Here is a 72,089-nt window from a genome sequence, read left to right on the forward strand (position 1 = left end):
ACGAAAAAAACTTTGCTTTTCTCCAAAACCATTTTTACTGTGATTTTCTCGGTCCATTGCATACGAATTCCACCTCGCTTTGTCCGGATATGACTGGATGAAACCAGAAATATCCGGTTGTGTTTTGGCTTACTACAAACCAGATATTGTGAAAGCCTCTGTGTTTATGTTTTCCGGATATTATCAACGGAATTTATGTTTTTGCATGTTATTTATCAGGGAACATTTAATTTTGTGCTGGGAAACACTAATTGGTTCCACATGGAGACACCAGCTCTACACATTCGTATTTTCTAGGGAGAAAGCTAGAGGAACTGCGGTAAACAAACATGATGTTTCTGTTTGTATAGATGACATTTTATGCACTTTCCTAAAGAAAAGACTTTGCTTTTCTCCAAAACCATTTTTCCTGTGATATTCTCGATCCATTACATATGAATTCCACCCCACTTTGTCCGGATATGAGTGGATGAAACCAGAAATATCCAGTTGTGTTTTGTCTTACTATATCCCAGATATTGCTACAGCCTCAGTGTCTGTGTTTTCTGGATATTATCGATGGATTTTATTGTTTTGAATGTTTTTATCAGGGAACATTTAATTTTGTACCGTAGAAACACTAATTGGTTCCACATGGAGACACCAGTAACACATTCCTATGTTCTAGGGAGAAAGCTTGAGGAACTGCAAATCGATATGATATGTCTGTTTGTATAGATGACATTTTATGCACTTGCGATGGAAAAGACTTTTTGCCTTTCTCTAAAACCATTTTTACTGTGATTTTGTTGGTCCATTGCATACGAATTCCAACCCACTTTGTCCGGATATGACTGGATGAAACCAGAAATATCCGGTTGTGTTTTGGCCAACTCAATCCCAGATATTGTGAAAGCTTCTGTATTTGTGTTCTCCAGATATTATGAACGGATTTCATGGTTTTGCATGTTTTTTATCAGGGAACATTTAATTTTGTACCGTAGAAACACTAATTGTTTCCACACGGAGACACCAGCTCTACACATTTGTATTTTCTAGGGAGAAAGCTAGAGGAACTGCGGCAAACAAACATGATATTTCTGTTTGTATAGATGACATTTTATGCACTTTCCTAACAAAAAGACTTTACTTTTCTCCAAAACCATTTTTACTGTGATTTTCTCGGTCCATTGCATACGAATTCCACCTCACTTTTTCCGGATATGACTGGATGAAACCAGAAATATCCGTTTTCTTTTTTTTTGGCTTACTATATCCCAGATATTACTACAGACTCTGTGTTTGTGTTTTCTGGATATTATCGATGGATTATATTGTTTTGAATGTTTTTATCAGGGAACATTTAATTTTGTGCTGGGAAACACTAATTGGTTCCACATGGAGACACCAGTCTACACATTCGTATTTTCTAGGGAGAAAGCTAGAATAACTGCGGTAAACAAACATGATGTTTCTGTTTGTACAGATGACATTTTATGCACTGGCTTAAGGAAAAGACTTTGTTTTACTCCAAAACCATTTTTACTGCGATTTTCCCGGTTCATTGCATACGAATTCCACCAAACTTAGTCCGGATATGACTGGATGAAACCAGAAATATCCGGTTGTGTTTTGGCTAACTCAATCCCAGATATTGTGAAAGCTTCTGTATTGGTGTTTTCCGGATATTATGAACGGATTTTATGGTTTTTCATGTTTTTTATCAGGGAACATTTAATTTTGTACCGTAGAAACACTAATTGGTTCCACACGGAGACACCAGCTCTACACATTTGTATTTTCTAGGGAGAAAGCTAGAGGAACTGCGGCAAACAAACATGATATTTCTGTTTGTATAGATGACATTTTATGCACTTTCCTAACAAAAAGATTTTACTTTTCTCCAAAACCATTTTTACTGTGATTTTCTCAGTCCATTGCATATGAATTCCACCTCACTTTTTCCGGATATGACTGGATGAAACCAGAAATATCCGTTTTCTTTTTTTTTTGGCTTACTATATCCCAGATATTACTACAGACTCTGTGTTTGTGTTTTCTGGATATTATCGATGGATTATATTGTTTTGAATGTTTTTATCAGGGAACATTTAATTTTGTGCTGGGAAACACTAATTGGTTCCACATGGAGACACCAGTCTACACATTCGTATTTTCTAGGGAGAAAGCTAGAATAACTGCGGTAAACAAACATGATGTTTCTGTTTGTATAGATGACATTTTATGCACTGGCTTAAGGAAAAGACTTTGTTTTACTCCAAAACCATTTTTACTGCGATTTTCCCGGTTCATTGCATACGAATTCCACCAAACTTAGTCCGGATATGACTGGATGAAACCAGAAATATCCGGTTGTGTTTTGGCTAACTCAATCCCAGATATTGCGACGGACTCTGTGTTTGTGTTTTCTGGACATTATCAACGGACTTTATTGTTTTGAATGTTTTTATCAGGGAACATTTAATTTTGTACCTTAGAAACACTAATAGGTTCAACATGGAGACACCAGTCTACACATTCGTATGTTCTAGGGAGAAAGTTAGAGGAACTGCGGCAAACAAACACGATATTTCTGTTTGTATACATGACATTTTATGCACTTGCATAACGAAAAAAACTTTGCTTTTCTCCAAAACCATCTTTACTGTGATTTTCTCGGTCCATTGCATACGAATTCCACCTCGCTTTGTCCGGATATGACTGGATGAAACCAGAAATATCCGGTTGTGTTTTGGCTTACTACAACCCAGATATTGTGAAAGCCTCTGTGTTTATGTTTTCCGGATACTATCAACGGAATTTATGTTTTTGCATGTTATTTATCAGGGAACATTTAATTTTGTGCTGGGAAACACTAATTGGTTCCACATGGAGACACCAGCTCTACACATTCGTATTTTCTAGGGAGAAAGCTAGAGGAACTGCGGCAAACAAACATGATATTTCTGTTTGTATAGATGACATTTTATGCACTTTCCTAAAGAAAAGACTTTGCTTTTCTCCAAAACCATTTTTCCTGTGATATTCTCGATCCATTACATATGAAATCCACCCCACTTTGTCCGGATAAGAGTGGATGAAACCAGAAATATCCGGTTGTGTTTTGTCTTACTATATCCCAGATATTGCTACAGCCTCAGTGTCTGTGTTTTCTGGATATTATCGATGGATTTTATTGTTTTGAATGTTTTTATCAGGGAACATTTAATTTTGTACCATAGAAACACTAATTGGTTCCACATGGAGACACCAGTAACACATTCCTATGTTCTAGGGAGAAAGCTTGAGGAACTGCAAATCGATATGATATGTCTGTTTGTATAGATGACATTTTATGCACTTGCGATGGAAAAGACTTTTTGCCTTTCTCTAAAACCATTTTTACTGTGATTTTGTTGGTCCATTGCATACGAATTCCAACCCACTTTGTCCGGATATGACTGGATGAAACCAGAAATATCCGGTTGTGTTTTGGCTAACTCAATCCCAGATATTGTGAAAGCTTCTGTATTTGTGTTCTCCGGATATTATGAACGGATTTTATGGTTTTGCATGTTTTTTATCAGGGAACATTTAATTTTGTACCGTAGAAACACTAATTGGTTCCACACGGAGACACCAGCTCTACACATTTGCATTTTCTAGGGAGAAATCTAGAGGAACTGCGGCAAACAAACATGATATTTCTGTTTGTATAGATGACATTTTATGCACTTTCCTAAAGAAAAGACTTTGCTTTTCTCCAAAACCATTTTTCCTGTGATATTCTCGATCCATTACATATGAATTCCACCCCACTTTGTCCGGATATGAGTAGATGAAACCAGAAATATCCGGTTGTGTTTTGTTTTACTATATCCCAGATATTGCTACAGCCTCAGTGTCTGTGTTTTCTGGATATTATCGATGGATTTTATTGTTTTGAATGTTTTTATCAGGGAACATTTAATTTTGTACCGTAGAAATACAATTTGGTTCCACATGGAGACACCAGGAACACATTCCTATGTTCTAGGGAGAAAGCTTTAGGAACTGCAAATCGATATGATATGTCTGTTTGTATAGATGACATTTTATGCACTTGCGATGGAAAAGACTTTTTGCCTTTCTCTAAAACCATTTTTACTGTGATTTTGTTGGTCCATTGCATACGAATTCCAACCCACTTTGTCCGGATATGACTGGATGAAACCAGAAATATCCGGTTGTGTTTTGGCCAACTCAATCCCAGATATTGTGAAAGCTTCTGTATTTGTGTTCTCCAGATATTATGAACGGATTTCATGGTTTTGCATGTTTTTTATCAGGGAACATTTAATTTTGTACCGTAGAAACACTAATTGGTTCCACACGGAGACACCAGCTCTACACATTTGTATTTTCTAGGGAGAAAGCTAGAGGAACTGCGGCAAACAAACATGATATTTCTGTTTGTATAGATGACATTTTATGCACTTTCCTAAGAAAAAGACTTTACTTTTCTCCAAAACCATTTTTACTGTGATGTTCTCGGTCCATTGCATACGAATTCCACCTCACTTTGTCCGGATATGACTGGATGAAACCAGAAATATCCGTTTTCTTTTTTTTTGGCTTACTATATCCCAGATATTACTACAGACTCTGTGTTTGTGTTTTCTGGATATTATCGATGGATTATATTGTTTTGAATGTTTTTATCAGGGAACATTTAATTTTGTGCTGGGAAACACTAATTGGTTCCACATGGAGACACCAGTCTACACATTCGTATTTTCTAGGGAGAAAGCTAGAATAACTGCGGTAAACAAACATGATGTTTCTGTTTGTATAGATGACATTTTATGCACTGGCTTAAGGAAAAGACTTTGTTTTACTCCAAAACCATTTTTACTGCGATTTTCCCGGTTCATTGCATACGAATTCCACCAAACTTAGTCCGGATATGACTGGATGAAACCAGAAATATCCGGTTGTGTTTTGGCTAACTCAATCCCAGATATTGCGACGGACTCTGTGTTTGTGTTTTCTGGACATTATCAACGGACTTTATTGTTTTGAATGTTTTTATCAGGGAACATTTAATTTTGTACCTTAGAAACACTAATAGGTTCAACATGGAGACACCAGTCTACACATTCGTATGTTCTAGGGAGAAAGCTAGAGGAACTGCGGCAAACAAACACGATATTTCTGTTTGTATACATGACATTTTATGCACTTGCATAACGAAAAAAACTTTGCTTTTCTCCAAAACCATCTTTACTGTGATTTTCTCGGTCCATTGCATACGAATTCCACCTCGCTTTGTCCGGATATGACTGGATGAAACCAGAAATATCCGGTTGTGTTTTGGCTTACTACAACCCAGATATTGTGAAAGCCTCTGTGTTTATGTTTTCCGGATATTATCAACGGAATTTATGTTTTTGCATGTTATTTATCAGGGAACATTTAATTTTGTGCTGGGAAACACTAATTGGTTCCACATGGAGACACCAGCTCTACACATTCGTATTTTCTAGGGAGAAAGCTAGAGGAACTGCGGCAAACAAACATGATATTTCTGTTTGTATAGATGACATTTTATGCACTTTCCTAAAGAAAAGATTTTGCTTTTCTCCAAAACCATTTTTCCTGTGATATTCTCGATCCATTACATATGAATTCCACCCCACTTTGTCCGGATATGAGTGGATGAAACCAGAAATATCCGGTTGTGTTTTGTCTTACTATATCCCAGATATTGCTACAGCCTCAGTGTCTGTGTTTTCTGGATATAATCGATGGATTTTATTGTTTTGAATGTTTTTATCAGGGAACATTTAATTTTGTGCTGGGAAACACTAATTGGTTCCACATGGAGACACCAGTCTACACATTCGTATTTTCTAGGGAGAAAGCTAGAATAACTGCTGTAAACAAACATGATATTTCTGTTTGTATAGATGACATTTTATGCACTGGCTTAAGGAAAAGACTTTGTTTTACTCCAAAACCATTTTTACTGCGATTTTCCCGGTTCATTGCATACGAATTCCACCAACCTTAGTCCGGATATGACTGGATGAAACCAGAAATATCCGGTTGTGTTTTGGCTAACTCAATCCCAGATATTGCGACGGACTCTGTGTTTGTGTTTTCTGGACATTATCAACAGACTTTATTGTTTTGAATGTTTTTATCAGGGAACATTTAATTTTGTACCTTAGAAACACTAATAGGTTCAACATGGAGACACCAGTCTACACATTCGTATGTTCTAGGGAGAAAGTTAGAGGAACTGCGGCAAACAAACATGATATTTCTGTTTGTATACATGACATTTTATGCACTTGCATAACGAAAAAAACTTTGCTTTTCTCCAAAACCATTTTTACTGTGATTTTCTCGGTCCATTGCATACGAATTCCACCTCGCTTTGTCCGGATATGACTGGATGAAACCAGAAATATCCGGTTGTGTTTTGGCTTACTACAACCCAGATATTGTGAAAGCCTCTGTGTTTATGTTTTCCGGATATTATCAACGGAATTTATGTTTTTGCATGTTATTTATCAGGGAACATTTAATTTTGTGCTGGGAAACACTAATTGGTTCCACATGGAGACACCAGCTCTACACATTCGTATTTTCTAGGGAGAAAGCTAGAGGAACTGCGGTAAACAAACATGATGTTTCTGTTTGTATAGATGACATTTTATGCACTTTCCTAAAGAAAAGACTTTGCTTTTCTCCAAAACCATTTTTCCTGTGATATTCTCGATCCATTACATATGAATTCCACCCCACTTTGTCCGGATATGAGTGGATGAAACCAGAAATATCCAGTTGTGTTTTGTCTTACTATATCCCAGATATTGCTACAGCCTCAGTGTCTGTGTTTTCTGGATATTATCGATGGATTTTATTGTTTTGAATGTTTTTATCAGGGAACATTTAATTTTGTACCGTAGAAACACTAATTGGTTCCACATGGAGACACCAGTAACACATTCCTATGTTCTAGGGAGAAAGCTTGAGGAACTGCAAATCGATATGATATGTCTGTTTGTATAGATGACATTTTATGCACTTGCGATGGAAAAGACTTTTTGCCTTTCTCTAAAACCATTTTTACTGTGATTTTGTTGGTCCATTGCATACGAATTCCAACCCACTTTGTCCGGATATGACTGGATGAAACCAGAAATATCCGGTTGTGTTTTGGCCAACTCAATCCCAGATATTGTGAAAGCTTCTGTATTTGTGTTCTCCAGATATTATGAACGGATTTCATGGTTTTGCATGTTTTTTATCAGGGAACATTTAATTTTGTACCGTAGAAACACTAATTGGTTCCACACGGAGACACCAGCTCTACACATTTGTATTTTCTAGGGAGAAAGCTAGAGGAACTGCGGCAAACAAACATGATATTTCTGTTTGTATAGATGACATTTTATGCACTTTCCTAACAAAAAGACTTTACTTTTCTCCAAAACCATTTTTACTGTGATTTTCTCGGTCCATTGCATACGAATTCCACCTCACTTTTTCCGGATATGACTGGATGAAACCAGAAATATCCGTTTTCTTTTTTTTTGGCTTACTATATCCCAGATATTACTACAGACTCTGTGTTTGTGTTTTCTGGATATTATCGATGGATTATATTGTTTTGAATGTTTTTATCAGGGAACATTTAATTTTGTGCTGGGAAACACTAATTGGTTCCACATGGAGACACCAGTCTACACATTCGTATTTTCTAGGGAGAAAGCTAGAATAACTGCGGTAAACAAACATGATGTTTCTGTTTGTACAGATGACATTTTATGCACTGGCTTAAGGAAAAGACTTTGTTTTACTCCAAAACCATTTTTACTGCGATTTTCCCGGTTCATTGCATACGAATTCCACCAAACTTAGTCCGGATATGACTGGATGAAACCAGAAATATCCGGTTGTGTTTTGGCTAACTCAATCCCAGATATTGTGAAAGCTTCTGTATTGGTGTTTTCCGGATATTATGAACGGATTTTATGGTTTTTCATGTTTTTTATCAGGGAACATTTAATTTTGTACCGTAGAAACACTAATTGGTTCCACACGGAGACACCAGCTCTACACATTTGTATTTTCTAGGGAGAAAGCTAGAGGAACTGCGGCAAACAAACATGATATTTCTGTTTGTATAGATGACATTTTATGCACTTTCCTAACAAAAAGATTTTACTTTTCTCCAAAACCATTTTTACTGTGATTTTCTCAGTCCATTGCATATGAATTCCACCTCACTTTTTCCGGATATGACTGGATGAAACCAGAAATATCCGTTTTCTTTTTTTTTTGGCTTACTATATCCCAGATATTACTACAGACTCTGTGTTTGTGTTTTCTGGATATTATCGATGGATTATATTGTTTTGAATGTTTTTATCAGGGAACATTTAATTTTGTGCTGGGAAACACTAATTGGTTCCACATGGAGACACCAGTCTACACATTCGTATTTTCTAGGGAGAAAGCTAGAATAACTGCGGTAAACAAACATGATGTTTCTGTTTGTATAGATGACATTTTATGCACTGGCTTAAGGAAAAGACTTTGTTTTACTCCAAAACCATTTTTACTGCGATTTTCCCGGTTCATTGCATACGAATTCCACCAAACTTAGTCCGGATATGACTGGATGAAACCAGAAATATCCGGTTGTGTTTTGGCTAACTCAATCCCAGATATTGCGACGGACTCTGTGTTTGTGTTTTCTGGACATTATCAACGGACTTTATTGTTTTGAATGTTTTTATCAGGGAACATTTAATTTTGTACCTTAGAAACACTAATAGGTTCAACATGGAGACACCAGTCTACACATTCGTATGTTCTAGGGAGAAAGTTAGAGGAACTGCGGCAAACAAACACGATATTTCTGTTTGTATACATGACATTTTATGCACTTGCATAACGAAAAAAACTTTGCTTTTCTCCAAAACCATCTTTACTGTGATTTTCTCGGTCCATTGCATACGAATTCCACCTCGCTTTGTCCGGATATGACTGGATGAAACCAGAAATATCCGGTTGTGTTTTGGCTTACTACAACCCAGATATTGTGAAAGCCTCTGTGTTTATGTTTTCCGGATACTATCAACGGAATTTATGTTTTTGCATGTTATTTATCAGGGAACATTTAATTTTGTGCTGGGAAACACTAATTGGTTCCACATGGAGACACCAGCTCTACACATTCGTATTTTCTAGGGAGAAAGCTAGAGGAACTGCGGCAAACAAACATGATATTTCTGTTTGTATAGATGACATTTTATGCACTTTCCTAAAGAAAAGACTTTGCTTTTCTCCAAAACCATTTTTCCTGTGATATTCTCGATCCATTACATATGAAATCCACCCCACTTTGTCCGGATAAGAGTGGATGAAACCAGAAATATCCGGTTGTGTTTTGTCTTACTATATCCCAGATATTGCTACAGCCTCAGTGTCTGTGTTTTCTGGATATTATCGATGGATTTTATTGTTTTGAATGTTTTTATCAGGGAACATTTAATTTTGTACCATAGAAACACTAATTGGTTCCACATGGAGACACCAGTAACACATTCCTATGTTCTAGGGAGAAAGCTTGAGGAACTGCAAATCGATATGATATGTCTGTTTGTATAGATGACATTTTATGCACTTGCGATGGAAAAGACTTTTTGCCTTTCTCTAAAACCATTTTTACTGTGATTTTGTTGGTCCATTGCATACGAATTCCAACCCACTTTGTCCGGATATGACTGGATGAAACCAGAAATATCCGGTTGTGTTTTGGCTAACTCAATCCCAGATATTGTGAAAGCTTCTGTATTTGTGTTCTCCGGATATTATGAACGGATTTTATGGTTTTGCATGTTTTTTATCAGGGAACATTTAATTTTGTACCGTAGAAACACTAATTGGTTCCACACGGAGACACCAGCTCTACACATTTGCATTTTCTAGGGAGAAATCTAGAGGAACTGCGGCAAACAAACATGATATTTCTGTTTGTATAGATGACATTTTATGCACTTTCCTAAAGAAAAGACTTTGCTTTTCTCCAAAACCATTTTTCCTGTGATATTCTCGATCCATTACATATGAATTCCACCCCACTTTGTCCGGATATGAGTAGATGAAACCAGAAATATCCGGTTGTGTTTTGTTTTACTATATCCCAGATATTGCTACAGCCTCAGTGTCTGTGTTTTCTGGATATTATCGATGGATTTTATTGTTTTGAATGTTTTTATCAGGGAACATTTAATTTTGTACCGTAGAAATACAATTTGGTTCCACATGGAGACACCAGGAACACATTCCTATGTTCTAGGGAGAAAGCTTTAGGAACTGCAAATCGATATGATATGTCTGTTTGTATAGATGACATTTTATGCACTTGCGATGGAAAAGACTTTTTGCCTTTCTCTAAAACCATTTTTACTGTGATTTTGTTGGTCCATTGCATACGAATTCCAACCCACTTTGTCCGGATATGACTGGATGAAACCAGAAATATCCGGTTGTGTTTTGGCCAACTCAATCCCAGATATTGTGAAAGCTTCTGTATTTGTGTTCTCCAGATATTATGAACGGATTTCATGGTTTTGCATGTTTTTTATCAGGGAACATTTAATTTTGTACCGTAGAAACACTAATTGGTTCCACACGGAGACACCAGCTCTACACATTTGTATTTTCTAGGGAGAAAGCTAGAGGAACTGCGGCAAACAAACATGATATTTCTGTTTGTATAGATGACATTTTATGCACTTTCCTAAGAAAAAGACTTTACTTTTCTCCAAAACCATTTTTACTGTGATGTTCTCGGTCCATTGCATACGAATTCCACCTCACTTTGTCCGGATATGACTGGATGAAACCAGAAATATCCGTTTTCTTTTTTTTTGGCTTACTATATCCCAGATATTACTACAGACTCTGTGTTTGTGTTTTCTGGATATTATCGATGGATTATATTGTTTTGAATGTTTTTATCAGGGAACATTTAATTTTGTGCTGGGAAACACTAATTGGTTCCACATGGAGACACCAGTCTACACATTCGTATTTTCTAGGGAGAAAGCTAGAATAACTGCGGTAAACAAACATGATGTTTCTGTTTGTATAGATGACATTTTATGCACTGGCTTAAGGAAAAGACTTTGTTTTACTCCAAAACCATTTTTACTGCGATTTTCCCGGTTCATTGCATACGAATTCCACCAAACTTAGTCCGGATATGACTGGATGAAACCAGAAATATCCGGTTGTGTTTTGGCTAACTCAATCCCAGATATTGCGACGGACTCTGTGTTTGTGTTTTCTGGACATTATCAACGGACTTTATTGTTTTGAATGTTTTTATCAGGGAACATTTAATTTTGTACCTTAGAAACACTAATAGGTTCAACATGGAGACACCAGTCTACACATTCGTATGTTCTAGGGAGAAAGCTAGAGGAACTGCGGCAAACAAACACGATATTTCTGTTTGTATACATGACATTTTATGCACTTGCATAACGAAAAAAACTTTGCTTTTCTCCAAAACCATCTTTACTGTGATTTTCTCGGTCCATTGCATACGAATTCCACCTCGCTTTGTCCGGATATGACTGGATGAAACCAGAAATATCCGGTTGTGTTTTGGCTTACTACAACCCAGATATTGTGAAAGCCTCTGTGTTTATGTTTTCCGGATATTATCAACGGAATTTATGTTTTTGCATATTATTTATCAGGGAACATTTAATTTTGTGCTGGGAAACACTAATTGGTTCCACATGGAGACACCAGCTCTACACATTCGTATTTTCTAGGGAGAAAGCTAGAGGAACTGCGGCAAACAAACATGATATTTCTGTTTGTATAGATGACATTTTATGCACTTTCCTAAAGAAAAGATTTTGCTTTTCTCCAAAACCATTTTTCCTGTGATATTCTCGATCCATTACATATGAATTCCACCCCACTTTGTCCGGATATGAGTGGATGAAACCAGAAATATCCGGTTGTGTTTTGTCTTACTATATCCCAGATATTGCTACAGCCTCAGTGTCTGTGTTTTCTGGATATAATCGATGGATTTTATTGTTTTGAATGTTTTTATCAGGGAACATTTAATTTTGTGCTGGGAAACACTAATTGGTTCCACATGGAGACACCAGTCTACACATTCGTATTTTCTAGGGAGAAAGCTAGAATAACTGCTGTAAACAAACATGATATTTCTGTTTGTATAGATGACATTTTATGCACTGGCTTAAGGAAAAGACTTTGTTTTACTCCAAAACCATTTTTACTGCGATTTTCCCGGTTCATTGCATACGAATTCCACCAACCTTAGTCCGGATATGACTGGATGAAACCAGAAATATCCGGTTGTGTTTTGGCTAACTCAATCCCAGATATTGCGACGGACTCTGTGTTTGTGTTTTCTGGACATTATCAACAGACTTTATTGTTTTGAATGTTTTTATCAGGGAACATTTAATTTTGTACCTTAGAAACACTAATAGGTTCAACATGGAGACACCAGTCTACACATTCGTATGTTCTAGGGAGAAAGTTAGAGGAACTGCGGCAAACAAACATGATATTTCTGTTTGTATACATGACATTTTATGCACTTGCATAACGAAAAAAACTTTGCTTTTCTCCAAAACCATTTTTACTGTGATTTTCTCGGTCCATTGCATACGAATTCCACCTCGCTTTGTCCGGATATGACTGGATGAAACCAGAAATATCCGGTTGTGTTTTGGCTTACTACAACCCAGATATTGTGAAAGCCTCTGTGTTTATGTTTTCCGGATATTATCAACGGAATTTATGTTTTTGCATGTTATTTATCAGGGAACATTTAATTTTGTGCTGGGAAACACTAATTGGTTCCACATGGAGACACCAGCTCTACACATTCGTATTTTCTAGGGAGAAAGCTAGAGGAACTGCGGTAAACAAACATGATGTTTCTGTTTGTATAGATGACATTTTATGCACTTTCCTAAAGAAAAGACTTTGCTTTTCTCCAAAACCATTTTTCCTGTGATATTCTCGATCCATTACATATGAATTCCACCCCACTTTGTCCGGATATGAGTGGATGAAACCAGAAATATCCAGTTGTGTTTTGTCTTACTATATCCCAGATATTGCTACAGCCTCAGTGTCTGTGTTTTCTGGATATTATCGATGGATTTTATTGTTTTGAATGTTTTTATCAGGGAACATTTAATTTTGTACCGTAGAAACACTAATTGGTTCCACATGGAGACACCAGTAACACATTCCTATGTTCTAGGGAGAAAGCTTGAGGAACTGCAAATCGATATGATATGTCTGTTTGTATAGATGACATTTTATGCACTTGCGATGGAAAAGACTTTTTGCCTTTCTCTAAAACCATTTTTACTGTGATTTTGTTGGTCCATTGCATACGAATTCCAACCCACTTTGTCCGGATATGACTGGATGAAACCAGAAATATCCGGTTGTGTTTTGGCCAACTCAATCCCAGATATTGTGAAAGCTTCTGTATTTGTGTTCTCCAGATATTATGAACGGATTTCATGGTTTTGCATGTTTTTTATCAGGGAACATTTAATTTTGTACCGTAGAAACACTAATTGGTTCCACACGGAGACACCAGCTCTACACATTTGTATTTTCTAGGGAGAAAGCTAGAGGAACTGCGGCAAACAAACATGATATTTCTGTTTGTATAGATGACATTTTATGCACTTTCCTAACAAAAAGACTTTACTTTTCTCCAAAACCATTTTTACTGTGATTTTCTCGGTCCATTGCATACGAATTCCACCTCACTTTTTCCGGATATGACTGGATGAAACCAGAAATATCCGTTTTCTTTTTTTTTGGCTTACTATATCCCAGATATTACTACAGACTCTGTGTTTGTGTTTTCTGGATATTATCGATGGATTATATTGTTTTGAATGTTTTTATCAGGGAACATTTAATTTTGTGCTGGGAAACACTAATTGGTTCCACATGGAGACACCAGTCTACACATTCGTATTTTCTAGGGAGAAAGCTAGAATAACTGCGGTAAACAAACATGATGTTTCTGTTTGTACAGATGACATTTTATGCACTGGCTTAAGGAAAAGACTTTGTTTTACTCCAAAACCATTTTTACTGCGATTTTCCCGGTTCATTGCATACGAATTCCACCAAACTTAGTCCGGATATGACTGGATGAAACCAGAAATATCCGGTTGTGTTTTGGCTAACTCAATCCCAGATATTGTGAAAGCTTCTGTATTGGTGTTTTCCGGATATTATGAACGGATTTTATGGTTTTTCATGTTTTTTATCAGGGAACATTTAATTTTGTACCGTAGAAACACTAATTGGTTCCACACGGAGACACCAGCTCTACACATTTGTATTTTCTAGGGAGAAAGCTAGAGGAACTGCGGCAAACAAACATGATATTTCTGTTTGTATAGATGACATTTTATGCACTTTCCTAACAAAAAGATTTTACTTTTCTCCAAAACCATTTTTACTGTGATTTTCTCAGTCCATTGCATATGAATTCCACCTCACTTTTTCCGGATATGACTGGATGAAACCAGAAATATCCGTTTTCTTTTTTTTTTGGCTTACTATATCCCAGATATTACTACAGACTCTGTGTTTGTGTTTTCTGGATATTATCGATGGATTATATTGTTTTGAATGTTTTTATCAGGGAACATTTAATTTTGTGCTGGGAAACACTAATTGGTTCCACATGGAGACACCAGTCTACACATTCGTATTTTCTAGGGAGAAAGCTAGAATAACTGCGGTAAACAAACATGATGTTTCTGTTTGTATAGATGACATTTTATGCACTGGCTTAAGGAAAAGACTTTGTTTTACTCCAAAACCATTTTTACTGCGATTTTCCCGGTTCATTGCATACGAATTCCACCAAACTTAGTCCGGATATGACTGGATGAAACCAGAAATATCCGGTTGTGTTTTGGCTAACTCAATCCCAGATATTGCGACGGACTCTGTGTTTGTGTTTTCTGGACATTATCAACGGACTTTATTGTTTTGAATGTTTTTATCAGGGAACATTTAATTTTGTACCTTAGAAACACTAATAGGTTCAACATGGAGACACCAGTCTACACATTCGTATGTTCTAGGGAGAAAGTTAGAGGAACTGCGGCAAACAAACACGATATTTCTGTTTGTATACATGACATTTTATGCACTTGCATAACGAAAAAAACTTTGCTTTTCTCCAAAACCATCTTTACTGTGATTTTCTCGGTCCATTGCATACGAATTCCACCTCGCTTTGTCCGGATATGACTGGATGAAACCAGAAATATCCGGTTGTGTTTTGGCTTACTACAACCCAGATATTGTGAAAGCCTCTGTGTTTATGTTTTCCGGATACTATCAACGGAATTTATGTTTTTGCATGTTATTTATCAGGGAACATTTAATTTTGTGCTGGGAAACACTAATTGGTTCCACATGGAGACACCAGCTCTACACATTCGTATTTTCTAGGGAGAAAGCTAGAGGAACTGCGGCAAACAAACATGATATTTCTGTTTGTATAGATGACATTTTATGCACTTTCCTAAAGAAAAGACTTTGCTTTTCTCCAAAACCATTTTTCCTGTGATATTCTCGATCCATTACATATGAAATCCACCCCACTTTGTCCGGATAAGAGTGGATGAAACCAGAAATATCCGGTTGTGTTTTGTCTTACTATATCCCAGATATTGCTACAGCCTCAGTGTCTGTGTTTTCTGGATATTATCGATGGATTTTATTGTTTTGAATGTTTTTATCAGGGAACATTTAATTTTGTACCATAGAAACACTAATTGGTTCCACATGGAGACACCAGTAACACATTCCTATGTTCTAGGGAGAAAGCTTGAGGAACTGCAAATCGATATGATATGTCTGTTTGTATAGATGACATTTTATGCACTTGCGATGGAAAAGACTTTTTGCCTTTCTCTAAAACCATTTTTACTGTGATTTTGTTGGTCCATTGCATACGAATTCCAACCCACTTTGTCCGGATATGACTGGATGAAACCAGAAATATCCGGTTGTGTTTTGGCTAACTCAATCCCAGATATTGTGAAAGCTTCTCTATTTGTGTTCTCCGGATATTATGAACGGATTTTATGGTTTTGCATGTTTTTTATCAGGGAACATTTAATTTTGTACCGTAGAAACACTAATTGGTTCCACACGGAGACACCAGCTCTACACATTTGCATTTTCTAGGGAGAAATCTAGAGGAACTGCGGCAAACAAACATGATATTTCTGTTTGTATAGATGACATTTTATGCACTTTCCTAAAGAAAAGACTTTGCTTTTCTCCAAAACCATTTTTCCTGTGATATTCTCGATCCATTACATATGAATTCCACCCCACTTTGTCCGGATATGAGTAGATGAAACCAGAAATATCCGGTTGTGTTTTGTTTTACTATATCCCAGATATTGCTACAGCCTCAGTGTCTGTGTTTTCTGGATATTATCGATGGATTTTATTGTTTTGAATGTTTTTATCAGGGAACATTTAATTTTGTACCGTAGAAATACAATTTGGTTCCACATGGAGACACCAGGAACACATTCCTATGTTCTAGGGAGAAAGCTTTAGGAACTGCAAATCGATATGATATGTCTGTTTGTATAGATGACATTTTATGCACTTGCGATGGAAAAGACTTTTTGCCTTTCTCTAAAACCATTTTTACTGTGATTTTGTTGGTCCATTGCATACGAATTCCAACCCACTTTGTCCGGATATGACTGGATGAAACCAGAAATATCCGGTTGTGTTTTGGCCAACTCAATCCCAGATATTGTGAAAGCTTCTGTATTTGTGTTCTCCAGATATTATGAACGGATTTCATGGTTTTGCATGTTTTTTATCAGGGAACATTTAATTTTGTACCGTAGAAACACTAATTGGTTCCACACGGAGACACCAGCTCTACACATTTGTATTTTCTAGGGAGAAAGCTAGAGGAACTGCGGCAAACAAACATGATATTTCTGTTTGTATAGATGACATTTTATGCACTTTCCTAACAAAAAGACTTTACTTTTCTCCAAAACCATTTTTACTGTGATTTTCTCGGTCCATTGCATACGAATTCCACCTCACTTTTTCCGGATATGACTGGATGAAACCAGAAATATCCGTTTTCTTTTTTTTTGGCTTACTATATCCCAGATATTACTACAGACTCTGTGTTTGTGTTTTCTGGATATTATCGATGGATTATATTGTTTTGAATGTTTTTATCAGGGAACATTTAATTTTGTGCTGGGAAACACTAATTGGTTCCACATGGAGACACCAGTCTACACATTCGTATTTTCTAGGGAGAAAGCTAGAATAACTGCGGTAAACAAACATGATGTTTCTGTTTGTATAGATGACATTTTATGCACTGGCTTAAGGAAAAGACTTTGTTTTACTCCAAAACCATTTTTACTGCGATTTTCCCGGTTCATTGCATACGAATTCCACCAAACTTAGTCCGGATATGACTGGATGAAACCAGAAATATCCGGTTGTGTTTTGGCTAACTCAATCCCAGATATTGCGACGGACTCTGTGTTTGTGTTTTCTGGACATTATCAACGGACTTTATTGTTTTGAATGTTTTTATCAGGGAACATTTAATTTTGTACCTTAGAAACACTAATAGGTTCAACATGGAGACACCAGTCTACACATTCGTATGTTCTAGGGAGAAAGCTAGAGGAACTGCGGCAAACAAACACGATATTTCTGTTTGTATACATGACATTTTATGCACTTGCATAACGAAAAAAACTTTGCTTTTCTCCAAAACCATCTTTACTGTGATTTTCTCGGTCCATTGCATACGAATTCCACCTCGCTTTGTCCGGATATGACTGGATGAAACCAGAAATATCCGGTTGTGTTTTGGCTTACTACAACCCAGATATTGTGAAAGCCTCTGTGTTTATGTTTTCCGGATACTATCAACGGAATTTATGTTTTTGCATGTTATTTATCAGGGAACATTTAATTTTGTGCTGGGAAACACTAATTGGTTCCACATGGAGACACCAGCTCTACACATTCGTATTTTCTAGGGAGAAAGCTAGAGGAACTGCGGCAAACAAACATGATATTTCTGTTTGTATAGATGACATTTTATGCACTTTCCTAAAGAAAAGACTTTGCTTTTCTCCAAAACCATTTTTCCTGTGATATTCTCGATCCATTACATATGAAATCCACCCCACTTTGTCCGGATAAGAGTGGATGAAACCAGAAATATCCGGTTGTGTTTTGTCTTACTATATCCCAGATATTGCTACAGCCTCAGTGTCTGTGTTTTCTGGATATTATCGATGGATTTTATTGTTTTGAATGTTTTTATCAGGGAACATTTAATTTTGTACCATAGAAACACTAATTGGTTCCACATGGAGACACCAGTAACACATTCCTATGTTCTAGGGAGAAAGCTTGAGGAACTGCAAATCGATATGATATGTCTGTTTGTATAGATGACATTTTATGCACTTGCGATGGAAAAGACTTTTTGCCTTTCTCTAAAACCATTTTTACTGTGATTTTGTTGGTCCATTGCATACGAATTCCAACCCACTTTGTCCGGATATGACTGGATGAAACCAGAAATATCCGGTTGTGTTTTGGCTAACTCAATCCCAGATATTGTGAAAGCTTCTCTATTTGTGTTCTCCGGATATTATGAACGGATTTTATGGTTTTGCATGTTTTTTATCAGGGAACATTTAATTTTGTACCGTAGAAACACTAATTGGTTCCACACGGAGACACCAGCTCTACACATTTGCATTTTCTAGGGAGAAATCTAGAGGAACTGCGGCAAACAAACATGATATTTCTGTTTGTATAGATGACATTTTATGCACTTTCCTAAAGAAAAGACTTTGCTTTTCTCCAAAACCATTTTTCCTGTGATATTCTCGATCCATTACATATGACTTCCACCCCACTTTGTCAGGATATGAGTGGATGAAACCAGAAATATCCGGTTGTGTTTTGTTTTACTCTATCCCAGATATTGCTACAGCCTCAGTGTCTGTGTTTTCTGGATATTATCGATGGATTTTATTGTTTTGAATGTTTTTATCAGGGAACATTTAATTTTGTACCGTAGAAATACAATTTGGTTCAACATGGAGACACCAGGAACACATTCCTATGTTCTAGGGAGAAAGCTTTAGGAACTGCAAATCGATATGATATGTCTGTTTGTATAGATGATATTTAATGCACTTGCGATGGAAAAGACTTTTTGCCTTTCTCTAAAACCATTTTTACTGTGATTTTGTTGGTCCATTGCATACGAATTCCAACCCACTTTGTCCGGATATGACTGGATGAAACCAGAAATATCCGGTTGTGTTTTGGCCAACTCAATCCCAGATATTGTGAAAGCTTCTGTATTTGTGTTCTCCAGATATTATGAACGGATTTCATGGTTTTGCATGTTTTTTATCAGGGAACATTTAATTTTGTACCGTAGAAACACTAATTGGTTCCACACGGAGACACCAGCTCTACACATTTGTATTTTCTAGGGAGAAAGCTAGAGGAACTGCGGCAAACAAACATGATATTTCTGTTTGTATAGATGACATTTTATGCACTTTCCTAACAAAAAGACTTTACTTTTCTCCAAAACCATTTTTACTGTGATTTTCTCGGTCCATTGCATACGAATTCCACCTCACTTTTTCCGGATATGACTGGATGAAACCAGAAATATCCGTTTTCTTTTTTTTTGGCTTACTATATCCCAGATATTACTACAGACTCTGTGTTTGTGTTTTCTGGATATTATCGATGGATTATATTGTTTTGAATGTTTTTATCAGGGAACATTTAATTTTGTGCTGGGAAACACTAATTGGTTCCACATGGAGACACCAGTCTACACATTCGTATTTTCTAGGGAGAAAGCTAGAATAACTGCGGTAAACAAACATGATGTTTCTGTTTGTACAGATGACATTTTATGCACTGGCTTAAGGAAAAGACTTTGTTTTACTCCAAAACCATTTTTACTGCGATTTTCCTGGTTCATTGCATACGAATTCCACCAAACTTAGTCCGGATATGACTGGATGAAACCAGAAATATCCGGTTGTGTTTTGGCTAACTCAATCCCAGATATTGTGAAAGCTTCTGTATTGGTGTTTTCCGGATATTATGAACGGATTTTATGGTTTTGCATGTTTTTTATCAGGGAACATTTAATTTTGTACCGTAGAAACACTAATTGGTTCCACACGGAGACACCAGCTCTACACATTTGTATTTTCTAGGGAGAAAGCTAGAGGAACTGCGGCAAACAAACATGATATTTCTGTTTGTATAGATGACATTTTATGCACTTTCCTAACAAAAAGATTTTACTTTTCTCCAAAACCATTTTTACTGTGATTTTCTCAGTCCATTGCATATGAATTCCACCTCACTTTGTCCAGATATGACTGGATGAAACCAGAAATATCCGTTTTCTTTTTTTTTTGGCTTACTATATCCCAGATATTACTACAGACTCTGTGTTTGTGTTTTCTGGATATTATCGATGGATTATATTGTTTTGAATGTTTTTATCAGGGAACATTTAATTTTGTGCTGGGAAACACTAATTGGTTCCACATGGAGACACCAGTCTACACATTCGTATTTTCTAGGGAGAAAGCTAGAATAACTGCGGTAAACAAACATGATGTTTCTGTTTGTATAGATGACATTTTATGCACTGGCTTAAGGAAAAGACTTTGTTTTACTCCAAAACCATTTTTACTGCGATTTTCCCGGTTCATTGCATACGAATTCCACCAAACTTAGTCCAGATATGACTGGATGAAACCAGAAATATCCGGTTGTGTTTTGGCTAACTCAATCCCAGATATTGTGAAAGCTTCTGTATTGGTGTTTTCCGGATATTATCAACGTTTTTTATGGTTTTGCATGTTTTTTATCAGGGAACATTTAATTTTGTACCTTAGAAACACTAATTGGTTCCACACGGAGACAACAGCTCTACACATTTGTATTTTCTAGGGAGAAAGCTAGAGGAACTGCGGCACACAAACATGATATTTCTGTTTGTATACATGACATTTTATGCACTTGCATAACGAAAAAAACTTTGCTTTTCTCCAAAACCATTTTTACTGCGATTTTCCCGGTTCATTGCATACGAATTCCACCTCGCTTTGTCCGGATATGACTGGATGAAACCAGAAATATCCGGTTGTGTTTTGGCTTACTACAACCCAGATATTGTGAAAGCCTCTGTGTTTATGTTTTCCGGATATTATCAACGGAATTCATCTTTTTGCATGTTATTTATCAGGGAACATTTAATTTTGTGCTGGGAAACACTAATTGGTTCCACATGGAGACACCAGCTCTACACATTCGTATTTTCTAGGGAGAAAGCTAGAGGAACTGCGGCAAACAAACATGATATTTCTGTTTGTATAGATGACATTTTATGCACTTTCCTAAAGAAAAGACTTTGCTTTTCTCCAAAACCATTTTTCCTGTGATATTCTCGATCCATTACATATGAATTCCACCCCACTTTGTCCGGATATGAGTGGATGAAACCAGAAATATCCGGTTGTGTTTTGTCTTACTATATCCCAGATATTGCTACAGCCTCAGTGTCTGTGTTTTCTGGATATTATCGATGGATTTTATTGTTTTGAATGTTTTTATCAGGGAACATTTAATTTTGTACCGTAGAAACACTAATTGGTTCCACACGGAGACACCAGCTCTACACATTTGTATTTTCTAGGGAGAAAGCTAGAGGAACTGCGGCAAACAAACATGATATTTCTGTTTGTATAGATGACATTTTATGCACTTTCCTAAGAAAAAGACTTTACTTTTCTCCAAAACCATTTTTACTGTGATTTTCTCGGTCCATTGCATACGAATTCCACCTCACTTTGTCCAGGTATGACTGGATGAAACCAGAAATATCCGTTTTCTTTTTTTTTGGCTTACTATATCCCAGATATTGCTACAGCCTCAGTGTCTGTGTTTTCTGGATATTATCGATGGATTTTATTGTTTTGAATGTTTTTATCAGGGAACATTTAATTTTGTACCATAGAAACACTAATTGGTTCCACATGGAGACACCAGTAACACATTCCTATGTTCTAGGGAGAAAGCTTGAGGAACTGCAAATCGATATGATATGTCTGTTTGCATAGATGACATTTTATGCACTTGCGATGGAAAAGACTTTTTGCCTTTCTCTAAAACCATTTTTACTGTGATTTTGTTGGTCCATTGCATACGAATTCCAACCCACTTTGTCCGGATATGACTGGATGAAACCAGAAATATCCGGTTGTGTTTTGGCCAACTCAATCCCAGATATTGTGAAAGCTTCTGTATTTGTGTTCTCCAGATATTATGAACGGATTTCATGGTTTTGCATGTTTTTTATCAGGGAACATTTAATTTTGTACCGTAGAAGCACTAATTGGTTCCACACGGAGACACCAGCTCTACACATTTGTATTTTCTAGGGAGAAAGCTAGAGGAACTGCGGCAAACAAACATGATATTTCTGTTTGTATAGATGACATTTTATGCACTTTCCTAACAAAAAGACTTTACTTTTCTCCAAAACCATTTTTACTGTGATTTTCTCGGTCCATTGCATACGAATTCCACCTCACTTTGTCCGGATATGACTGGATGAAACCAGAAATATCCGTTTTCTTTTTTTTTGGCTTACTATATCCCAGATATTACTACAGACTCTGTGTTTGTGTTTTCTGGATATTATCGATGGATTATATTGTTTTGAATGTTTTTATCAGGGAACATTTAATTTTGTGCTGGGAAACACTAATTGGTTCCACATGGAGACACCAGTCTACACATTCGTATTTTCTAGGGAGAAAGCTAGAATAACTGCGGTAAACAAACATGATGTTTCTGTTTGTATAGATGACATTTTATGCACTGGCTTAAGGAAAAGACTTTGTTTTACTCCAAAACCATTTTTACTGCGATTTTACCGGTTCATTGCATACGAATTCCACCTCGCTTTGTCCGGATATGACTGGATGAAACCAGAAATATCCGGTTGTGTTTTGGCTTACTACAACCCAGATATTGTGAAAGCCTCTGTGTTTATGTTTTCCGGATATTATCAACGGAATTCATCTTTTTGCATGTTATTTATCAGGGAACATTTAATTTTGTGCTGGGAAACACTAATTGGTTCCACATGGAGACACCAGCTCTACACATTCGTATTTTCTAGGGAGAAAGCTAGAGGAACTGCGGCAAACAAACATGATATTTCTGTTTGTATAGATGACATTTTATGCACTTTCCTAAAGAAAAGACTTTGCTTTTCTCCAAAACCATTTTTCCTGTGATATTCTCGATCCATTACATATGAATTCCACCCCACTTTGTCCGGATATGAGTGGATGAAACCAGAAATATCCGGTTGTGTTTTGTCTTACTATATCCCAGATATTGCTACAGCCTCAGTGTCTGTGTTTTCTGGATATTATCGATGGATTTTATTGTTTTGAATGTTTTTATCAGGGAACATTTAATTTTGTACCGTAGAAACACTAATTGGTTCCACACGGAGACACCAGCTCTACACATTTGTATTTTCTAGGGAGAAAGCTAGAGGAACTGCGGCAAACAAACATGATATTTCTGTTTGTATAGATGACATTTTATGCACTTTCCTAAGAAAAAGACTTTACTTTTCTCCAAAACCATTTTTACTGTGATTTTCTCGGTCCATTGCATATGAATTCCACCTCACTTTGTCCAGGTATGACTGGATGAAACGAGAAATATCCGTTTTCTTTTTTTTTGGCTTACTATATCCCAGATATTGCTACAGCCTCAGTGTCTGTGTTTTCTGGATATTATCGATGGATTTTATTGTTTTGAATGTTTTTATCAGGGAACATTTAATTTTGTACCATAGAAACACTAATTGGTTCCACATGGAGACACCAGTAACACATTCCTATGTTCTAGGGAGAAAGCTTGAGGAACTGCAAATCGATATGATATGTCTGTTTGCATAGATGACATTTTATGCACTTGCGATGGAAAAGACTTTTTGCCTTTCTCTAAAACCATTTTTACTGTGATTTTGTTGGTCCATTGCATACGAATTCCAACCCACTTTGTCCGGATATGACTGGATGAAACCAGAAATATCCGGTTGTGTTTTGGCCAACTCAATCCCAGATATTGTGAAAGCTTCTGTATTTGTGTTCTCCAGATATTATGAACGGATTTCATGGTTTTGCATGTTTTTTATCAGGGAACATTTAATTTTGTACCGTAGAAGCACTAATTGGTTCCACACGGAGACACCAGCTCTACACATTTGTATTTTCTAGGGAGAAAGCTAGAGGAACTGCGGCAAACAAACATGATATTTCTGTTTGTATAGATGACATTTTATGCACTTTCCTAACAAAAAGACTTTACTTTTCTCCAAAACCATTTTTACTGTGATTTTCTCGGTCCATTGCATACGAATTCCACCTCACTTTGTCCGGATATGACTGGATGAAACCAGAAATATCCGTTTTCTTTTTTTTTGGCTTACTATATCCCAGATATTACTACAGACTCTGTGTTTGTGTTTTCTGGATATTATCGATGGATTATATTGTTTTGAATGTTTTTATCAGGGAACATTTAATTTTGTGCTGGGAAACACTAATTGGTTCCACATGGAGACACCAGTCTACACATTCGTATTTTCTAGGGAGAAAGCTAGAATAACTGCGGTAAACAAACATGATGTTTCTGTTTGTATAGATGACATTTTATGCACTGGCTTAAGGAAAAGACTTTGTTTTACTCCAAAACCATTTTTACTGCGATTTTCCCGGTTCATTGCATACGAATTCCACCAAACTTAGTCCGGATATGACTGGATGAAACCAGAAATATCCGGTTGTGTTTTGGCTAACTCAATCCCAGATATTGTGAAAGCTTCTGTATTGGTGTTTTCCGGATATTATCAACGTTTTTTATGGTTTTGCATGTTTTTTATCAGGGAACATTTAATTTTGTACCTTAGAAACACTAATTGGTTCCACACGGAGACACCAGCTCTACACATTTGTATTTTCTAGGGAGAAAGCTAGAGGAACTGCGGCACACAAACATGATATTTCTGTTTGTATACATGACATTTTATGCACTTGCATAACGAAAAAAACTTTGCTTTTCTCCAAAACCAATTTATTGCGATTTTCCCGGTTCATTGCATACGAATTCCACCTCGCTTTGTCCGGATATGACTGGATGAAACCAGAAATATCCAGTTGTGTTTTGGCTTACTACAACCCAGATATTGTGAAAGCCTCTGTGTTTATGTTTTCCGGATATTATCAACGGAATTCATCTTTTTGCATGTTATTTATCAGGGAACATTTAATTTTGTGCTGGGAAACACTAATTGGTTCCACATGGAGACACCAGCTCTACACATTCGTATTTTCTAGGGAGAAAGCTAGAGGAACTGCGGCAAACAAACATGATATTTCTGTTTGTATAGATGACATTTTATGCACTTTCCTAAAGAAAAGACTTTGCTTTTCTCCAAAACCATTTTTCCTGTGATATTCTCGATCCATTACATATGAATTCCACCCCACTTTGTCCGGATATGAGTGGATGAAACCAGAAATATCCGGTTGTGTTTTGTCTTACTATATCCCAGATATTGCTACAGCCTCAGTGTCTGTGTTTTCTGGATATTATCGATGGATTTTATTGTTTTGAATGTTTTTATCAGGGAACATTTAATTTTGTACCGTAGAAACACTAATTGGTTCCACACGGAGACACCAGCTCCACACATTTGTATTTTCTAGGGAGAAAGCTAGAGGAACTGCGGCAAACAAACATGATATTTCTGTTTGTATAGATGACATTTTATGCACTTTCCTAAGAAAAAGACTTTACTTTTCTCCAAAACCATTTTTACTGTGATTTTCTCGGTCCATTGCATATGAATTCCACCTCACTTTGTCCAGGTATGACTGGATGAAACGAGAAATATCCGTTTTCTTTTTTTTTGGCTTACTATATCCCAGATATTGCTACAGCCTCAGTGTCTGTGTTTTCTGGATATTATCGATGGATTTTATTGTTTTGAATGTTTTTATCAGGGAACATTTAATTTTGTACCATAGAAACACTAATTGGTTCCACATGGAGACACCAGTAACACATTCCTATGTTCTAGGGAGAAAGCTTGAGGAACTGCAAATCGATATGATATGTCTGTTTGCATAGATGACATTTTATGCACTTGCGATGGAAAAGACTTTTTGCCTTTCTCTAAAACCATTTTTACTGTGATTTTGTTGGTCCATTGCATACGAATTCCAACCCACTTTGTCCGGATATGACTGGATGAAACCAGAAATATCCGGTTGTGTTTTGGCCAACTCAATCCCAGATATTGTGAAAGCTTCTGTATTTGTGTTCTCCAGATATTATGAACGGATTTCATGGTTTTGCATGTTTTTTATCAGGGAACATTTAATTTTGTACCGTAGAAGCACTAATTGGTTCCACACGGAGACACCAGCTCTACACATTTGTATTTTCTAGGGAGAAAGCTAGAGGAACTGCGGCAAACAAACATGATATTTCTGTTTGTATAGATGACATTTTATGCACTTTCCTAACAAAAAGACTTTACTTTTCTCCAAAACCATTTTTACTGTGATTTTCTCGGTCCATTGCATACGAATTCCACCTCACTTTTTCCGGATATGACTGGATGAAACCAGAAATATCCGTTTTCTTTTTTTTTGGCTTACTATATCCCAGATATTACTACAGACTCTGTGTTTGTGTTTTCTGGATATTATCGATGGATTATATTGTTTTGAATGTTTTTATCAGGGAACATTTAATTTTGTGCTGGGAAACACTAATTGGTTCCACATGGAGACACCAGTCTACACATTCGTATTTTCTAGGGAGAAAGCTAGAATAACTGCGGTAAACAAACATGATGTTTCTGTTTGTATAGATGACATTTTATGCACTGGCTTAAGGAAAAGACTTTGTTTTACTCCAAAACCATTTTTACTGCGATTTTCCCGGTTCATTGCATACGAATTCCACCAAACTTAGTCCGGATATGACTGGATGAAACCAGAAATATCCGGTTGTGTTTTGGCTAACTCAATCCCAGATATTGTGAAAGCTTCTGTATTGGTGTTTTCCGGATATTATCAACGGATTTTATGGTTTTGCATGTTTTTTATCAGGGAACATTTAATTTTGTACCATAGAAACACTAATTGGTTCCACATGGAGACACCAGTAACACATTCCTATGTTCTAGGGAGAAAGCTTGAGGAACTGCAAATCGATATGATATGTCTGTTTGCATAGATGACATTTTATGCACTTGCGATGGAAAAGACTTTTTGCCTTTCTCTAAAACCATTTTTACTGTGATTTTGTTGGTCCATTGCATACGAATTCCAACCCACTTTGTCCGGATATGACTGGATGAAACCAGAAATATCCGGTTGTGTTTTGGCCAACTCAATCCCAGATATTGTGAAAGCTTCTGTATTTGTGTTCTCCAGATATTATGAACGGATTTCATGGTTTTGCATGTTTTTTATCAGGGAACATTTAATTTTGTACCGTAGAAACACTAATTGGTTCCACACGGAGACACCAGCTCTACACATTTGTATTTTCTAGGGAGAAAGCTAGAGGAACTGCGGCAAACAAACATGATATTTCTGTTTGTATAGATGACATTTTATGCACTTTCCTAACAAAAAGACTTTACTTTTCTCCAAAACCATTTTTACTGTGATTTTCTCGGTCCATTGCATACGAATTCCACCTCACTTTGTCCGGATATGACTGGATGAAACCAGAAATATCCGTTTTCTTTTTTTTTTGGCTTACTATATCCCAGATATTACTACAGACTCTGTGTTTGTGTTTTCTGGATATTATCGATGGATTATATTGTTTTGAATGTTTTTATCAGGGAACACTTAATTTTGTGCTGGGAAACACTAATTGGTTCCACATGGAGACACCAGTCTACACATTCGTATATTCTAGGGAGAAAGCTAGATTAACTGCGGTAAACAAACATGATGTTTCTGTTTGTATAGATGACATTTTATGCACTGGCTTAAGGAAAAGACTTTGTTTTACTCCAAAACCATTTTTACTGCGATTTTCCCGGTTCATTGCATACGAATTCCACCAAACTTAGTCCGGATATGACTGGATGAAACCAGAAATATCCGGTTGTGTTTTGGCTAACTCAATCCCAGATATTGTGAAAGCTTCTGTATTGGTGTTTTCCGGATATTATCAACGGATTTTATGATTTTGCATGTTTTTTATCAGGGAACATTTAATTTTGTACCTTAGAAACAGTAATAGGTTCAACATGGAGACACCAGTCTACACATTCGTATGTTCTAGGGAGAAAGTTAGAGGAACTGTGGCAAACAAACATGATATTTCTGTTTGTATAGATGACATTTTATGCACTTTCCTAACAAAAAGACTTTACTTTTCTCCAAAACCATTTTTACTGTGATTTTCTCGGTCCATTGCATACGAATTCCACCTCACTTTGTCCGGATATGACTGGATGAAACCAGAAATATCCGTTTTCTTTTTTTTTGGCTTACTATATCCCAGATATTACTACAGACTCTGTGTTTGTGTTTTCTGGATATTATCGATGGATTATATTGTTTTGAATGTTTTTATCAGGGAACATTTAATTTTGTGCTGGGAAACACTAATTGGTTCCACATGGAGACACCAGTCTACACATTCGTATTTTCTAGGGAGAAAGCTAGAATAACTGCGGTAAACAAACATGATGTTTCTGTTTGTATAGGTGACATTTTATGCACTGGCTTAAGGAAAAGACTTTGTTTTACTCCAAAACCATTTTTACTGCGATTTTCCCGGTTTATTGCATACGAATTCCACCAAACTTAGTCCGCATATGACTGGATGAAACCAGAAATATCCGGTTGTGTTTTGGCTAACTCAATCCCAGATATTGTGAAAGCTTCTGTATTGGTGTTTTCCGGATATTATCAACGTTTTTTATGGTTTTGCATGTTTTTTATCAGGGAACATTTAATTTTGTACCGTAGAAACACTAATTGGTTCCACACGGAGACACCAGCTCTACACATTTGTATTTTCTAGGGAGAAAGCTAGAGGAACTGCGGCAAACAAACATGATATTTCTGTTTGTATACATGACATTTTATGCACTTGCATAACGAAAAAAACTTTGCTTTTCTCCAAAACCATTTTTACTGCGATTTTCCCGGTTCATTGCATACGAATTCCACCTCGCTTTGTCCGGATATGACTGGATGAAACCAGAAATATCCGGTTGTGTTTTGGCTTACTACAACCCAGATATTGTGAAAGCCTCTGTGTTTATGTTTTCCGGATATTATCAACGGAATTCATCTTTTTGCATGTTATTTATCAGGGAACATTTAATTTTGTGCTGGGAAACACTAATTGGTTCCACATGGAGACACCAGCTCTACACATTCGTATTTTCTAGGGAGAAAGCTAGAGGAACTGCGGCAAACAAACATGATATTTCTGTTTGTATAGATGACATTTTATGCACTTTCCTAAAGAAAAGACTTTGCTTTTCTCCAAAACCATTTTTCCTGTGATATTCTCGATCCATTACATATGAATTCCACCCCACTTTGTCCGGATATGAGTGGATGAAACCAGAAATATCCGGTTGTGTTTTGTCTTACTATATCCCAGATATTGCTACAGCCTCAGTGTCTGTGTTTTCTGGATATTATCGATGGATTTTATTGTTTCGAATGTTTTTATCAGGGAACATTTAATTTTGTACCGTAGAAACACTAATTGGTTCCACACGGAGACACCAGCTCTACACATTTGTATTTTCTAGGGAGAAAGCTAGAGGAACTGCGGCAAACAAACATGATATTTCTGTTTGTATAGATGACATTTTATGCACTTTCCTAAGAAAAAGACTTTACTTTTCTCCAAAACCATTTTTACTGTGATTTTCTCGGTCCATTGCATACGAATTCCACTTCACTTTGTCCAGGTATGACTGGATGAAACGAGAAATATCCGTTTTCTTTTTTTTTGGCTTACTATATCCCAGATATTGCTACAGCCTCAGTGTCTGTGTTTTCTGGATATTATCGATGGATTTTATTGTTTTGAATGTTTTTATCAGGGAACATTTAATTTTGTACCATAGAAACACTAATTGGTTCCACATGGAGACACCAGTAACACATTCCTATGTTCTAGGGAGAAAGCTTGAGGAACTGCAAATCGATATGATATGTCTGTTTGCATAGATGACATTTTATGCACTTGCGATGGAAAAGACTTTTTGCCTTTCTCTAAAACCATTTTTACTGTGATTTTGTTGGTCCATTGCATACGAATTCCAACCCACTTTGTCCGGATATGACTGGATGAAACCAGAAATATCCGGTTGTGTTTTGGCCAACTCAATCCCAGATATTGTGAAAGCTTCTGTATTTGTGTTCTCCAGATATTATGAACGGATTTCATGGTTTTGCATGTTTTTTATCAGGGAACATTTAATTTTGTACCGTAGAAACACTAATTGGTTCCACACGGAGACACCAGCTCTACACATTCGTATTTTCTAGGGAGAAAGCTAGAGGAACTGCGGCAAACAAACATGATATTTCTGTTTGTATAGATGACATTTTATGCACTTTCCTAACAAAAAGACTTTACTTTTCTCCAAAACCATTTTTACTGTGATTTTCTCGGTCCATTGCATACGAATTCCACCTCACTTTGTCCGGATATGACTGGATGAAACCAGAAATATCCGTTTTCTTTTTTTTTGGCTTACTATATCCCAGATATTACTACAGACTCTGTGTTTGTGTTTTCTGGATATTATCGATGGATTATATTGTTTTGAATGTTTTTATCAGGGAACATTTAATTTTGTGCTGGGAAACACTAATTGGTTCCACATGGAGACACCAGTCTACACATTCGTATTTTCTAGGGAGAAAGCTAGAATAACTGCGGTAAACAAACATGATGTTTCTGTTTGTATAGGTGACATTTTATGCACTGGCTTAAGGAAAAGACTTTGTTTTACTCCAAAACCATTTTTACTGCGATTTTCCCGGTTTATTGCATACGAATTCCACCAAACTTAGTCCGGATATGACTGGATGAAACCAGAAATATCCGGTTGTGTTTTGGCTAACTCAATCCCAGATATTGTGAAAGCTTCTGTATTGGTGTTTTCCGGATATTATCAACGGATTTTATGGTTTTGCATGTTTTTTATCAGGGAACATTTAATTTTGTACCATAGAAACACTAATTGGTTCCACATGGAGACACCAGTAACACATTCCTATGTTCTAGGGAGAAAGCTTGAGGAACTGCAAATCGATATGATATGTCTGTTTGCATAGATGACATTTTATGCACTTGCGATGGAAAAGACTTTTTGCCTTTCTCTAAAACCATTTTTACTGTGATTTTGTTGGTCCATTGCATACGAATTCCAACCCACTTTGTCCGGATATGACAGGATGAAACCAGAAATATCCGGTTGTGTTTTGGCCAACTCAATCCCAGATATTGTGAAAGCTTCTGTATTTGTGTTCTACAGATATTATGAACGGATTTCATGGTTTTGCATGTTTTTTATCAGGGAACATTTAATTTTGTACCGTAGAAACACTAATTGGTTCCACACGGAGACACCAGCTCTACACATTTGTATTTTCTAGGGAGAAAGCTAGAGGAACTGCGGCACACAAACATGATATTTCTGTTTGTATACATGACATTTTATGCACTTGCATAACGAAAAAAACTTTGCTTTTCTCCAAAACCATTTTTACTGCGATTTTCCCGGTTCATTGCATACGAATTCCACCTCGCTTTGTCCGGATATGACTGGATGAAACCAGAAATATCCGGTTGTGTTTTGGCTTACTACAACCCAGATATTGTGAAAGCCTCTGTGTTTATGTTTTCCGGATATTATCAACGGAATTCATCTTTTTGCATGTTATTTATCAGGGAACATTTAATTTTGTGCTGGGAAACACTAATTGGTTCCACATGGAGACACCAGCTCTACACATTCGTATTTTCTAGGGAGAAAGCTAGAGGAACTGCGGCAAACAAACATGATATTTCTGTTTGTATAGATGACATTTTATGCACTTTCCTAAAGAAAAGACTTTGCTTTTCTCCAAAACCATTTTTCCTGTGATATTCTCGATCCATTACATATGAATTCCACCCCACTTTGTCCGGATATGAGTGGATGAAACCAGAAATATCCGGTTGTGTTTTGTCTTACTATATCCCAGATATTGCTACAGCCTCAGTGTCTGTGTTTTCTGGATATTATCGATGGATTTTATTGTTTTGAATGTTTTTATCAGGGAACATTTAATTTTGTACCGTAGAAACACTAATTGGTTCCACACGGAGACACCAGCTCTACACATTTGTATTTTCTAGGGAGAAAGCTAGAGGAACTGCGGCAAACAAACATGATATTTCTGTTTGTATAGATGACATTTTATGCACTTTCCTAAGAAAAAGACTTTACTTTTCTCCAAAACCATTTTTACTGTGATTTTCTCGGTCCATTGCATACGAATTCCACCTCACTTTGTCCAGGTATGACTGGATGAAACGAGAAATATCCGTTTTCTTTTTTTTTGGCTTACTATATCCCAGATATTGCTACAGCCTCAGTGTCTGTGTTTTCTGGATATTATCGATGGATTTTATTGTTTTGAATGTTTTTATCAGGGAACATTTAATTTTGTACCATAGAAACACTAATTGGTTCCACAAGGAGACACCAGTAACACATTCCTATGTTCTAGGGAGAAAGCTTGAGGAACTGCAAATCGATATGATATGTCTGTTTGTATAGATGACATTTTATGCACTTGCGATGGAAAAGACTTTTTGCCTTTCTCTAAAACCATTTTTACTGTGATTTTGTTGGTCCATTGCATACGAATTCCAACCCACTTTGTCCGGATATGACTGGATGAAACCAGAAATATCCGGTTGTGTTTTGGCCAACTCAATCCCAGATATTGTGAAAGCTTCTGTATTTGTGTTCTCCAGATATTATGAACGGATTTCAAGGTTTTGCATGTTTTTTATCAGGGAACATTTAATTTTGTACCGTAGAAACACTAATTGGTTCCACACGGAGACACCAGCTCTACACATTTGTATTTTCTAGGGAGAAAGCTAGAGGAACTGCGGCAAACAAACATGATATTTCTGTTTGTATAGATGACATTTTATGCACTTTCCTAACAAAAAGACTTTACTTTTCTCCAAAACCATTTTTACTGTGATTTTCTCAGTCCATTGCATACGAATTCCACCTCACTTTGTCCAGATATGACTGGATGAAACCAGAAATATCCGTTTTCTTTTTTTTTTGGCTTACTATATCCCAGATATTACTACAGACTCTGTGTTTGTGTTTTCTGGATATTATCTATGGATTATATTGTTTTGAATGTTTTTATCAGGGAACATTTAATTTTGTGCTGGGAAACACTAATTGGTTCCACATGGAGACACCAGTCTACACATTCGTATTTTCTAGGGAGAAAGCTAGAATAACTGCGGTAAACAAACATGATGTTTCTGTTTGTATAGATGACATTTTATGCACTGGCTTAAGGAAAAGACTTTGTTTTACTCCAAAACCATTTTTACTGCGATTTTCCCGGTTCATTGCATACGAATTCCACCAAACTTAGTCCGCATATGACTGGATGAAACCAGAAATATCCGGTTGTGTTTTGGCTAACTCAATCCCAGATATTGTGAAAGCTTCTGTATTGGTGTTTTCCGGATATTATCAACGTTTTTTATGGTTTTGCATGTTTTTTATCAGGGAACATTTAATTTTGTACCGTAGAAACACTAATTGGTTCCACACGGAGACACCAGCTCTACACATTTGTATTTTCTAGGGAGAAAGCTAGAGGAACTGCGGCAAACAAACATGATATTTCTGTTTGTATACATGACATTTTATGCACTTGCATAACGAAAAAAACTTTGCTTTTCTCCAAAACCATTTTTACTGCGATTTTCCCGGTTCATTGCATACGAATTCCACCTCGCTTTGTCCGGATATGACTGGATGAAACCAGAAATATCCGGTTGTGTTTTGGCTTACTACAACCCAGATATTGTGAAAGCCTCTGTGTTTATGTTTTCCGGATATTATCAACGGAATTCATCTTTTTGCATGTTATTTATCAGGGAACATTTAATTTTGTGCTGGGAAACACTAATTGGTTCCACATGGAGACACCAGCTCTACACATTCGTATTTTCTAGGGAGAAAGCTAGAGGAACTGCGGCAAACAAACATGATATTTCTGTTTGTATAGATGACATTTTATGCACTTTCCTAAAGAAAAGACTTTGCTTTTCTCCAAAACCATTTTTCCTGTGATATTCTCGATCCATTACATATGAATTCCACCCCACTTTGTCCGGATATGAGTGGATGAAACCAGAAATATCCGGTTGTGTTTTGTCTTACTATATCCCAGATATTGCTACAGCCTCAGTGTCTGTGTTTTCTGGATATTATCGATGGATTTTATTGTTTTGAATGTTTTTATCAGGGAACATTTAATTTTGTACCGTAGAAACACTAATTGGTTCCACACGGAGACACCAGCTCTACACATTTGTATTTTCTAGGGAGAAAGCTAGAGGAACTGCGGCAAACAAACATGATATTTCTGTTTGTATAGATGACATTTTATGCACTTTCCTAAGAAAAAGACTTTACTTTTCTCCAAAACCATTTTTACTGTGATTTTCTCGGTCCATTGCATACGAATTCCACTTCACTTTGTCCAGGTATGACTGGATGAAACGAGAAATATCCGTTTTCTTTTTTTTTGGCTTACTATATCCCAGATATTGCTACAGCCTCAGTGTCTGTGTTTTCTGGATATTATCGATGGATTTTATTGTTTTGAATGTTTTTATCAGGGAACATTTAATTTTGTACCATAGAAACACTAATTGGTTCCACATGGAGACACCAGTAACACATTCCTATGTTCTAGGGAGAAAGCTTGAGGAACTGCAAATCGATATGATATGTCTGTTTGCATAGATGACATTTTATGCACTTGCGATGGAAAAGACTTTTTGCCTTTCTCTAAAACCATTTTTACTGTGATTTTGTTGGTCCATTGCATACGAATTCCAACCCACTTTGTCCGGATATGACTGGATGAAACCAGAAATATCCGGTTGTGTTTTGGCCAACTCAATCCCAGATATTGTGAAAGCTTCTGTATTTGTGTTCTCCAGATATTATGAACGGATTTCATGGTTTTGCATGTTTTTTATCAGGGAACATTTAATTTTGTACCGTAGAAACACTAATTGGTTCCACACGGAGACACCAGCTCTACACATTCGTATTTTCTAGGGAGAAAGCTAGAGGAACTGCGGCAAACAAACATGATATTTCTGTTTGTATAGATGACATTTTATGCACTTTCCTAAGAAAAAGACTTTACTTTTCTCCAAAACCATTTTTACTGTGATTTTCTCGGTCCATTGCATACGAATTCCACCTCACTTTGTCCGGATATGACTGGATGAAACCAGAAATATCCGTTTTCTTTTTTTTTTGGCTTACTATATCCCAGATATTACTACAGACTCTGTGTTTGTGTTTTCTGGATATTATCGATGGATTATATTGTTTTGAATGTTTTTATCAGGGAACATTTAATTTTGTGCTGGGAAACACTAATTGGTTCCACATGGAGACACCAGTCTACACATTCGTATTTTCTAGGGAGAAATCTAGAATAACTGCGGTAAACAAACATGATGTTTCTGTTTGTATAGATGACATTTTATGCACTGGCTTAAGGAAAAGACTTTGTTTTACTCCAAAACCATTTTTACTGCGATTTTCCCGGTTCATTGCATACGAATTCCACGAAACTTAGTCCGGATATGACTGGATGAAACCAGAAATATCCGGTTGTGTTTTGGCTAACTCAATCCCAGATATTGTGAAAGCTTCTGTATTGGTGTTTTCCGGATATTATCAACGGATTTTATGGTTTTGCATGTTTTTTATCAGGGAACATTTAATTTTGTACCATAGAAACACTAATTGGTTCCACATGGAGACACCAGTAACACATTCCTATGTTCTAGGGAGAAAGCTTGAGGAACTGCAAATCGATATGATATGTCTGTTTGCATAGATGACATTTTATGCACTTGCGATGGAAAAGACTTTTTGCCTTTCTCTAAAACCATTTTTACTGTGATTTTGTTGGTCCATTGCATACGAATTCCAACCCACTTTGTCCGGATATGACTGGATGAAACCAGAAATATCCGTTTTCTTTTTTTTTTGGCTTACTATATCCCAGATATTACTACAGACTCTGTGTTTGTGTTTTCTGGATATTATCGATGGATTATATTGTTTTGAATGTTTTTATCAGGGAACATTTAATTTTGTGCTGGGAAACACTAATTGGTTCCACATGGAGACACCAGTCTACACATTCGTATTTTCTAGGGAGAAATCTAGAATAACTGCGGTAAACAAACATGATGTTTCTGTTTGTATAGATGACATTTTATGCACTGGCTTAAGGAAAAGACTTTGTTTTACTCCAAAACCATTTTTACTGTGATTTTCCCGGTTCATTGCATACGAATTCCACGAAACTTAGTCCGGATATGACTGGATGAAACCAGAAATATCCGGTTGTGTTTTGGCTAACTCAATCCCAGATATTGTGAAAGCTTCTGTATTGGTGTTTTCCGGATATTATCAACGGATTTTATGGTTTTGCATGTTTTTTATCAGGGAACATTTAATTTTGTACCATAGAAACACTAATTGGTTCCACATGGAGACACCAGTAACACATTCCTATGTTCTAGGGAGAAAGCTTGAGGAACTGCAAATCGATATGATATGTCTGTTTGCATAGATGACATTTTATGCACTTGCGATGGAAAAGACTTTTTGCCTTTCTCTAAAACCATTTTTACTGTGATTTTGTTGGTCCATTGCATACGAATTCCAACCCACTTTGTCCGGATATGACTGGATGAAACCAGAAATATCCGGTTGTGTTTTGGCCAACTCAATCCCAGATATTGTGAAAGCTTCTGTATTTGTGTTCTACAGATATTATGAACGGATTTCATGGTTTTGCATGTTTTTTATCAGGGAACATTTAATTTTGTACCGTAGAAACACTAATTGGTTCCACACGGAGACACCAGCTCTACACATTTGTATTTTCTAGGGAGAAAGCTAGAGGAACTGCGGCACACAAACATGATATTTCTGTTTGTATACATGACATTTTATGCACTTGCATAACGAAAAAAACTTTGCTTTTCTCCAAAACCATTTTTACTGCGATTTTCCCGGTTCATTGCATACGAATTCCACCTCGCTTTGTCCGGATATGACTGGATGAAACCAGAAATATCCGGTTGTGTTTTGGCTTACTACAACCCAGATATTGTGAAAGCCTCTGTGTTTATGTTTTCCGGATATTATCAACGGAATTCATCTTTTTGCATGTTATTTATCAGGGAACATTTAATTTTGTGCTGGGAAACACTAATTGGTTCCACATGGAGACACCAGCTCTACACATTCGTATTTTCTAGGGAGAAAGCTAGAGGAACTGCGGCAAACAAACATGATATTTCTGTTTGTATAGATGACATTTTATGCACTTTCCTAAAGAAAAGACTTTGCTTTTCTCCAAAACCATTTTTCCTGTGATATTCTCGATCCATTACATATGAATTCCACCCCACTTTGTCCGGATATGAGTGGATGAAACCATAAATATCCGGTTGTGTTTTGTCTTACTATATCCCAGATATTGCTACAGCCTCAGTGTCTGTGTTTTCTGGATATTATCGATGGATTTTATTGTTTTGAATGTTTTTATCAGGGAACATTTAATTTTGTACCGTAGAAACACTAATTGGTTCCACACGGAGACACCAGCTCTACACATTTGTATTTTCTAGGGAGAAAGCTAGAGGAACTGCGGCAAACAAACATGATATTTCTGTTTGTATAGATGACATTTTATGCACTTTCCTAAGAAAAAGACTTTACTTTTCTCCAAAACCATTTTTACTGTGATTTTCTCGGTCCATTGCATATGAATTCCACCTCACTTTGTCCAGGTATGACTGGATGAAACGAGAAATATCCGTTTTCTTTTTTTTTGGCTTACTATATCCCAGATATTGCTACAGCCTCAGTGTCTGTGTTTTCTGGATATTATCGATGGATTTTATTGTTTTGAATGTTTTTATCAGGGAACATTTAATTTTGTACCATAGAAACACTAATTGGTTCCACAAGGAGACACCAGTAACACATTCCTATGTTCTAGGGAGAAAGCTTGAGGAACTGCAAATCGATATGATATGTCTGTTTGCATAGATGACATTTTATGCACTTGCGATGGAAAAGACTTTTTGCCTTTCTCTAAAACCATTTTTACTGTGATTTTGTTGGTCCATTGCATACGAATTCCAACCCACTTTGTCCGGATATGACTGGATGAAACCAGAAATATCCGGTTGTGTTTTGGCCAACTCAATCCCAGATATTGTGAAAGCTTCTGTATTTGTGTTCTCCAGATATTATGAACGGATTTCATGGTTTTGCATGTTTTTTATCAGGGAACATTTAATTTTGTACCGTAGAAACACTAATTGGTTCCACACGGAGACACCAGCTCTACACATTTGTATTTTCTAGGGAGAAAGCTAGAGGAACTGCGGCAAACAAACATGATATTTCTGTTTGTATAGATGACATTTTATGCACTTTCCTAACAAAAAGACTTTACTTTTCTCCAAAACCATTTTTACTGTGATTTTCTCGGTCCATTGCATACGAATTCCACCTCACTTTTTCCGGATATGACTGGATGAAACCAGAAATATCCGTTTTCTTTTTTTTTTGGCTTACTATATCCCAGATATTACTACAGACTCTGTGTTTGTGTTTTCTGGATATTATCGATGGATTATATTGTTTTGAATGTTTTTATCAGGGAACATTTAATTTTGTGCTGGGAAACACTAATTGGTTCCACATGGAGACACCAGTCTACACATTCGTATTTTCTAGGGAGAAAGCTAGAATAACTGCGGTAAACAAACATGATGTTTCTGTTTGTATAGATGACATTTTATGCACTGGCTTAAGGAAAAGACTTTGTTTTACTCCAAAACCATTTTTACTGCGATTTTCCCGGTTCATTGCATACGAATTCCACCAAACTTAGTCCGGATATGACTGGATGAAACCAGAAATATCCGGTTGTGTTTTGGCTAACTCAATCCCAGATATTGTGAAAGCTTCTGTATTGGTGTTTTCCGGATATTATCAACGGATTTTATGGTTTTGCATGTTTTTTATCAGGGAACATTTAATTTTGTACCATAGAAACACTAATTGGTTCCACATGGAGACACCAGTAACACATTCCTATGTTCTAGGGAGAAAGCTTGAGGAACTGCAAATCGATATGATATGTCTGTTTGCATAGATGACATTTTATGCACTTGCGATGGAAAAGACTTTTTGCCTTTCTCTAAAACCATTTTTACTGTGATTTTGTTGGTCCATTGCATACGAATTCCAACCCACTTTGTCCGGATATGACTGGATGAAACCAGAAATATCCTGTTGTGTTTTGGCCAACTCAATCCCAGATATTGTGAAAGCTTCTGTATTTGTGTTCTACAGATATTATGAACGGATTTCATGGTTTTGCATGTTTTTTATCAGGGAACATTTAATTTTGTACCGTAGAAACACTAATTGGTTCCACACGGAGACACCAGCTCTACACATTTGTATTTTCTAGGGAGAAAGCTAGAGGAACTGCGGCAAACAAACATGATATTTCTGTTTGTATAGATGACATTTTATGCACTTTCCTAACAAAAAGACTTTACTTTTCTCCAAAACCATTTTTACTGTGATTTTCTCGGTCCATTGCATACGAATTCCACCTCACTTTTTCCGGATATGACTGGATGAAACCAGAAATATCCGTTTTCTTTTTTTTTGGCTTACTATATCCCAGATATTACTACAGACTCTGTGTTTGTGTTTTCTGGATATTATCGATGGATTATATTGTTTTGAATGTTTTTATCAGGGAACATTTAATTTTGTGCTGGGAAACACTAATTGGTTCCACATGGAGACACCAGTCTACACATTCGTATTTTCTAGGGAGAAAGCTAGAATAACTGCGGTAAACAAACATGATGTTTCTGTTTGTATAGATGACATTTTATGCACTGGCTTAAGGAAAAGACTTTGTTTTACTCCAAAACCATTTTTACTGCGATTTTCCCGGTTCATTGCATACGAATTCCACCAAACTTAGTCCGGATATGACTGGATGAAACCAGAAATATCCGGTTGTGTTTTGGCTAACTCAATCCCAGATATTGTGAAAGCTTCTGTATTGGTGTTTTCCGGATATTATCAACGGATGTTATGGTTTTGCATGTTTTTTATCAGGGAACATTTAATTTTGTACCATAGAAACACTAATTGGTTCCACACGGAGACACCAGCTCTACACATTCGTATTTTCTAGGGAGAAGCTAGAGGAACTGCGGCAAACAAACATGATATTTCTGTTTGTATACATGACATTTTATGCACTTGCATAACGAAAAAATCTTTGCTTTTCTCCAAAACCATTTTTACTGTGATTTTCTCGGTCCATTGCATACGAATTCCACCTAGCTTTGTCCGGATATGACTGGATGAAACCAGAAATATCCGGTTGTGTTTTGGCTTACTACAACCCAGATATTGTGAAAGCCTCTGTGTTTATGTTTTCCGGATATTATCAACGGAATTTATGTTTTTGCATGTTATTTATCAGGGAACATTTAATTTTGTGCTGGGAAACACTAATTGGTTCCACATGGAGACACCAGCTCTACACATTCGTATTTTCTAGGGAGAAAGCTAGAGGAACTGCGGCACACAAACATGATATTTCTGTTTGTATAGATGACATTTTATGCACTTTCCTAAAGAAAAGACTTTGCTTTTCTCCAAAACCATTTTTCCTGTGATATTCTCCATCCATTACATATGAATTCCACCCCACTTTGTCCGGATATGACTGGATGAAACCAGAAATATCCGGTTGTGTTTTGTCTTACTATATCCCAGATATTGCTACAGCCTCAGTGTCTGTGTTTTCTGGATATTATCGATGGATTTTATTGTTTTGAATGTTTTTATCAGGGAACATTTAATTTTGTACCGTAGAAATACAATTTGGTTCCACATGGAGACACCAGTAACACATTCCTATGTTCTAGGGAGAAAGCTTGAGGAACTGCAAATCGATATGATATGTCTGTTTGTATAGATGACATTTTATGCACTTGCGATGGAAAAGACTTTTTGCCTTTCTCTAAAACCATTTTTACTGTGATTTTGTTGGTCCATTGCATACGAATTCCAACCCACTTTGTCCGGATATGACTGGATGAAACCAGAAATATCCGGTTGTGTTTTGGCTTACTATATCCCAGATATTGCTACAGCCTCAGTGTCTGTGTTTTCTGGATATTATCGATGGATTTTATTGTTTTGAATGTTTTTATCAGGGAACATTTAATTTTGTACCGTAGAAACACTAATAGGTTCAACATGGAGACACCAGTATACACATTCGTATGTTCTAGGGAGAAAGTTAGAGGAACTGCGGCAAACAAACATGATATTTCTGTTTGTATACATGACATTTTATGCACTTGCGATGGAAAAGACTTTTTGCCTTTCTCTAAAACCATTTTTACTGTGATTTTGTTGGTCCATTGCATACGAATTCCAACCCACTTTGTCCGGGTCTGACTGGATGAAACCAGAAATATCCTGTTGTGTTTTGGCTAACTCAATCCCAGATATTGTGAAAGCTTCTGTATTTGTGTTCTCCGGATATTATGAACGGATTTTATGGTTTTGCATGTTTTTTATCAGGGAACATTTAATTTTGTACCATAGAAACACTAATTGGTTCCACACGGAGACACCAGCTCTACACATTTGTATTTTCTAGGGAGAAAGCTAGAGGAACTGCGGCAAACAAACATGATATTTCTGTTTGTATAGATGACATTTTATGCACTTTCCTAAGAAAAAGACTTTACTTTTCTCCAAAACCATTTTTACTGTGATTTTCTCAGTCCATTGCATACGAATTCCACCTCACTTTGTCCAGATATGACTGGATGAAACGAGAAATATCCGTTTTCTTTTTTTTTGGCTTACTATATCCCAGATATTACTACAGACTCTGTGTTTGTGTTTTCTGGATATTATCGATGGATTATATTGTTTTGAATGTTTTTATCAGGGAACATTTAATTTTGTGCTGGGAAACACTAATTGGTTCCACATGGAGACACCAGTCTACACATTCGTATTTTCTAGGGAGAAAGCTAGAATAACTGCGGTAAACAAACATGATGTTTCTGTTTGTATAGATGACATTTTATGCACTGACTTAAGGAAAAGATTTTGTTTTACTCCAAAACCATTTTTACTGCGATTTTCCCGGTTCATTGCATACGAATTCCACCAAACTTAGTCCGGATATGACTGGATGAAACCAGAAATATCCGGTTGTGTTTTGGCTAACTGAATCCCAGATATTGTGAAAGCTTCTGTATTAGTGTTTTCCGGATATTATCAACGGTTTTTATGGTTTTGCATGTTTTTTATCAGGGAACATTTAATTTTGTACCTTAGAAACACTAATTGGTTCCACACGGAGACACCAGCTCTACACATTCGTATTTTCTAGGGAGAAAGCTAGAGGAACTGCGGCACACAAACATGATATTTCTGTTTGTATACATGACATTTAATGCACTTGCATAACGAAAAAAACTTTGCTTTTCTCCAAAACCAATTTATTGCGATTTTCCCGGTTCATTGCATACGAATTCCACCTCGCTTTGTCCGGATATGACTGGATGAAACCAGAAATATCCGGTTGTGTTTTGGCTTACTACAACCCAGATATTGTGAAAGCCTCTGTGTTTATGTTTTCCGGATATTATCAACGGAATTCATCTTTTTGCATGTTATTTATCAGGGAACATTTAATTTTGTGCTGGGAAACACTAATTGGTTCCACATGGAGACACCAGCTCTACACATTCGTATTTTCTAGGGAGAAAGCTAGAGGAACTGCGGCAAACAAACATGATATTTCTGTTTGTATAGATGACATTTTATGCACTTTCCTAAAGAAAAGACTTTGCTTTTCTCCAAAACCATTTTTCCTGTGATATTCTCGATCCATTACATATGAATTCCACCCCACTTTGTCCGGATATGAGTGGATGAAACCAGAAATATCCGGTTGTGTTTTGTCTTACTATATCCCAGATATTGCTACAGACTCAGTGTCTGTGTTTTCTGGATATTATCGATGGATTTTATTGTTTTGAATGTTTTTATCAGGGAACATTTAATTTTGTACCTTAGAAACACTAATTGGTTCCACACGGAGACACCAGCTCTACACATTCGTATTTTCTAGGGAGAAAGCTAGAGGAACTGCGGCACACAAACATGATATTTCTGTTTGTATACATGACATTTAATGCACTTGCATAACGAAAAAAACTTTGCTTTTCTCCAAAACCAATTTATTGCGATTTTCCCGGTTCATTGCATACGAATTCCACCTCGCTTTGTCCGGATATGACTGGATGAAACCAGAAATATCCGGTTGTGTTTTGGCTTACTACAACCCAGATATTGTGAAAGCCTCTGTGTTTATGTTTTCCGGATATTATCAACGGAATTCATCTTTTTGCATGTTATTTATCAGGGAACATTTAATTTTGTGCTGGGAAACACTAATTGGTTCCACATGGAGACACCAGCTCTACACATTCGTATTTTCTAGGGAGAAAGCTAGAGGAACTGCGGCAAACAAACATGATATTTCTGTTTGTATAGATGACATTTTATGCACTTTCCTAAGAAAAAGACTTTACTTTTCTCCAAAACCATTTTTACTGTGATTTTCTCGGTCCATTGCATACGAATTCCACCTCACTTTTTCCGGATATGACTGGATGAAACCAGAAATATCCGTTTTCTTTTTTTTTGGCTTACTATATCCCAGATATTACTACAGACTCTGTGTTTGTGTTTTCTGGATATTATCGATGGATTATATTGTTTTGAATGTTTTTATCAGGGAACATTTAATTTTGTGCTGGGAAACACTAATTGGTTCCACATGGAGACACCAGTCTACACATTCGTATTTTCTAGGGAGAAAGCTAGAATAACTGCGGTAAACAAACATGATGTTTCTGTTTGTATAGATGACATTTTATGCACTGGCTTAAGGAAAAGACTTTGTTTTACTCCAAAACCATTTTTACTGCGATTTTCCCGGTTCATTGCATACGAATTCCACCAAACTTAGTCCGGATATGACTGGATGAAACCAGAAATATCCGGTTGTGTTTTGGCTAACTCAATCCCAGATATTGTGAAAGCTTCTGTATTGGTGTTTTCCGGATATTATCAACGGATTTTATGGTTTTGCATGTTTTTTATCAGGGAACATTTAATTTTGTACCATAGAAACACTAATTGGTTCCACATGGAGACACCAGTAACACATTCCTATGTTCTAGGGAGAAAGCTTGAGGAACTGCAAATCGATATGATATGTCTGTTTGTATAGATGACATTTTATGCACTTGCGATGGAAAAGACTTTTTGCCTTTCTCTAAAACCATTTTTACTGTGATTTTGTTGGTCCATTGCATACAAATTCCAACCCACTTTGTCCGGATATGACTGGATGAAACCAGAAATATCCAGTTGTGTTTTGGCTAAATCAATCCCAGATATTGTGAAAGCTTCTGTATTTGTGTTCTCTGGATATTATGAACGGATTTCATGGTTTTGCATGTTTTTTATCAGGGAACATTTAATTTTGTACCATAGAAATACTAATTGGTTCCACACGGAGACACCAGCTCTACACATTTGTATTTTCTAGGGAGAAATCTAGAGGAACTGCGGCAAACAAACATGATATTTCTGTTTGTATAGATGACATTTTATGCACTTTCCTAACAAAAAGATTTAACTTTTCTCCAAAACCATTTTTACTGTGATTTTCTCGGTCCATTGCATACGAATTCCACCTCGCTTTGTCTGGATATGACTGGATGAAACCAGAAATATCCGGTTGTGTTTTGGTTTACTACAACCCAGATATTGTGAAAGCCTCTGTGTTTATGTTTTCCGGATATTATCAACGGAATTTATGTTTTTGCATGTTATTTATCAGGGAACATTTAATTTTGTGCTGGGAAACACTAATTGGTTCCACATGGAGACACCAGCTCTACACATTCGTATTTTCTAGGGAGAAAGCTAGAGGAACTGCGGCAAACAAACATGATATTTCTGTTTGTATAGATGACATTTTATGCACTTTCCTAAAGAAAAGACTTTGCTTTTCTCCAAAACCATTTTTCCTGTGATATTCTCCATCCATTACATATGAATTCCACCCCACTTTGTCCGGATATGACTGGATGAAACCAGAAATATCCGGTTGTGTTTTGTCTTACTATATCCCAGATATTGCTACAGACTCAGTGTCTGTATTTTCTGGATATTATCGATGGATTTTATTGTTTTGAATGTTTTTATCAGGGAACATTTAATTTTGTACCGTAGAAATACAATTTGGTTCCACATGGAGACACCAGTAACACATTCCTATGTTCTAGGGAGAAAGCTTGAGGAACTGCAAATCGATATGATATGTCTGTTTGTATAGATGACATTTTATGCACTTGCGATGGAAAAGACTTTTTGCCTTTCTCTAAAACCATTTTTACTGTGATTTTGTTGGTCCATTGCATACGAATTCCAACCCACTTTGTCCGGATATGACTGGATGAAACCAGAAATATCCGGTTGTGTTTTGGCTTACTATATCCCAGATATTGCTACAGCCTCAGTGTCTGTGTTTTCTGGATATTATCGATGGATTTTATTGTTTTGAATGTTTTTATCAGGGAACATTTAATTTTGTACCTTAGAAACACTAATAGGTTCAACATGGAGACACCAGTATACACATTCGTATGTTCTAGGGAGAAAGTTAGAGGAACTGCGGCAAACAAACATGATATTTCTGTTTGTATACATGACATTTTATGCACTTGCGATGGAAAAGACTTTTTGCCTTTCTCTAAAACCATTTTTACTGTGATTTTGTTGGTCCATTGCATACGAATTCCAACCCACTTTGTCCGGGTCTGACTGGATGAAACCAGAAATATCCTGTTGTGTTTTGGCTAACTCAATCCCAGATATTGTGAAAGCTTCTGTATTTGTGTTCTCCGGATATTATGAACGGATTTTATGGTTTTGCATGTTTTTTATCAGGGAACATTTAATTTTGTACCATAGAAACACTAATTGGTTGCACACGGAGACACCAGCTCTACACATTTGTATTTTCTAGGGAGAAAGCTAGAGGAACTGCGGCAAACAAACATGATATTTCTGTTTGTATAGATGACATTTTATGCACTTTCCTAACAAAAAGACTTTACTTTTCTCCAAAACCATTTTTACTGTGATTTTCTCGGTCCATTGCATACGAATTCCACCTCACTTTGTCCGGATATGACTGGATGAAACCAGAAATATCCGTTTTCTTTTTTTTGTGCTTACTATATCCCAGATATTACTACAGACTCTGTGTTTGTGTTTTCTGGATATTATCGATGGATTATATTGTTTTGAATGTTTTTATCAGGGAACATTTTATTTTGTGTGGGAAACACTAATTGGTTCCACATGGAGACACCAGTCTACACATTCGTATTTTCTAGGGAGAAAGCTAGAATAACTGTGGTAAACAAACATGATGTTTCTGTTTGTATAGATGACATTTTATGCACTGGCTTAAGGAAAAGACTTTGTTTTAATCCAAAACCATTTTTACTGCGATTTTCCCGGTTCATTGCATACGAATTCCACCAAACTTAGTCTGGATATGACTGGATGAAACCAGAAATATCCGGTTGTGTTTTGGCTAACTCAATCCCAGATATTGTGAAAGATTCTGTATTGGTGTTTTCCGGATATTATCAACGGATTTTAGGGTTTTGCATGTTTTTTATCAGAGAACATTTAATTTTGTACCATAGAAAAACTAATTGGTTCCACACGGAGAAACCAGCTCAACACATTCGTATTTTCTAGGGAGAAATCTAGAGGAACTGCGGCAAACAAACATGATATTTCTGTTTGTATACATGACATTTTATGCACTTGCATAACGAAAAAATCTTTGCTTTTCTCCAAAACCATTTTTACTGTGATATTCTCGATCCATTACATATGAATTCCACCCCACTTTGTCCGGATATGAGTGGATGAAACCAGAAATATCTGGTTGTGTTTTGTCTTACTATATCCCAGATATTGCTACAGCCTCAGTGTCTGTGTTTTCTGGATATTATCGATGGATTTTATTGTTTTGAATGTTTTTATCAGGGAACATTTAATTTTGTACCGTAGAAATACAATTTGGTTCCACATGGAGACACCAGTAACACATTCCTATGTTCTAGGGAGAAAGCTTGAGAAACTGCAAATCGATATGATATGTCTGTTTGTATACATGATATTTTATGCACTTGCATAACGAAAAAAACTTTGCTTTTCCCCAAAACCATTTTTACTGTGATTTTCTCGGTCCATTGCATACGAATTCCACCTCGCTTTGTCCGGATATGACTGGATGAAACCAGAAATATCTGGTTGTGCTTTGGCTTACTACAACCCAGATATTGTGAAAGCCTCTGTGTTTATGTTTTCCGGATATTATCAACGGAATTTATGTTTTTGCATGTTATTTATCAGGGAACATTTAATTTTGTGCTGGGAAACACTAATTGGTTCCACATGGAGACACCAGCTCTACACATTCGTATTTTCTAGGGAGAAAGCTAGAGGAACTGCGGCAAACAAACATGATATTTCTGTTTGTATAGATGACATTTTATGCACTTTCCTAAAGAAAAGACTTTGCTTTTCTCCAAAACCATTTTTCCTGTGATATTCTCGATCCATTACATATGAATTCCACCCCACTTTGTCCGGATATGAGTGGATGAAACCAGAAATATCCGGTTGTGTTTTGTCTTACTATATCCCAGATATTGCTACAGCCTCAGTGTCTGTGTTTTCTGGATATTATCGATGGATTTTATTGTTTTGAATGTTTTTATCAGGGAACATTTAATTTTGTACCGTAGAAACACTAATTGGTTCCACATGGAGACACCAGGAACACATTCCTATGTTCTAGGGAGAAAGCTTGAGGAACTGCAAATCGATATGATATGTCTGTTTGTATAGATGACATTTTATGCACTTGCGATGGAAAAGACTTTTTGCCTTTCTCTAAAACCATTTTTACTGTGATTTTGTTGGTCCATTGCATACGAATTCCAACCCACTTTGTCCGGATATGACTGGATGAAACCAGAAATATCCGGTTGTGTTTTGGCTAACTCAATCCCAGATATTGTGAAAGCTTCTGTATTTGTGTTCTCCGGATATTATGAACGGATTTTATGGTTTTGCATGTTTTTTATCAGGGAACATTTAATTTTGTACCATAGAAACACTAATTGGTTCCACACGGAGACACCAGCTCTACACATTTGTATTTTCTAGGGAGAAAGCTAGAGGAACTGCGGCAAACAAACATGATATTTCTGTTTGTATAGATGACATTTTATGCACTTTCCTAAGAAAAAGACTTTACTTTTCTCCAAAACCATTTTTACTGTGATTTTCTCAGTCCATTGCATACGAATTCCACCTCACTTTGTCCAGATATGACTGGATGAAACGAGAAATATCCGTTTTCTTTTTTTTTTGCTTACTATATCCCAGATATTACTACAGACTCTGTGTTTGTGTTTTCTGGATATTATCGATGGATTATATTGTTTTGAATGTTTTTATCAGGGAACATTTAATTTTGTGCTGGGAAACACTAATTGGTTCCACATGGAGACACCAGTCTACACATTCGTATTTTCTAGGGAGAAAGCTAGAATAACTGCGGTAAACAAACATGATGTTTCTGTTTGTATAGATGACATTTTATGCACTGACTTAAGGAAAAGACTTTGTTTTACTCCAAAACCATTTTTACTGCGATTTTCCCGGTTCATTGCATACGAATTCCACCAAACTTAGTCCGGATATGACTGGATGAAACCAGAAATATCCGGTTGTGTTTTGGCTAACTCAATCCCAGATATTGTGAAAGCTTCTGTATTAGTGTTTTCCGGATATTATCAACGGTTTTTATGGTTTTGCATGTTTTTTATCAGGGAACATTTAATTTTGTACCTTAGAAACACTAATTGGTTCCACACGGAGACACCAGCTCTACACATTCGTATTTTCTAGGGAGAAAGCTAGAGGAACTGCGGCACACAAACATGATATTTCTGTTTGTATACATGACATTTAATGCACTTGCATAACGAAAAAAACTTTGCTTTTCTCCAAAACCAATTTATTGCGATTTTCCCGGTTCATTGCATACGAATTCCACCTCGCTTTGTCCGGATATGACTGGATGAAACCAGAAATATCCGGTTGTGTTTTGGCTTACTACAACCCAGATATTGTGAAAGCCTCTGTGTTTATGTTTTCCGGATATTATCAACGGAATTCATCTTTTTGCATGTTATTTATCAGGGAACATTTAATTTTGTGCTGGGAAACACTAATTGGTTCCACATGGAGACACCAGCTCTACACATTCGTATTTTCTAGGGAGAAAGCTAGAGGAACTGCGGCAAACAAACATGATATTTCTGTTTGTATAGATGACATTTTATGCACTTTCCTAAAGAAAAGACTTTGCTTTTCTCCAAAACCATTTTTCCTGTGATATTCTCGATCCATTACATATGAATTCCACCCCACTTTGTCCGGATATGACTGGATGAAACCAGAAATATCCGGTTGTGTTTTGTCTTACTATATCCCAGATATTGCTACAGCCTCAGTGTCTGTGTTTTCTGGATATTATCGATGGATTTTATTGTTTTGAATGTTTTTATCAGGGAACCTTTAATTTTGTACCGTAGAAATACAATTTGGTTCCACATGGAGACACCAGTAACACATTCCTATGTTCTAGGGAGAAAGATTGAGGAACTGCAAATCGATATGATATGTCTGTTTGCATAGATGACATTTTATGCACTTGCATAACGAAAAAAACTTTGCTTTTCTCCAAAACCATTTTTACTGTGATTTTCTTGGTCCATTGCATACGAATTCCACCTCACTTTGTCCGGATATGACTGGATGAAACCAGAAATATCCGGTTGTGTTTTGGCTTACTACAACCCAGATATTGTGAAAGCCTCTGTGTTTATGTTTTCCGGATATTATCAACGGAATTTATGTTTTTGCATGTTATTTATCAGGGAACATTTAATTTTGTGCTGGGAAACACTAATTGGTTCCACATGGAGACACCAGCTCTACACATTCGTATTTTCTAGGGAGAAAGCTAGAGGAACTGCGGCAAACAAACATGATATTTCTGTTTGTATAGATGACATTTTATGCACTTTCCTAAAGAAAAGACTTTGCTTTTCTCCAAAACCATTTATCCTGTGATATTCTCGATCCATTACATATGAATTCCACCCCACTTTGTCCGGATATGAGTGGATGAAACCAGAAATATCCGCTTGTGTTTTGTTTTACTATATCCCAGATATTGCTACAGCCTCAGTGTCTGTGTTTTCTGGATATTATCGATGGATTTTATTGTTTTGAATGTTTTTATCAGGGAACATTTAATTTTGTACCGTAGAAATACAATTTGGTTCCACATGGAGACACCAGGAACACATTCCTATGTTCTAGGGAGAAAGCTTTAGGAACTGCAAATCGATATGATATGTCTGTTTGTATAGATGACATTTTATGCACTTGCGATGGAAAAGACTTTTTGCCTTTCTCTAAAACCATTTTTACTGTGATTTTGTTGGTCCATTGCATATGAATTCCAACCCACTTTGTCCGGATATGACTGGATGAAACCAGAAATATCCGGTTGTGTTTTGGCTAACTCAATCCCAGATATTGTGAAAGCTTCTGTATTGGTGTTCTCCGGATATTATGAACGGATTTTATGGTTTTGCATGTTATTTATCAGGGAACATTTAATTTTGTACCATAGAAACACTAATTGTTTCCACACGGAGAAACCAGCTCTACACATTCGTATGTTCTAGGGAGAAAGCTAGAGGAACTGCGGCAAACAAACATGATATTTCTGTTTGTATACATGACATTTTATGCACTTGCATAACGAAAAAATCTTTGCTTTTCTCCAAAACCATTTTTACTGTGATTTTCTCGGTCCATTTCATACGAATTCCACCTCGCTTTGTCCGGATATGACTGGATGAAACCAGAAATATCCGGTTGTGTTTTGGCTTACTACAACCCAGATATTGTGAAAGCCTCTGTGTTTATGTTTTCCGGATATTATCAACGGAATTTATGTTTTTGCATGTTATTTATCAGGGAACATTTAATTTTGTGCTGGGAAACACTAATTGGTTCCACATGGAGACACCAGCTCTACACATTCGTATTTTCTAGGGAGAAAGCTAGAGGAACTGCGGCAAACAAACATGATATTTCTGTTTGTATAGATGACATTTTATGCACTTTCCTAAAGAAAAGACTTTGCTTTTCTCCAAAACCATTTTTCCTGTGATATTCTCGATCCATTACATATGAATTCCACCCCACTTTGTCCGGATATGAGTGGATGAAACCAGAAATATCCGGTTGTGTTTTGTCTTACTATATCCCAGATATTGCTACAGCCTCAGTGTCTGTGTTTTCTGGATATTATCGATGGATTTTATTGTTTTGAATGTTTTTATCAGGGAACATTTAATTTTGTACCGTAGAAACACTAATTGGTTCCACATGGAGACACCAGTAACACATTCCTATGTTCTAGGGAGAAAGCTTGAGGAACTGCAAATCGATATGATATGTCTGTTTGCATAAATGACATTTTATGCACTTGCGATGGAAAAGACTTTTTGCCTTTCTCTAAAACCATTTTTACTGTGATTTTGTTGGTCCATTGTGTACGAATTCCAACCCACTTTGTCCGGATATGACTGGATGAAACCAGAAATATCCGGTTGTGTTTTGGCTAACTCAATCCCAGATATTGTGAAAGCTTCTGTATTTGTGTTCTCCGGATATTATGAACGGATTTTATGGTTTTGCATGTTTTTTATCAGGGAACATTTAATTTTGTACCATAGAAACACTAATTGGTTCCACACGGAGACACCAGCTCTACACATTTGTATTTTCTAGGGAGAAAGCTAGAGGAACTGCGGCAAACAAACATGATATTTCTGTTTGTATAGATGACATTTTATGCACTTTCCTAAGAAAAAGACTTTACTTTTCTCCAAAACCATTTTTACTGTGATTTTCTCAGTCCATTGCATACGAATTCCACCTCACTTTGTCCAGATATGACTGGATGAAACGAGAAATATCCGTTTTCTTTTTTTTTTGCTTACTATATCCCAGATATTACTACAGACTCTGTGTTTGTGTTTTCTGGATATTATCGATGGATTATATTGTTTTGAATGTTTTTATCAGGGAACATTTAATTTTGTGCTGGGAAACACTAATTGGTTCCACATGGAGACACCAGTCTACACATTCGTATTTTCTAGGGAGAAAGCTAGAATAACTGCGGTAAACAAACATGATGTTTCTGTTTGTATAGATGACATTTTATGCACTGGCTTAAGGAAAAGACTTTGTTTTACTCCAAAACCATTTTTACTGCGATTTTCCTGGTTCATTGCATACGAATTCCACCAAACTTAGTCCGGATATGACTGGATGAAACCAGAAATATCTGGTTGTGTTTTGGCTAACTCAATCCCAGATATTGTGAAAGCTTCTGTATTAGTGTTTTCCGGATATTATCAACGGTTTTTATGGTTTTGCATGTTTTTTATCAGGGAACATTTAATTTTGTACCTTAGAAACACTAATTGGTTCCACACGGAGACACCAGCTCTACACATTCGTATTTTCTAGGGAGAAAGCTAGAGGAACTGCGGCACACAAACATGATATTTCTGTTTGTATACATGACATTTAATGCACTTGCATAACGAAAAAAACTTTGCTTTTCTCCAAAACCAATTTATTGCGATTTTCCCGGTTCATTGCATACGAATTCCACCTCGCTTTGTCCGGATATGACTGGATGAAACCAGAAATATCCGGTTGTGTTTTGGCTTACTACAACCCAGATATTGTGAAAGCCTCTGTGTTTATGTTTTCCGGATATTATCAACGGAATTCATCTTTTTGCATGTTATTTATCAGGGAACATTTAATTTTGTGCTGGGAAACACTAATTGGTTCCACATGGAGACACCAGCTCTACACATTCGTATTTTCTAGGGAGAAAGCTAGAGGAACTGCGGCAAACAAACATGATATTTCTGTTTGTATAGATGACATTTTATGCACTTTCCTAAAGAAAAGACTTTGCTTTTCTCCAAAACCATTTTTCCTGTGATATTCTCGATCCATTACATATGAATTCCACCCCACTTTGTCCGGATATGAGTGGATGAAACCAGAAATATCCGGTTGTGTTTTGTCTTACTATATCCCAGATATTGCTACAGACTCAGTGTCTGTGTTTTCTGGATATTATCGATGGATTTTATTGTTTTGAATGTTTTTATCAGGGAACATTTAATTTTGTACCGTAGAAATACAATTTGGTTCCACATGGAGACACCAGTAACACATTCCTATGTTCTAGGGAGAAAGCTTGAGGAACTGCAAATCGATATGATATGTCTGTTTGCATAGATGACATTTTATGCACTTGCATAACGAAAAAAACTTTGCTTTTCTCCAAAACCATTTTTACTGTGATTTTCTCGGTCCATTGCATACGAATTGCACCTCGCTTTGTCCGGATATGACTGGATGAAACCAGAAATATCCGGTTGTGCTTTGGCTTACTACAACCCAGATATTGTGAAAGCCTCTGTGTTTATGTTTTCCGGATATTATCAACGGAATTTATGTTTTTGCATGTTATTTATCAGGGAACATTTAATTTTGTGCTGGGAAACACTAATTGGTTCCACATGGAGACACCAGCTCTACACATTCGTATTTTCTAGGGAGAAAGCTAGAGGAACTGCGGCAAACAAACATGATATTTCTGTTTGTATAGATGACATTTTATGCACTTTCCTAAAGAAAAGACTTTGCTTTTCTCCAAAACCATTTTTCCTGTGATATTCTCGATCCATTACATATGAATTCCACCCCACTTTGTCCGGATATGAGTGGATGAAACCAGAAATATCCGGTTGTGTTTTGTCTTACTATATCCCAGATATTGCTACAGCCTCAGTGTCTGTGTTTTCTGGATATTATCGATGGATTTTATTGTTTTGAATGTTTTTATCAGGGAACATTTAATTTTGTACCGTAGAAATACAATTTGGTTCCACATGCAGACACCAGGAACACATTCCTATGTTCTAGGGAGAAAGCTTTAGGAACTGCAAATCGATATGATATGTCTGTTTGTATAGATGACATTTTATGCACTTGCGATGGAAAAGACTTTTGCCTTTCTCTAAAACCATTTTTACTGTGATTTTGTTGGTCTATTGCATATGAATTCCAACCCACTTTGTCCGGATATGACTGGATGAAACCAGAAATATCCGGTTGTGTTTTGGCTAACTCAATCCCAGATATTGTGAAAGCTTCTGTATTGGTGTTCTCCGGATATTATGAACGGATTTTATGGTTTTGCATGTTATTTATCAGGGAACATTTAATTTTGTACCATAGAAAGACTAATTGTTTCCACACGGAGAAACCAGCTCTACACATTCGTATTTTCTAGGGAGAAAGCTAGAGGAACTGCGGCAAACAAACATGATATTTCTGTTTGTATACATGACATTTTATGCACTTGCATAACGAAAAAATCTTTGCTTTTCTCCAAAACCATTTTTACTGTGATTTTCTCGGTCCATTTCATACGAATTCCACCTCGCTTTGTCCGGATATGACTGGATGAAACCAGAAATATCCGGTTGTGTTTTGGCTTACTACAACCCAGATATTGTGAAAGCCTCTGTGTTTATGTTTTCCGGATATTATCAACGGAATTCATCTTTTTGCATGCTATTTATCAGGGAACATTTAATTTTGTGCTGGGAAACACTAATTGGTTCCACATGGAGACACCAGTCTACACATTCGTATTTTCTAGGGAGAAAGCTAGAATAACTGCGGTAAACAAACATGATGTTTCTGTTTGTATAGATGACATTTTATGCACTGGCTTAAGGAAAAGACTTTGTTTTACTCCAAAACCATTTTTACTGCGATTTTCCCGGTTCATTGCATACGAATTCCACCAAACTTAGTCCGGATATGACTGGATGAAACCAGAAATATCTGGTTGTGTTTTGGCTAACTCAATCCCAGATATTGTGAAAGCTTCTGTATTAGTGTTTTCCGGATATTATCAACGGTTTTTATGGTTTTGCATGTTTTTTATCAGGGAACATTTAATTTTGTACCTTAGAAACACTAATTGGTTCCACACGGAGACACCAGCTCTACACATTCGTATTTTCTAGGGAGAAAGCTAGAGGAACTGCGGCACACAAACATGATATTTCTGTTTGTATACATGACATTTAATGCACTTGCATAACGAAAAAAACTTTGCTTTTCTCCAAAACCAATTTATTGCGATTTTCCCGGTTCATTGCATACGAATTCCACCTCGCTTTGTCCGGATATGACTGGATGAAACCAGAAATATCCGGTTGTGTTTTGGCTTACTACAACCCAGATATTGTGAAAGCCTCTGTGTTTATGTTTTCCGGATATTATCAACGGAATTCATCTTTTTGCATGTTATTTATCAGGGAACATTTAATTTTGTGCTGGGAAACACTAATTGGTTCCACATGGAGACACCAGCTCTACACATTCGTATTTTCTAGGGAGAAAGCTAGAGGAACTGTGGCAAACAAACATGATATTTCTGTTTGTATAGATGACATTTTATGCACTTTCCTAAAGAAAAGACTTTGCTTTTCTCCAAAACCATTTTTCCTGTGATATTCTCGATCCATTACATATGAATTCCACCCCACTTTGTCCGGATATGAGTGGATGAAACCAGAAATATCCGGTTGTGTTTTGTCTTACTATATCCCAGATATTGCTACAGCCTCAGTGTCTGTGTTTTCTGGATATTATCGATGGATTTTATTGTTTTGAATGTTTTTATCAGGGAACATTTAATTTTGTACCGTAGAAACACTAATTGGTTCCACATGGAGACACCAGTAACACATTCCTATGTTCTAGGGAGAAAGCTTGAGGAACTGCAAATCGATATGATATGTCTGTTTGTATAGATGACATTTTATGCACTTGCGATGGAAAAGACTTTTTGCCTTTCTCTAAAACCATTTTTACTGTGATTTTGTTGGTCCATTGTGTACGAATTCCAACCCACTTTGTCCGGATATGACTGGATGAAACCAGAAATATCCGGTTGTGTTTTGGCTAACTCAATCCCAGATATTGTGAAAGCTTCTGTATTTGTGTTCTCCGGATATTATGAACGGATTTTATGGTTTTGCATGTTTTTTATCAGGGAACATTTAATTTTGTACCATAGAAACACTAATTGGTTCCACACGGAGACACCAGCTCTACACATTTGTATTTTCTAGGGAGAAAGCTAGAGGAACTGCGGCAAACAAACATGATATTTCTGTTTGTATAGATGACATTTTATGCACTTTCCTAAGAAAAAGACTTTACTTTTCTCCAAAACCATTTTTACTGTGATTTTCTCAGTCCATTGCATACGAATTCCACCTCACTTTGTCCAGATATGACTGGATGAAACGAGAAATATCCGTTTTCTTTTTTTTTGGCTTACTATATCCCAGATATTACTACAGACTCTGTGTTTGTGTTTTCTGGATATTATCGATGGATTATATTGTTTTGAATGTTTTTATCAGGGAATATTTAATTTTGTGCTGGGAAACACTAATTGGTTCCACATGGAGACACCAGTCTACACATTCCTATTTTCTAGGGAGAAAGCTAGAATAACTGCGGTAAACAAACATGATGTTTCTGTTTGTATAGATGACATTTTATGCACTGGCTTAAGGAAAAGACTTTGTTTTACTCCAAAACCATTTTTACTGCGATTTTCCCGGTTCATTGCATACGAATTCCACCAAACTTAGTCCGGATATGACTGGATGAAACCAGAAATATCTGGTTGTGTTTTGGCTAACTCAATCCCAGATATTGTGAAAGCTTCTGTATTAGTGTTTTCCGGATATTATCAACGGTTTTTATGGTTTTGCATGTTTTTTATCAGGGAACATTTAATTTTGTACCTTAGAAACACTAATTGGTTCCACACGGAGACACCAGCTCTACACATTCGTATTTTCTAGGGAGAAAGCTAGAGGAACTGCGGCACACAAACATGATATTTCTGTTTGTATACATGACATTTAATGCACTTGCATAACGAAAAAAACTTTGCTTTTCTCCAAAACCAATTTATTGCGATTTTCCCGGTTCATTGCATACGAATTCCACCTCGCTTTGTCCGGATATGACTGGATGAAACCAGAAATATCCGGTTGTGTTTTGGCTTACTACAACCCAGATATTGTGAAAGCCTCTGTGTTTATGTTTTCCGGATATTATCAACGGAATTCATCTTTTTGCATGTTATTTATCAGGGAACATTTAATTTTGTGCTGGGAAACACTAATTGGTTCCACATGGAGACACCAGCTCTACACATTCGTATTTTCTAGGGAGAAAGCTAGAGGAACTGCGGCAAACAAACATGATATTTCTGTTTGTATAGATGACATTTTATGCACTTTCCTAAAGAAAAGACTTTGCTTTTCTCCAAAACCATTTTTCCTGTGATATTCTCGATCCATTACATATGAATTCCACCCCACTTTGTCCAGATATGAGTGGATGAAACCAGAAATATCCGGTTGTGTTTTGTCTTACTATATCCCAGATATTGCTACAGACTCAGTGTCTGTGTTTTCTGGATATTATCGATGGATTTTATTGTTTTGAATGTTTTTATCAGGGAACATTTAATTTTGTACCGTAGAAATACAATTTGGTTCCACATGGAGACACCAGTAACACATTCCTATGTTCTAGGGAGAAAGCTTGAGGAACTGCAAATCGATATGATATGTCTGTTTGCATAGATGACATTTTATGCACTTGCATAACGAAAAAAACTTTGCTTTTCTCCAAAACCATTTTTACTGTGATTTTCTCGGTCCATTGCATACGAATTGCACCTCGCTTTGTCCGGATATGACTGGATGAAACCAGAAATATCCGGTTGTGCTTTGGCTTACTACAACCCAGATATTGTGAAAGCCTCTGTGTTTATGTTTTCCGGATATTATCAACGGAATTTATGTTTTTGCATGTTATTTATCAGGGAACATTTAATTTTGTGCTGGGAAACACTAATTGGTTCCACATGGAGACACCAGCTCTACACATTCGTATTTTCTAGGGAGAAAGCTAGAGGAACTGCGGCAAACAAACATGATATTTCTGTTTGTATAGATGACATTTTATGCACTTTCCTAAAGAAAAGACTTTGCTTTTCTCCAAAACCATTTTTCCTGTGATATTCTCGATCCATTACATATGAATTCCACCCCACTTTGTCCGGATATGAGTGGATGAAACCAGAAATATCCGGTTGTGTTTTGTCTTACTATATCCCAGATATTGCTACAGCCTCAGTGTCTGTGTTTTCTGGATATTATCGATGGATTTTATTGTTTTGAATGTTTTTATCAGGGAACATTTAATTTTGTACCGTAGAAATACAATTTGGTTCCACATGGAGACACCAGGAACACATTCCTATGTTCTAGGGAGAAAGCTTTAGGAACTGCAAATCGATATGATATGTCTGTTTGTATAGATGACATTTTATGCACTTGCGATGGAAAAGACTTTTTGCCTTTCTCTAAAACCATTTTTACTGTGATTTTGTTGGTCTATTGCATATGAATTCCAACCCACTTTGTCCGGATATGACTGGATGAAACCAGAAATATCCGGTTGTGTTTTGGCTAACTCAATCCCAGATATTGTGAAAGTTTCTGTATTGGTGTTCTCCGGATATTATGAACGGATTTTATGGTTTTGCATGTTATTTATCAGGGAACATTTAATTTTGTACCATAGAAACACTAATTGTTTCCACACGGAGAAACCAGCTCTACACATTCGTATTTTCTAGGGAGAAAGCTAGAGGAACTGCGGCAAACAAACATGATATTTCTGTTTGTATACATGACATTTTATGCACTTGCATAACGAAAAAATCTTTGCTTTTCTCCAAAACCATTTTTACTGTGATTTTCTCGGTCCATTTCATACGAATTCCACCTCGCTTTGTCCGGATATGACTGGATGAAACCAGAAATATCCGGTTGTGTTTTGGCTTACTACAACCCAGATATTGTGAAAGCCTCTGTGTTTATGTTTTCCGGATATTATCAACGGAATTCATCTTTTTGCATGCTATTTATCAGGGAACATTTAATTTTGTGCTGGGAAACACTAATTGGTTCCACATGGAGACACCAGTCTACACATTCGTATTTTCTAGGGAGAAAGCTAGAATAACTGCGGTAAACAAACATGATGTTTCTGTTTGTATAGATGACATTTTATGCACTGGCTTAAGGAAAAGACTTTGTTTTACTCCAAAACCATTTTTACTGCGATTTTCCCGGTTCATTGCATACGAATTCCACCAAACTTAGTCCGGATATGACTGGATGAAACCAGAAATATCCGGTTGTGTTTTGGCTAACTCAATCCCAGATATTGTGAAAGCTTCTGTATTGGTGTTTTCCGGATATTATCAACGGATTTTATGGTTTTGCATGTTTTTTATCAGGGAACATTTAATTTTGTACCTTAGAAACACTAATTGGTTAAACACGGAGACACCAGCTCTACACATTTGTATTTTCTAGGGAGAAAGCTAGAGGAACTGCGGCACACAAACATGATATTTCTGTTTGTATACATGACATTTTATGCACTTGCATAACGAAAAAAACTTTGCTTTTCTCCAAAACCATTTTTACTGCGATTTTCCCGGTTCATTGCATACGAATTCCACCTCGCTTTGTCCGGATATGACTGGATGAAACCAGAAATATCCGGTTGTGCTTTGGCTTACTACAACCCAGATATTGTGAAAGCCTCTGTGTTTATGTTTTCCGGATATTATCAACGGAATTTATGTTTTTGCATGTTATTTATCAGGGAACATTTAATTTTGTGCTGGGAAACACTAATTGGTTCCACATGGAGACACCAGCTCTACACATTCGTATTTTCTAGGGAGAAAGCTAGAGGAACTGCGGCAAACAAACATCATATTTCTGTTTGTATAGATGACATTTTATGCACTTTCCTAAAGAAAAGACTTTGCTTTTCTCCAAAACCATTTTTCCTGTGATATTCTCGATCCATTACATATGAATTCCACCCCACTTTGTCCGGATATGAGTGGATGAAACCAGAAATATCCGGTTGTGTTTTGTTTTACTATATCCCAGATATTGCTACAGCCTCAGTGTCTGTGTTTTCTGGATATTATCGATGGATTTTATTGTTTTGAATGTTTTTATCAGGGAACATTTAATTTTGTACCGTAGAAATACAATTTGGTTCCACATGGAGACACCAGGAACACATTCCTATGTTCTAGGGAGAAAGCTTTAGGAACTGCAAATCGATATGATATGTCTGTTTGTATAGATGACATTTTATGCACTTGCGATGGAAAAGACTTTTTGCCTTTCTCTAAAACCATTTTTACTGTGATTTTGTTGGTCTATTGCATATGAATTCCAACCCACTTTGTCCGGATATGACTGGATGAAACCAGAAATATCCGGTTGTGTTTTGGCTAACTCAATCCCAGATATTGTGAAAGCTTCTGTATTGGTGTTCTCCGGATATTATGAACGGATTTTATGGTTTTGCATGTTATTTATCAGGGAACATTTAATTTTGTACCATAGAAACACTAATTGTTTCCACACGGAGAAACCAGCTCTACACATTCGTATTTTCTAGGGAGAAAGCTAGAGGAACTGCGGCAAACAAACATGATATTTCTGTTTGTATACATGACATTTTATGCACTTGCATAACGAAAAAATCTTTGCTTTTCTCCAAAACCATTTTTACTGTGATTTTCTCGGTCCATTTCATACGAATTCCACCTCGCTTTGTCCGGATATGACTGGATGAAACCAGAAATATCCGGTTGTGTTTTGGCTTACTACAACCCAGATATTGTGAAAGCCTCTGTGTTTATGTTTTCCGGATATTATCAACGGAATTCATCTTTTTGCATGCTATTTATCAGGGAACATTTAATTTTGTGCTGGGAAACACTAATTGGTTCCACATGGAGACACCAGTCTACACATTCGTATTTTCTAGGGAGAAAGCTAGAATAACTGCGGTAAACAAACATGATGTTTCTGTTTGTATAGATGAAATTTTATGCACTGGCTTAAGGAAAAGACTTTGTTTTACTCCAAAACCATTTTTACTGCGATTTTCCCGGTTCATTGCATACGAATTCCACCAAACTTAGTCCGGATATGACTGGATGAAACCAGAAATATCCGGTTGTGTTTTGGCTAACTCAATCCCAGATATTGTGAAAGCTTCTGTATTGGTGTTTTCCGGATATTATCAACGGATTTTATGGTTTTGCATGTTTTTTATCAGGGAACATTTAATTTTGTACCTTAGAAACACTAATTGGTTCCACACGGAGACACCAGCTCTACACATTTGTATTTTCTAGGGAGAAAGCTAGAGGAACTGCGGCACACAAACATGATATTTCTGTTTGTATACATGACATTTTATGCACTTGCATAACGAAAAAAACTTTGCTTTTCTCCAAAACCATTTTTACTGCGATTTTCCCGGTTCATTGCATACGAATTCCACCTCGCTTTGTCCGGATATGACTGGATGAAACCAGAAATATCCGGTTGTGTTTTGGCTTACTACAACCCAGATATTGTGAAAGCCTCTGTGTTTATGTTTTCCGGATATTATCAACGGAATTCATCTTTTTGCATGCTATTTATCAGGGAACATTTAATTTTGTGCTGGGAAACACTAATTGGTTCCACATGGAGACACCAGCTCTACACATTCGTATTTTCTAGGGAGAAAGCTAGAGGAACTGCGGCAAACAAACATGATATTTCTGTTTGTATAGATGACATTTTATGCACTTTCCTAAAGAAAAGACTTTGCTTTTCTCCAAAACCATTTTTCCTGTGATATTCTCGATCCATTACATATGAATTCCAGCTCACTTTGTCCGGATATGAGTGGATGAAACCAGAAATATCCGGTTGTGTTTTGTCTTACTATATCCCAGATATTGCTACAGCCTCAGTGTCTGTGTTTTCTGGATATTATCGATGGATTTTATTGTTTTGAATGTTTTTATCAGGGAACATTTAATTTTGTACCATAGAAACACTAATTGGTTCCACATGGAGACACCAGTAACACATTCCTCTGTTCTAGGGAGAAAGCTTAGGAACTGCAAATCGATATGATATGTCTGTTTGCATAGATGACATTTTATGCACTTGCGATGGAAAAGACTTTTTGCCTTTCTCTAAAACCATTTTTACTGTGATTTTGTTGGTCCATTGCATACGAATTCCAACCCACTTTGTCCGGATATGACTGGATGAAACCAGAAATATCCGGTTGTGTTTTGGCTAACTCAATCCCAGATATTGTGAAAGTTTCTGTATTGGTGTTCTCCAGATATTATGAACGGATTTTATGGTTTTGCATGTTTTTTATCAGGGAACATTTAATTTTGTACCGTAGAAACACTAATTGGTTCCACACGGAGACACCAGCTCTACACATTTGTATTTTCTAGGGAGAAAGCTAGAGGAACTGCGGCAAACATGATATTTCTGTTTGTATAGATGACATTTTATGCACTTTCCTAACAAAAAGACTTTACTTTTCTCCAAAACCATTTTTACTGTGATTTTCTCGGTCCATTGCATACGAATTCCACCTCACTTTGTCCGGATATGACTGGATGAAACCAGAAATATCCGTTTTCTTTTTTTTTGGCTTACTATATCCCAGATATTACTACAGACTCTGTGTTTGTGTTTTCTGGATATTATCGATGGATTATATTGTTTTGAATGTTTTTATCAGGGAACATTTAATTTTGTACCGTAGAAACACTAATTGGTTCCACATGCAGACACCAGTCTACACATTCCTATTTTCTAGGGAGAAAGCTAGAATAACTGCGGTAAACAAACATGATGTTTCTGTTTGTATAGATGACATTTTATGCACTGGCTTAAGGAAAAGACTTTGTTTTACTCCAAAACCATTTTTACTGCGATTTTCCCGGTTCATTGCATACGAATTCCACCAAACTTAGACCGGATATGACTGGATGAAACCAGAAATATCCGGTTGTGTTTTGGCTAACTCAATCCCATTTATTGTGAAAGCTTCTGTATTGGTGTTTTCCGGATATTATCAACAGATTTTATGGTTTTGCATGTTTTTTATCAGGGAACATTTAATTTTGTACCTTAGAAACACTAATTGGTTCCACACGGAGAAACCAGCTCTACACATTCGTATTTTCTAGGGAGAAAGCTAGAGGAACTGTGGCAAACAAACATGATATGTCTGTTTGCATAGATGATATTTTATGCACTTGCATAACGAAAAAAACTTTGCTTTTCTCCAAAACCATTTTTACTGTGATTTTCTCGGTCCATTGCATACAAATTCCACATCGCTTTGTCCGGATATGACTGGATGAAACCAGAAATATCCGGTTGTGTTTTGGCTTACTACAACCCAGATATTGTGAAAGCCTCTGTGTTTATGTTTTCCGGATATTATCAACGGAATTTATGTTTTTGCATGTTATGTATCAGGGAACATTTAATTTTGTGCTGGGAAACACTAATTGGTTCCACATGGAGACATCAGCTCTACACATTCGTATTTTCTAGGGAGAAAGCTAGAGGAACTGCGGCAAACAAACATGATATTTCTGTTTGTATAGATGACATTTTATGCACTTTCCTAAAGAAAAGACTTTGCTTTTCTCCAAAACCATTTTTCCTGTGATATTCTCCATCCATTACATATGAATTCCACCCCACTTTGTCCGGATATGACTGGATGAAACCAGAAATAACCGGTTGTGTTTTGTCTTACTATATCCCAGATATTGCTACAGCCTCAGTGTCTGTGTTTTCTGGATATTATCGATGGATTTTATTGTTTTGAATGTTTTTATCAGGGAACCTTTAATTTTGTACCGTAGAAATACAATTTGGTTCCACATGGAGACACCAGTAACACATTCCTATGTTCTAGGGAGAAAGCTTGAGGAACTGCAAATCGATATGATATGTCTGTTTGTATAGATGACATTTTATGCACTTGCGATGGAAAAGACTTTTTGCCTTTCTCTAAAACCATTTTTACTGTGATTTTGTTGGTCCATTGCATACGAATTCCAACCCACTTTGTCCGGATATGACTGGATGAAACCAGAAATATCCGGTTGTGTTTTGGCTTACTACAACCCAGATATTGTGAAAGCCTCTGTGTTTATGTTTTCCGGATATTATCAACGGAATTTATGTTTTTGCATGTTATTTATCAGGGAACATTTAATTTTGTGCTGGGAAACACTAATTGGTTCCACATGGAGACACCAGCTCTACACATTCGTATTTTCTAGGGAGAAAGCTAGAGGAACTGCGGCAAATAAACATGATATTTCTGTTTGTATAGATGACATTTTATGCACTTTCCTAAAGAAAAGACTTTGCTTTCTCCAAAACCATTTTTCCTGTGATATTCTCGATCCATTACATATGAATTCCACCCCACTTTGTCTGGATATGAGTGGATGAAACCAGAAATATCCGGTTGTGTTTTGTCTTACTATATCCCAGATATTGCTACAGCCTCAGTGTCTGTGTTTTCTGGATATTATGGATGGATTTTATTGTTTTGAATGTTTTTATCAGGGAACATTTAATTTTGTACCGTAGAAACACTAATTGGTTCCACATGGAGACACCAGGAACACATTCCTATGTTCTAGGGAGAAAGCTTGAGGAACTGCAAATCGATATGATATGTCTGTTTGTATAGATGACATTTTATGCACTGGCTTTAGGAAAAGACATTGTTTTACTCCAAATCCATTTTTAATGCGATTTTCCCGGATCATTGCATACGAATTCCACCAAACTTAGTCTGGATATGACTGGATGAAACCAGAAATATCCGGTTGTGTTTTGGCTAACTCAATCCCAGATATTGTGAAAGCTTCTGTATTTGTGTTCTCTGGATATTATGAACGGATTTTATGGTTTTGCATGTTTTTTATCAGGGAACATTTAATTTTGTACCGTAGAAACACTAATTGGTTCCACACGGAGACACCAGCTCTACACATTTGTATTTTCTAGGGAGAAAGCTAGAGGAACTGCGGCAAACAAACATGATATTTCTGTTTGTATAGATGACATTTTATGCACTTTCCTAAGAAAAAGACTTTACTTTTCTCCAAAACCATTTTTACTGTGATTTTCTCGGTCCATTGCATACGAATTCCAGCTCACTTTGTCCGGATATGACTGGATGAAACCAGAAATATCCGTTTTCTTTTTCTTTTTTTTGGCTTACTATATCCCAGATATTACTACAGACTCTGTGTTTGTGTTTTCTGGATATTATCGATGGATTATATTGTTTTGAATGTTTTTATCAGGGAACATTTAATTTTGTGCTGGGAAACACTAATTGGTTCCACATGGAGACACCAGTCTACACATTCGTATTTTCTAGGGAGAAAGCTAGAATAACTGCGGTAAACAAACATGATGTTTCTGTTTGTATAGATGACATTTTATGCACTGGCTTAAGGAAAAGACTTTGTTTTACTCCAAAACCATTTTTACTGCGATTTTCCCGGTTCATTGCATACGAATTCCACCAAACTTAGTCCGGATATGACTGGATGAAACCAGAAATATCCGGTTGTGTTTTGGCTAACTCAATCCCAGATATTGTGAAAGCTTCTGTATTGGTGTTTTCCGGATATTATCAACAGATTTTATGGTTTTGCATGTTTTTTATCAGGGAACATTTAATTTAGTACCTTAGAAACACTAATTGGTTCCACACGGAGAAACCAGCTCTACACATTCGTATTTTCTAGGGAGAAAGCTAGAGGAACTGCGGCAAACAAACATGATATTTCTGTTTGTATACATGACATTTTATGCACTTGCATAACGAAAAAAACTTTGCTTTTCTCCAAAACCATTTTTACTGTGATTTTCTCAGTCCATTGCATACGAATTCCACCTCGCTTTGTCCGGATATGACTGGATGAAACCAGAAATATCCGGTTGTGTTTTGGCTTACTACAACCCAGATATTGTGAAAGCCTCTGTGTTTATGTTTTCCGGATATTATCAACGGAATTTATGTTTTTGCATGTTATTTATCAGGGAACATTTAATTTTGTGCTGGGAAACACTAATTGGTTCCACATGGGGACATCAGCTCTACACATTCGTATTTTCTAGGGAGAAAGCTAGAGGAACTGCGGCAAACAAACATGATATTTCGGTTTGTATAGATGACATTTTATGCACTTTCCTAAAGAAAAGACTTTGCTTTTCTCCAAAACCATTTTTCCTGTGATATTCTCCATCCATTACATATGAATTCCACCCCACTTTGTCCGGATATGACTGGATGAAACCAGAAATAACCGGTTGTGTTTTGTCTTACTATATCCCAGATATTGCTACAGCCTCAGTGTCTGTGTTTTCTGGATATTATCGATGGATTTTATTGTTTTGAATGTTTTTATCAGGGAACCTTTAATTCTGTACCGTAGAAATACAATTTGGTTCCACATGGAGACACCAGTAACACATTCCTATGTTCTAGGGAGAAAGCTTGAGGAACTGCAAATCGATATGATATGTCTGTTTGTATAGATGACATTTTATGCACTTGCGATGGAAAAGACTTTTTGCCTTTCTCTAAAACCATTTTTACTGTGATTTTGTTGGTCCATTGCATACGAATTCCAACCCACTTTGTCCGGATATGACTGGATGAAACCAGAAATATCCGGTTGTGTTTTGGCTAACTCAATCCCAGATATTGTGAAAGCTTCTGTATTTGTGTTCTCCGGATATTATGAACGGATTTTATGGTTTTGCATGTTTTTTATCAGGGAACATTTAATTTTGTGCTGGGAAACACTAATTGGTTCCACATGGAGACACCAGCTCTACACATTCGTATTTTCTAGGGAGAAAGCTAGAGGAACTGCGGCAAATAAACATGATATTTCTGTTTGTATAGATGACATTTTATGCACTTTCCTAAAGAAAAGACTTTGCTTTCTCCAAAACCATTTTTCCTGTGATATTCTCGATCCATTACATATGAATTCCACCCTACTTTGTCTGGATATGAGTGGATGAAACCAGAAATATCCGGTTGTGTTTTGTCTTACTATATCCCAGATATTGCTACAGCCTCAGTGTCTGTGTTTTCTGGATATTATCGATGGATTTTATTGTTTTGAATGTTTTTATCAGGGAACATTTAATTTTGTACCGTAGAAACACTAATTGGTTCCACATGCAGACACCAGTAACACATTCCTATGTTCTAGGGAGAAAGCTTGAGGAACTGCAAATCGATATGATATGTCTGTTTGTATAGATGACATTTTATGCACTGGCTTTAGGAAAAGACTTTGTTTTACTCCAAAACCATTTTTAATGCGATTTTCCCGGTTCATTGCATACGAATTCCACCAAACTTAGTCTGGATATGACTGGATGAAACCAGAAATATCCGGTTGTGTTTTGGCTAACTCAATCCCAGATATTGTGAAAGCTTCTGTATTTGTGTTCTCTGGATATTATGAACGGATATTATGGTTTTGCATGTTTTTTATCAGGGAACATTTAATTTTGTACCATAGAAATACTAATTGGTTCCACACGGAGACACCAGCTCTACACATTTGTATTTTCTAGGGAGAAAGCTAGAGGAACTGCGGCAAACAAACATGATATTTCTGTTTGTATAGATGACATTTTATGCACTTTCCTAACAAAAAGACTTTACTTTTCTCCAAAACCATTTTTACTGTGATTTTCTCGGTCCATTGCATACGAATTCCACCTCACTTTGTCCGGATATGACTGGATGAAACCAGAAATATCCGTTTTCTTTTTTTTGAGCTTACTATATCCCAGATATTACTACAGACTCTATGTTTGTGTTTTCTGGATATTATCGATGGATTATATTGTTTTGAATGTTTTTATCAGGGAACATTAAATTTTGTGCTGGGAAACACTAATTGTTTGCACATGGAGACACCAGTCTACACATTCGTATTTTCTAGGGAGAAAGCTAGAATAACTGCGGCAAACAAACATGATGTTTCTGTTTGTATAGATGACATTTTATGCACTGCCTTAAGGAAAAGACTTTGTTTTACTCCAAAACCATTTTTACTGCGATTTTCCCGGTTCATTGCATACGAATTCCACCAAACTTAGTCCGGATATGCCTGGATGAAACCAGAAATATCCGGTTGTGTTTTGGCTATCTCAATCCCAGATATTGCGACGGACTCTGTGTTTGTGTTTTCTGGACATTATCAATGGACTTTATTGTTTTGAATGTTTTTATCAGGGAACATTTAATTTTGTACCTTAGAAACACTAATAGGTTCAACATGGAGACACCAGTCTACACATTCGTATGTTCTAGGGAGAAAGTTAGAGGAACTGCGGCAAACAAACACGATATTTCTGTTTGTATACATGACATTTTATGCACTTGCATAACGAAAAAAACTTTGCTTTTCTCCAAAACCATTTTTACTGTGATTTTCTCAGTCCATTGCATACGAATTCCACCTCGCTTTGTCCGGATATGACTGGATGAAACCAGAAATATCCGGTTGTGTTTTGGCTTACTACAACCCAGATATTGTGAAAGCCTCTGTGTTTATGTTTTCCGGATATTATCAACGGAATTTATGTTTTTGCATGTTATTTATCAGGGAACATTTAATTTTGTGCTGGGAAACACTAATTGGTTCCACATGGAGACACCAGTCTACACATTCGTATTTTCTAGGGAGAAAGCTAGAATAACTGCGGTAAACAAACATGATGTTTCTGTTTGTATAGATGACATTTTATGCACTGGCTTAAGGAAAAGACTTTGTTTTACTCCAAAACCATTTTTACTGCGATTTTCCCGGTTCATTGCATACGAATTCCACCAAACTTAGTCCGGATATGACTGGATGAAACCAGAAATATCCGGTTGTGTTTTGGCTAACTCAATCCCAGATATTGTGAAAGCTTCTGTATTGGTGTTTTCCGGATATTATCAACGGATTTTATGGTTTTGCATGTTTTTTATCAGGGAACATTTAATTTTGTACCTTAGAAACACTAATAGGTTCAACATGGAGACACCAGTCTACACATTCGTATGTTCTAGGGAGAAAGTTAGAGGAACTGCGGCAAACAAACATGATATTTCTGTTTGTATACATGACATTTTATGCACTTGCATAACGAAAAAAACTTTGCTTTTCTCCAAAACCATTTTTACTGTGATTTTCTCGGTCCATTGCATACGAATTCCACCTCGCTTTGTCCGGATATGACTGGATGAAACCAGAAATATCCGGTTGTGTTTTGGCTTACTACAACCCAGATATTGTGAAAGCCTCTGTGTTTATGTTTTCCGGATACTATCAACGGAATTTATGTTTTTGCATGTTATTTATCAGGGAACATTTAATTTTGTGCTGGGAAACACTAATTGGTTCCACATGGAGACACCAGTCTACACATTCGTATTTTCTAGGGTGAAAGCTAGAGGAACTGCGGCAAACAAACATGATATTTCTGTTTGTATAGATGACATTTTATGCACTTTCCTAAAGAAAAGACTTTGCTTTTCTCCAAAACCATTTTTCCTGTGATATTCTCGATCCATTACATATGAATTCCACCCCACTTTGTCCGGATATGAGTGGATGAAACCAGAAATATCCGGTTGTGTTTTGTCTTACTATATCCCAGATATTGCTACAGCCTCAGTGTCTGTGTTTTCTGGATATTATCGATGGATTTTATTGTTTTGAATGTTTTTATCAGGGAACCTTTAATTTTGTACCATAGAAACACTAATTGGTTCCACATGGAGACACCAGTAACACATTCCTATGTTCTAGGGAGAAAGCTTGAGGAACTGCAAATCGATATGATATGTCTGTTTGTATAGATGACATTTTATGCACTTGCGATGGAAAAGACTTTTTGCCTTTCTCTAAAACCATTTTTACTGTGATTTTGTTGGTCCATTGCATACGAATTCCAACCCACTTTGTCCGGATATGACTGGATGAAACCAGAAATATCCGGTTGTGTTTTGGCTAACTCAATCCCAGGTATTGTGAAACCTTCTTATTTGTGTTCTCCGGATATTATGAACGGATTTTATGGTTTTGCATGTTTTTTATCAGGGAACATTTAATTTTGTACCGTAGAAACACTAATTGGTTCCACACGGAGACACCAGCTCTACACATTTGTATTTTCTAGGGAGAAAGCTAGAGGAACTGCGGCAAACAAACATGATATTTCTGTTTGTATAGATGACATTTTATGCACTTTCCTAAGAAAAAGACTTTACTTTTCTCCAAAACCATTTTTGCTGTGATTTTCTCGGTCCATTGCATACGAATTCCACCTCACTTTGTCCGGATATGACTGGATGAAACCAGAAATATCCGTTTTCTTTTTTTTGGCTTACTATATCCCAGATATTACTACAGACTCTGTGTTTGTGTTTTCTGGATATTATCGATGGATTATATTGTTTTGAATGTTTTTATCAGGGAACACTTAATTTTGTGCTGGGAAACACTAATTGGTTCCACATGGAGACACCAGTCTACACATTCGTATTTTCTAGGGAGAAAGCTAGAATAACTGCGGTAAACAAACATGATGTTTCTGTTTGTATAGATGACATTTTATGCACTGGCTTAAGGAAAAGACTTTGTTTTACTCCAAAACCATTTTTACTGCGATTTTCCCGGTTCATTGCATACGAATTCCACCAAACTTAGTCCGGATATGACTGGATGAAACCAGAAATATCTGGTTGTGTTTTGGCTAACTCAATCCCAGATATTGTGAAAGCTTCTTTATTGGTGTTTTCCGGATATTATGAACGGATTTTATGGTTTTGCATGTTTTTTATCAGGGAACATTTAATTTTGTACCTTAGAAACACTAATAGGTTCAACATGGAGACACCAGTCTACACATTCGTATGTTCTAGGGAGAAA

This window comes from Lepus europaeus, chromosome 19 (genome assembly GCF_033115175.1).
Source record: "Lepus europaeus isolate LE1 chromosome 19, mLepTim1.pri, whole genome shotgun sequence".
Classification (NCBI taxonomy): domain Eukaryota; kingdom Metazoa; phylum Chordata; class Mammalia; order Lagomorpha; family Leporidae; genus Lepus; species Lepus europaeus.